The sequence below is a fragment of the Haliotis rubra genome, unplaced genomic scaffold (assembly GCF_003918875.1).
Source record: "Haliotis rubra isolate DU_JTF1 unplaced genomic scaffold, ASM391887v1 Scf1376, whole genome shotgun sequence".
Classification (NCBI taxonomy): Eukaryota; Metazoa; Mollusca; class Gastropoda; order Lepetellida; family Haliotidae; genus Haliotis; species Haliotis rubra.
Window position 1 is genome coordinate 116,090 of NW_025765310.1, and position 72,089 is coordinate 188,178.

The following is a 72,089-nucleotide window of genomic DNA, read 5'->3' on the forward strand; positions in this document are numbered from 1 at the left end:
TAGGTTACAGGCATCATTCCAACGGGACTGCCGTGACCTGGTACATAGGTTACAGCCATCATTTTACGGGACTGCCGGGCACAGGCGCCATTTCAACAGGACTGCCGTTTGGTGGTTGACCTAATTTACATAGCTTACAGCCATCATTCCAACGGGACTCCTGTTTGGTGGTTGACCTAATTTACATAAGTTACAGGCACCATTTACACGGGCTGCCCATTCCAACAGGCACCATTTCACGGGACTGCGTTTGGTGGTTGACCTAATTTACATAGGTTACAGGCATCATTCCAACGGGACTCCCGTTTGGTGGTTGACCTAATTTACATAGGTTACAGGCACCATTCCAACGGGACTGCTGTTTGGTGGTTGACCTAATTTACATAGGTTACAGCCATCATTTGGTGGGGACTCCTGTTTGGCACCATTCCAACGGGGGTGGAGCCAATTTACATAGGTTACAGGCACCATTCCAACGGGACTGTCGTTTGTGAGTTGAGTCAATTTACATAGGTTACAGGCACCATTCCAACGGGACTGCCGTTTGGTGGTTGACCCAATTTACATAGGTTACAGGCACCATTCCAACGGGACTGCTGTTTGGTGGTTGACCTAATTTACATAGGTTACAGGCATCATTCCAACGGGACTGCTGTTTGGTGGTTGAGCCAATTTACATAGGTTACAGGCACCATTCCAACGGGACTGCCGTTTGGTAGTTGAGCCAATTTACATAGGTTACAGGCACCATTCCAACGGGACTGCCGTTTGGTAGTTGAGTCAATTTGCATAGGTTACAGGCACCATTTTAACGGGACTGCCGTTTGGTAGTTGAGCCAATTTACATAGGTTACAGGCACCATTCCAACGGGACTGCCGTTTGGTAGTTGAGCCAATTTACATAGGTTACAGCCATCATTCCAACAGGAATGGACATTTGGTGGTTGAGCTAAATATAACACTATGATGTATGAGTGAGTTAAGATTTTTAGTCACAACGGCAGAATTTCATCCATATCGTGACTAAATTAAATCATAGATTCTTAATAGTTAAAGGTAAATTATAAAAACATGTCAACGAAGGACAGTAAAGCCACTAGTTTATCGTAAATGTAATTTTAAAACTAGTAATTAAATCTAAAACATTTTAACACTATAGATGAAAAGACAATACAAAACAGGCTATACTTGCCAACAACAGAAGGTAGATCACCATGCTCGGGAGACATAGAACATTTGCTTTCTGTATGGACCCTAGCTGGATTCACACCATCCCTTCAGCTGTTAGCAATTTATACATTAAAAGGATACCTATTCTGAAATAGTGGCAACTTTAAATTTACCTGGAATGTCTTTGGACCCTTTAAGGCGGACTATAATTTCACGCTACTTTAACTCCCTTTGAGAATACAGCCACTAACAATCTCTGTATCTAATTTAAACTACCAATTTTAAAATATCATTTATCTTTTTTCAAAACATATTAATAAAACTTTGTCAATCATTTCTATTTCTTTTTGGAAAAAATCAATAATAAGATGAAAATTAACATTACTAAAAAGATCTTCAATGTTTTGACATTGAAATATTTATCCCTTGTGATGGAAAAATCAACACAGTTAAGCACGAGATGCGTGACCGTGATTCTGTCATCACAAGGGATACAAAACGGAGGACCCTCACCTTTTATAAATATTCGTGTATATTTCACGCATGGCCAATGCGACATCGTCGCATAATGACCCCGTCAGATCTGGACCGACAACCCAAGTAGGTGTAACCAAGTAGGTGGTTGGTATTAAAATTAATTTGAAGTAATTTATTGATGCCTACTTGGGTGTCCCACTTCGCTTGCATTTGATCATGGACATATGCTCTAACCACTGCTTTATAATCAGATTGTGTTACCAAAAATGCCAAGGTGGCTGGGTAACCAACAGAGGACGATGTCGTTCGTATTGGCCAGCAGCAAGATCATTTATAATTCAATTATTTCTATTAAAAGTGGATTTTTACAAGCGAGATTTTGAATAGCCTCAATGCACGAAACAAGTCTGAAAACATTATCTATTGTTTACATTTAGTGTGTTTATTTATATGTTTAAGAGCTGTAAATATGGCGTTTGCCTCAGCTGTGAACATTGAACTGTCATCTCGTAATAGAAGATATTGTTCTGGATCCAATGACAGTGGCGCAAGACACTGCGCCATCATGCTTGCATCCATCTGCAATTAAGGATTTGCACGTATTATATTTACTTTTTAATTGATTAAGTTATTGTTGATTCTGTAATTCATTAGCTTGTAGGTGTTTTTTAAAAAAAGATGTTAGTTTTAGGTCAAATTGTGGCCATGGAAGAGAAGAAAGCAGGCGGGAAGGCGAAACTACTGAAGCAGAAAGGAAAGGGTTGTTTCGTATTCTTAGAGACGGAAGAAGAGACGACTTCTTCTTGTACAGAAGATCATAGAAAGGATTATAGACCGAGTTAAATGCAGGGTTAGACTCGTTACAATATAATTTGTGACAAACTATAAAGTTAATGTTATACGGCGTTGGTTAAGAGATGGCTCATCGGCCTCAACGTGGAGACTGTCAACAGGTGATGTTCTAAAGGAGCCAAGACAAAGTCTTGGACCTTGGTGGTGGACAGAATTTTATAGTTTTAAGTTGCCTTTACAGGCTCGATCATATACGATGGAGCCATAAAGTCATTTAAAAATAGTTCCGGGTCTTTACGTGATTTATATTTACGGCAGAAATGTATACAATTTGTGTTTGATTTTGAAAATTTAAAACCGTTATCTATTGACCATCTATGAATTTTACTGAGCTATCCACTGTACTGAGAAGCCTATAATATTTAGACAATTCTAAAATCATTAGACAACTTCGAAACATTAATCTTAAAATGAAGTTTTTCCAAGGTACAATGTGAATATTTTTCACCGTGAACCAGTACAAAACACGGAAGGAGAGAAAGCGGAGGACGGTCTATTTTTGAGCTGACCTTTTACATACAGTAGATGGTGTAGGTTGTCCAAGAATTGTCGTTGACGTGATGTGAAGACAAGGCTTTGTCGGTTAGCAGACAGTTCTCATCAGTCGGCGCTGTTGCACTGTAGCTGAAGTCGATGCATGAATGATGCTCGTTACAAACGATGCCGCAGTAGCCGACTGTCATTGCCGACGTGGTCAGGAACGGCTCGGACACCTTCACGTTCTTGGACGATGTGTAGTATGAACCTGTGGAAGATTCATTATTTTTATAGTGTGAACGGAATTTCTTCAACGCTATATTGATGCTATGCTGCTCAACGTCATCGAGTCACGTGACACACCACCTACAATGCCACAGAGTCAGACTACGGAGTCCATCTTTGTGTGAAAAGGTGACTCATCGTCAAGGATTGCTCGGACACCTTATTGCTCTTAGGCGGATTGTGGTATGACCCAATAGAAGATGCATTTTCTATTTGTACACGGATGTTGTTCAGCGTGCTAGTCTGCTGATTGACGGTCAAGGTCATAGGGTCACAGTGGCACACCACAACATGGTCACAGGCCAACTGATCAATCTAATTGGACAAAGGTCAACCTATTATAACTTGGATCTAAAGAACCAACGGAACGTATATAGTTCAAAAGAACATCACGAAAGAGTTTAGTAATACCTCTTACTAGAACGCCAAACTCCAATTTTATAAAATGTAAATAAATCAATTCTGAATGGCAAATCTGCCATTTATCATTTGATGACAAGCATCAAAGTTACGGCCACTGACGAGAAGATCCATTCAGTGGTCTCTTAGAACCAGCGGTGTTTGCGTGGGGCCCAGTCATCCTGGTACTACGCGAAAATATATTAACTCACTAACTTTTACTAAGCTCATCTTTTCTCAGCAGCAAAGGAAATCGTCAGTACGAATTCAAAATTAGATAGGCACTGTAATCAGATCATTACAGAAATGGACATAATAAGCGGTACAATTTCTTGACACATCGATGAATAACTCAGCACAATTCCAAGACATTACGTGAATGTTTGCAGTCCATTCAGACTCTTGACTTCAGTATCTAGTGTGACCAGCACGAGCGGCAATAACTGCAGCACAGCGTCTATGCATGGAGTGCACCGATCGATTGATGAAGGCCATTGGCACCTGGACCCGCACTCTGAGAAGGGCCTGGCGCAATAAATCGGCTGTGTTGGGCCTTGGAATGACATTATTCAGTCTCCTCTGAATTTCATCCCAAAGATGTTCAATTGGGTTTAAATCAGGACTAAGGGCTGGCCACTGCCCGTGTAGCTCTGGCAGTATGGGCACGGGCGTTATCATGCTGGAAAATTGACGTGCGAAATGTGGTATGACGTAGGGTCTGAGACCCTGGTCGATGTAGCGCACCGTTGTGATGCCGCCTCCTCTCCCTGGACCAAGGTTCTTGAACACCAAAGGACCAACTCTCTGATTCAGGCCTATTCCGACCATGATGCTTGCACCTCCCCATGAGTCTCTTTCCATAACACATTGGTCTGAGTAACGCTGGCCACGTCGTCGCCATATTCTTGTTCTGCCATCTGTATTTGATACGCAGTACCGACTCTCATCTGTGAACAGAACAGTTCTCCATTGCCTGTATCGCCTGTTTTGGTGTTATTGGGCAAACTGTTGACGTTCACGCCGATGACGAAGGATAAGGTCTACGGCAATGGAGGTTCGCGCTGTTAAGACGTCGGCGTACTGCATCAGTAGTGATTGGTCGTCCGTGTGTTCCCCATGTCTGGCGAGCTGTTTCAGATGCCTGCATGAAGGGATTCTGTACATGCTGTCGCACAACATGGCGGTCTTGTCGTCTTGTGGTCACACTTGGTCTGCCAGTACGGGGGCGATCATTTGTGGTTTTGGGGACCCGGAAACTTTGCTGCAGCCTGTAGATGTCCGAACGTTGACCTGGAAGTGATAATCAGATTGGCAACCGCTTGTGCAGTGTGGCCAGCTTCAAGTCTTTCTAGCGCCTGGTTCCTCTGAGCTGGCGTGAGTCGCGGCATCCTGCTGACGTTGTAATGTGACTGTTTCAACCAAGTTTGGGGGATCATTTTACAGGGTTGGTCCTTGTGAATAGCACGAGCAGCATGAGTTGCATGAAAAACATTCTGAGTTTGGAAGGAATGTCTTTGCTCAAGTAAAGTTGGAGATGTTATGCAATCAAAATATACAATCAAAACATTAAATGAGTTTACGGTTATCCGTTTCTGCGAGGGACAATTCCAAACTGACGATTGTTTTGCTGCTTAGTATCAAAGAGATTATGATTTAGAACTTTCACTCAATGGTTCACTCACAACATGGCTTCATAGTCCCTTCCCCTTGCACGTCAACATGTCCTATTCTGAGGTATACATTACGTGTGGATCGCCTTGTGACACGGACAAAGCGGACAGGGAAGGTAGCATTGCAGGTGAAGGTGAACTTATCACCAGGAGTAATGGTACTTGGCACATCCCCACACCACACCACCTGGACACCAGCGCAGAGGCTGAAATCTTTGTCCATCACCTCCACGGATACATTTGTCATGTCGGAATCTGTAAACAAATACTCGAGGGTATAGTCTGTTTGCAGTGAAAACGTACCGATGAATATCACTTTAAACAAAAAAGTAACTTGAATAAATGTGAAATTAAGATTGGGAATCCTCAAAATTTTTCCTTGACAACTGAACACTAAATCTCAGAATTTCATTCAACCTAGGATAAAAGTTGTTTAACAAACATAGTTTCAAATCGCTATTATTGGTTTGTATTACAAAGGGGTCTGCAAACAGACCATAGCTATCACACATAAAATGTATGTTGCTTACACGGTAAAGACCTTCTCACCTGTAGCGAGGTAAAATATGGTTTCTTTAAATGGTATTGTGTTGCGCCATTTTACCAAAATATATTAGGCGTCTTCAAATAAACAAGAGTGAAAATTCTGGTGAATGTTGTTGATATGGACTGTCATTGACAAAGAATAGATGTAATACATGGTGTGTTAGCAATCTTTGTATTTTATTAAACAAAGGTGATATGTCATGGATAAATATATGTACTTTGTCCGCCGTGGGGGACTGATGTGAGGGTGATGTTGCTGATGGTGAAGTAGCCCCTCAGGTCCACCTCCCACCATGACGGGTTGCCTGCGTTTGTCATTGCTCCGACTGTTAAATACGTCATATTCAGAGCAAAGCCAGCAACATACGTTCCTATGGTACTGCTCTGTTTTGCATCTTTCCCATTTGAAATACTTTCACCTGCAACGGAAATGTGAAGAGATTGAGAAATACAGAGGCACACACAGACACCATACACCACCACAGTCATGTACACAGACACAGGCAAACAGACACTCACAGACAGACACGCTGACATACAGATTCACATTGCTTGTTAAATTATCGTTCATTCCTCCAGCTAAGTTAGTATCAAATGCTGTCTTAGTTGAATGAAATTATAATGGGGTACAACGTGTTCTACATATCCCGCATATCTCTAGACATCATCCATATCTCTAGCTACTTAACAAGTGTAGAAGGGGAGCACAGCTCACATACCCCCGCTTCCAACTTTGGGACATGGAAATGACTGATATTGATATAAACTCTGTCAAAAAAGAAACGCAACCCCTGTCCTCAGATATGAAAAATTCGTTTGAATGAAGTTATTGCTTCCAAACTAAATTTTATTCGAATGTATTGAAATGATACACGTAATTAATGAAGATTACCATCCAAACAACTGCATTTGTACGCATAAGTGTATTTTATTGCTTATTCCGTCACAACGCATGAAATGACCCTCATGGTGACTTCGCACAAAAAAAACACATGCAAATCATGAAAATGGCAGTTAATGTAGGGGTGTTTAAAAGCCCATGTGCTTCCGTATTATATTCATTCATTTGTCGCCGAAAAGCTGTGTTAAAAAATGCCACGATTGAGTGCTGCCGACCGAAATATCGCCATTGGTCGTGTTCAAGCCGGAGAAAGTTTTGGAACTGTTGCACGGCACCTAAATGTTCACAAAACAACGTTATCCCGACTTTGGAGCCGCTACAACAACTTCAATTTGACCAACGATCGCCCGAGAAGTGGAAGGCCAAGAATCACGACCCCCCTTCAAGATCGGTACATCCGGGTCCATCACCTGCGTAATCGGCATGCCCTACCAACCGTGACTGCCACACAAATACCAGGTTTGAGGAGAGTGTCAGCTCAAACGATTAGGAACCGTCTGAAAGAAGCGGGTTTACGTGCCTGTAGACCAGTTGTTGGACCTGTACTACGCCCCCTACATCGACGCCGACGACTCAGGTGGTGCAACAACGTAAGGATACGGACTTTACAAAACTGGAGGCGAATCTGGTTTTCTGATGAATCACGTTTTCTTTTGCAACGTCACGACGGAAGACAGCGTCTGTATAGGAGACGTCATAAACGTTTTGCGCCCATCTGCGTCCGACAGGTGGACAGATTTGGCGGAGAAAGCGTCATGGTTTGGGGAACCATCTCATACAACCAGAAATCAGACTTGGTGATCGTTCCAGGGAACCTGACAGCCCAACGTTACATCAACCACGTGTTAGAGCTTCACCTTCTCCCGATTATTGACCAACAGACACAGATTTTTCAACGGGACAACGCCCGGCCTCATACTGCACGTGCAACAATGAACTTTCTGCAGAATTCCAACGTCAATGTCTTGCCATGACCCTCTAAATCACCAGACCTCAACCCTATTGAACACCTGTGGGATACTCTGGATCGACGCGTACGTCAACGTCAGCCGCCGCCACAGACGCTGCAACAGCTCGCCGTTGCACTGCAGGAGGAGTGGAGAGCCATTCCCCAGGAAAGAATCCGGCGTCTTATCCGTTCTTGTCCAAGGAGATGCCGTGCAGTGATTGCAGCGCGTGGTGCTCATACGAGATACTGAGAAAGACGCCCCCCCTGGTGACAAACTGGTGTCTGTGAGATGACTTTTGAAATGACAATTTTAAACATGCCCATCTGGGTTATTATTCTGCCAAATTTCAGACTTCTGTCTTAAATAATAAAAATGCCGTGTCGTCCTAAAACTTCAGATCAAAATCTCTAAAATACAGGGGTTGCGTTTCTTTTTTGACAGAGTTTATATAATGTGACAAGGATCAGCAGCTCACAAGTCTTTCTCCTTGACTCTACTAAAATTTACATATATGTTAGATAATAGTTTTGCCATGTACAGATTACAGTACTAATTTATGGAAACATTATTTTTTGTGTGTTTTCCGTGGAAACCTGACATACAATTGAACTTGTTGCACACAATAAATTGGACGTAGATGAAGATTGTTATTTTCTAGCACATGGCATATCTGTGGGTCATGATTAACTTGTGTATTAAGTTTGGTGAACCTAGCATGTATAGTTTCGATGATATGCTGTGGCCAGGTAACCATCAAACACATTTTGCACAAAGTCATGTTTCCATGGAAACAACAACAAAACAAAATTCTGAAAAATCTTTAAAATAGCAAAAGGCACATCAATGGGTAATGATTAACATTTGTGTGAAGTTTGGTGAACCTAGCATGTAAACTTTAAGAGTTAAGCTCCGGACAAAGTTTCGGGACGGACGGACGGACGGACGGAATGAACGCTATATACCCCCGTTACTTCGGGGGTTGATTTGTACATGTAGTACAGCAGTCCCTGGCACATTCCATGAAGCAATTTTGGCCGTAACAGCTATTATAAGCATGGGTGTTTTCATACATATTATTTTGAACCTTAATGAGTAAAATTGACAGTCACATCAGCAGTATTTCATCCATATCGTGACTAAGAAATTGTACAGTTATTAATGAAAAAAAACGTTAGCTAATATACGTACCTGTCTACAAACAGTCAGTAAAACTACTAGATTATCACAGAAATGAATTTAAAACTAGTATCCGCCTCAGTAGGTTGATGCTCTGGGGGATATGACTCTAATCAGCACACAAGTCCGTCTTGGGGTCCACACGATTTTATTCTGGTAGTTACAAGAGGTGGCTCTGAACTCCGAGTTTCAGTCCGAACTGCCCAGCACTGCTGGTTCACAATCATTTATACCATCCATTAATTGACATAGCTGACATTCCTTGCCCGTATCCGGCTTTCCCCAGATTCCATGTTTGGTGTAGATCCCTGTGGTCAGTTTGTATCTTTCGCCAGGGTATGTCTCCCCCCATCGGATTCTTGACCGATGGGGGAGGGGTGACTCATGTCGCCAATTCGGGTTCCCTAATATGGAGACCGATCCATGATTTTTGCCTCTGATATACGCCCCCCCCCAATATTTAAGGACGCGTCCACGCGTCCGGATGGGAAAGCAGGTGTGATACGGCAGGCCTGTCAGCTATGTATAATATTGTCTACAGATATGTTGGTATTTCAATTTGTCATTTATAGATGGACATAGAGTACTTGGCTTAAATTCGTGGCAAGTTACAATAATTTGCGTGAGGACCATTTCATATACATGTACATATAAATACAGACATATACAGGATTGTAGTACAAAAGTACATACTGACAGTACACAAGGTACAAATGACTAATTTATAATGTACAATATTGTCAACATGATGTTGATTACCTTATTATAAATGAGAATGGACAAGAAAAAAAAAAAAACCAACAAAACAACAACCCCAAACAAACACATGGATGTAGCGCTTGGCTTCGTTGATACGATACAGAAGGTGTATCAACGTTACAATATACCAATGAACACTCACAACGATTATGAGCAGTATTTCCACAACCGTTAAGAGTCGAGAGAAGGGTACAGTCGATATGGATAACTGGGTGGTGGGTCTGGTTGGGTAGTCCTGTCGAGTGCCCTGACGGAGTAATGGACATTAGCATGGACTAAGTACAAGTTAGTTATATAATTGGACTTAATTATTCGTTTGAATTTCCTGGCTGCTAGTTTCGATATGGTGAGATGGGGAGGGAGAGATAGACGCGTTGTTGAGACACGATTAACGACTGATAAGTTATTCCCTGGCCAAGTAATCGTGAGTTGATCAGCGAACAACCTGTAAGAGTCATTAATGACCACAGATGAAGGCGAATAGTCCTGGTGTGAGAGGGACAGAGCAAGGGGTGGTGCATTAATCTCAGCCACTTTCACACAAATGGACTCCGTGCCTGAAGAAAAGCTGATATATAGTATAGACGCAACTTTTGTTTTAAGTTTATACACATACAAACTCAGCGATAGGACAATAAGGAACATCAATATGAGGAGAACAATTTCTAATTTGAGATAAGCTTGAATACGGTCAAGCATGGAGGGGGTGGGGCTGGCAGGGGTGGAGGGAGTCCAGACGAGTATATCTGACTTGGTTAATGCTGTGACCGCAGTGATACCTGGGGCTAATAGTTGGACCCTCAGCTGACCAATTCTTCGATTCATAGTAAATAGTATAAATCCAAATATAATCAATATTCCCAACATTACCATATTGAGATACGTGAAAGGGTTGGTCCAACTAAATGTATTGGACTCTCCGCTCAAGGAATTTAGAAATAGTGAGTCGGAAGGATCAGTATAGATAATTTGGTCTGCCTTTGCTTGTGCAACCACAAGTTTGAGATTGACACTTAGTTGTTTATCGGTTTTGATAAGTTTGTTGAAAGTACTATTTGCCAAACGAAGTGGTGCCGTTTTGTGTCGAACCGATTCCTGAGCTAACAATGGGGGGATGGAGTTTTGGATTTGATCTGTATCGAAGAAATGGCGTAAGAACCCAATGTTTACTGGATATTCAATTTGGGTGACATTATTATGGATACTGCAGTCATTAAGACGTGGGGGAATAGTTTTATTGCTTGCAAGTAGTGAGCATGAACAATACATGGGGGCGAGACACAAACTACATCCCTTGTGGGTCTTAACCTCTCCTCCACATTTATACTTGATATCAGGTACGTTTTGTAAAACGACTTTACCCGACCTAAGTTCAAAAATGTCTGGTTTAGTGCCATTTGGTAAAAAATGAAAGTCACATAATCTATGTACCAAATCGATGTCGTTAAGGAATAGGGCGAGTGTACAACTCGGTGAAGCTAACGAGGATTCTGGTGGCAGTATATCACAGTGAATGTGTGACTGTCCACTACACGCTTCGTATTGTTCAACCTGAAGTTCTACATACTTTCCACTTTCTCTGGAGATGGCAATGTATGGAGCCACATCCCGGATTATAGTTGCGTGAGGGGATGCCACGTGAGTCGGAAGTTAGAACGTCGATGTCCTGTAAACGCGCAGTACAGCACTGTCAGACACTACAGGCACTAGTAAGGTCACAAATATCATGTCGTTATGGCGGGCCAAGTGGACGTCGACGTCTGTGTAATACATGGTGGCGTCGGTGTATCGGAGTTTGAATGTAGGGTAGTTTGGGGCCAATTTTTTTTGAATGGAGGAAATAGTTGTGGATAAGGTGTGTAAAGGTACGATGTTAGGGGACAAGCGACCCCTTAACAGTTGGAGAATACCTGCCAGCAGAGACTGAGAATGAGAATGAACTATTGACGCTAGCTGGTTTTCTCGTCCCACTATTAGTAAAAATGTGGAGAAAAATCTGTCATACCACTTGACCTCTTGAAGAGTAACTATACCTGTTTGAACTATTTCTTTCTGGTTACTTTTAATAAGCTTGATGATGTTGTCAAAACGGGCGTTTGTTTTTGTCATGTATGAGGCCATTTGGTGTTGAGAAACATTGAACCCTATGTCACGTGCATGTATGTTTTCAGCAATAATTCGGATGTGGTCAGTCACTATTTTGAGATCGCGTTCTGTGGCAAGTCCAAAGGCCCCCTTGGCTAATTGTCTCAGCCAAGGTAAGAGACTACGTGTTTTACATGATTTAGATTTGATCTCGGGGGTGTCCGGGATAAGATCCTTGATCAGTTTAATGGTGTTTACTAGGTCAGTATTGGCGCGTTTGTGGATAGAACTAACCAGACTGAGTATAGTGCTTATATGAAAGTGCGTGTTTCTACATGTAGCGTTACGGTGGTTCGTGCAGGCAGGTATATGGTAAGACATGCCTTTCAAGTATGGCTGTGGTAGGTGTAAGGCGAATGTGTGTGTCCATGACTCGTCATACGTTGTGAGTTTCCCTCTCTCGGAGAATAGTACCCCGTAGTGTAGACGGTCATGATCCTGTCCATGGACTGAACTGGTCAAAATGACCAACAGCAGCCAGGCACAGGAAAGTATGTCGGTCATCATCCTGTGTAAAGATAAAGGTCATTTGGTAACCCACTGGTAAACTACTGTCAATCCATTCCAGTAATTATTTTATTATGACCGTGTGGTGAAATTCATTAGAAAAAAAATTTCAATAAATAAATTCTTAATGAACCATGGAACATTCACACATCTTTCGGCTGCGCTGATACACACGTTCTCCACATAATTATACCTACATAGCCCCAAGACGTCTTCTCACAATTACTTCAACAGTTCCCTCGGGTCGGCTGGCCCTTTAACTACTACCGGGACTTGTGGGAGGGAGGAATGATTGCTCTATCCCCCCGTCCCATGGGTATCGAGCACGCCTGTGGACCCGTCCGTGATCAAGTGACGGGTAGACGGTGGAATCCATCAGCCGCCCTGTCGTGTAACGACAAACACCTGGTGTCACTCCAGGGCCCACAGACAATGGCGTGATGGCTCCTTTGTCTGCGGGTTGTCCTGTACCTGTTTCTGCACAGTTGACACCTCACTCTACATCATTTCACTACTACTCACAAACACCTGGTGTCACTCCAGGGCCCACAGACAATGGCGTGATGGCTCCTTCGTCTGTGGGTTGTCCTGTACCTGTTTCTCCACAGTTGACACCAAATATCAGCACTGCACAGCCCTTCCATTCTTCAAGTCTTTCATACATCAGTAAACAAAAATAATTTTTAAAAAACCAAAACAACACCCAAACAAACAAGGCATCTACACAGGTGATGACCGAACTATTGCATGTATCCTATTATATGCGTGATGCATCATAAGTAGTAACCCACATCTAATGGGTTATCAATGTGGGTACCGCGAGGGTGTGATATGGAGAACTATCCGTTTGTTGATCACGCATTGTTTGTGGTTTAAGGGAGGACAATCATGTGGTGTGTGATGTACTGATACCGACGAACAATGTATAGAGAGCACATGTTGATTTCTGATTTGTGGGACTGGGTCACATTAATTTGTAACTGGGGGATTCTTGTTAGCTTTCTGTTGTTGTTGTTTTTGTTTGCTCTTCAGTGTGCATCTTGCATAGTAGTCCTCAACAATAAATGTGGGTAATTGTGAATGGGAGACCCACTGTGGGGTGGTGTAGCCCACATATTGTACCTTGAAGTGTTGAATGCCGCCTATGCGTTTCGACGACAACACTTGTTCAATAAAGGGTGTCTGGTCCACAGAGTCACTGACAGGTGAGAATTGGTTTGGGGTATTCCATCTCCTCTGTAGAACAGCGAGTGGAATATCATCCTCGGGGTCCCAACTGCAATTTTGGGGAATGGGATTGGGCTTGTCTAGGTTTGTGTGGCTTTGTTGGGACATTGGCGGAGGCACTGTCGTGATGTAAATCAGCGTCGTTGTCTCCGTGGGGGTCAGTTTGGGTTGCTAGATCAAGTGGGGGAGGCTGTGGGCGGCTGTCCTCACCCACATATGGCCTTAAGCGATTTGCATGAATCGGTGCTTTGAGGGGTTTGTTTGTTAGGCATTGCCTCAGCAGGTAGTTGGGCGTTTCATAGGCAAATACAATATAGTACGGTCCATCCCATTGTCGTTGTAATTTGCGACTGAGATGGGCCATAAGGTTTCCTTTCTTTAGCCATACTTTCTGACCCACAGTGAAGGTGGGAGTTAGGGCCTTTTTGTCATACCTTGCTTTGTAAGAATCTTGAGCTGCCTGGACATTCTGTTTGGCAATGTTTCGAGCCATTTCCAGATTGTCCAGTAGTTCCCTAAGGTCCGTCCGAGTTTGACGAGGGAGTTTGTCCGGGATTGGTTGTAGGATGTTGTCTATGGGCATGCGAGGCTCTCGTCCGAACAACATGAAATAAGGGGAATACCCAGAAGAATTAATGGCGGGACTTAACCGATAACCAGCCATTATGCTAGGGAGAATGTAGGGCTATGCCTCCTTAGCGTCCTCACAATATGCTCTGATTGACTGTGAGATCACAGCGTTCATGCGTTCATGAGAGACCAGCGACCTAACTTTCCTGTAGCATCCTTGATTGACTTCAGGAATTGTAGAGCCGAATGGTCAGCAATGACTGTGAATTTGTTGTATGCCAAATAGGATTTGAAATGTTTAATCCCCTCGACAATAGCCAAGCACTCCTTTTGAGTTACTGGGTAGAGTTTCTGTGCTTTATTGAGGCTTTTGCCACCAAAAGCTACAGGGTGTTCCTGTTGGTTATCGTCAATCTGGGATAGTACCCAGCCTATGCTGCTGTCACAGGCATCGCATGCTAGGATGAAGGTCTTATTGAGGTCAGGGTACACCAGTACTGGGGAAGAGATAAGGGTTTGTTTTAACTCAAGGAATGCCTTTTCAGACGTGTCGGTCCATGTGAAAGGGACATTTTTGTGCAGTAAGGCGTGAAGTCGAGTAGCTATCGTAGCATAACCTTTAATGAATTTACGATAATATCACGTAAGGCCAAGGAATGCTCTTAGTTCACTAACGTTTGTAGGGCGAGGGTAAGTTTTGACACTCTCCACCTTCATGGGGTCAGTAGAAACTCCCTGTTTGGAGATAACATGGCTGAGATAAGGGATCTCTTGCATGGGTTGAGTTTTAGCCCAGCCTCCCGAAATTTGTTGAACACTGCTTCTGGATGTTGAAGGTGTTCATCAAAGGACGCGCTGTGAATCAACAGGTCGTCCAAATATGTTAAGACATATTTGTAGGACATTCCTGAGAATATGGAGGACATAATGAAGGAAAAACAACTAGGTGCATTGACCAGTCCAAAGGGCATGACTTTGAAATGGAACTGTCCGTGACCAGGGGCCAAAAAGGAAGTTTTCTCCCGGATGTCCAGGGACATGGAAATCTGATGATACCCGCTCATCATGTCAAGCGATGAGAAAATCTGAGGATGACTATTTCCCAGTGACATTAATGATTCATCAATATTCCCTATAGGATAGTGCTGCACCCGAGATAATTTGTTCAATTCTCGGAAGTCGATGCAAAAGCGTGTCTCGCCAGATTTCTTTTGAACTAATAGGACAGGGGCAGACCATGGGGAAAAGGAAGGCTCAATTATGTCATTGTCTAACATGTTCTCGATGTGTGTGTCCATTGCCTGTCTATGTTTGGGATGTACTGGGTAGGGGCGTTTACGAACAGGATGGCTATCCCCAGTGTCGATAGAATGAGAGAACATGTGAGTCCTGCCTAGTTCACTGATGTCCTTAGCGAAACAGTCACGGTGTTGGCCAATGAAGGATAACAAAGTCTGTTTCTGTTCGGAGGATAAATCAGCTGAGGAAAGGTCAATGTCTAGTTCCAATGCTTGCTGCGTCAAGTCCGTAGTAGTTTGGGTGTCAGTCAAAGATACACGATTGATTGTCTTTAACTGTTCAGATGAGGTATCTCTAAGTGGACCCAAGTCAAAGTTCGGCTCAAGTGACTCAAACATAGCAACAGGTGCGTTTGCTGGCAAGGTAATTGTAGAGTTGGTAGGGTTGAGTAACCTATAAGGGACCTGAGAGTCAACACATCTCACTACACAATGTATACCTATGACCTGATGAGTTTGGGTCAAAGTATAGAGTGGCTGCAGCATACCAGGGGAGCCTGTCGGGGTGTTAATTGGGATGTCTAATTGCAAATACAGCTCTGATCGAGGAGGAATACAGACATGTGTGGGGCATCTGGCTAAGATATGATCTGCTGGCGGGCTCAGGAATGGGGCTTCGGCTAAACCGTGGTAAAGACAGAGTTTGTTATTGGAATAGTCAACTGAAGCTGAATGTTGTTTGAGGAAGTCAAGGCCAAGCAAGATGTCCTGTTGTAGGTCTTCCACTACATAGAACTTATGGGATAGTTTAAGATTGGCAATGTGCACGACTAAATTTGCTGACCCAGGCACATTAAGCGTTCTACCATCTGGACCAGCTAATTGGGCAGAACCACTGGGCGTAAGGGGGAATTTATCAGACCCCCCAAGGGTGTTGAAGTGGGAAAGGCCAATACAACTTGCGCTTGCACCAGTATCTACAAGGGCCTTAATGGGGGTGTTACTGATGGTAACTGCCACTGTGCTGTGTGCTAGATTAATGTTATTATGAGTTTTGGATATAAGAGGAGTAGGAGGTTTCTGCTGTGTCTCAGGCACAGCATTCATCTGGCATCATTGTCTATATTGTGTCTGACTAGGGCACATACGGATAAGATGGCCTTGCTTGTTGCATTTGTAACAACGGAGATATTGGGCCCTACATTCTTGGGGAGATGTGTGGAAGTATCCGCAAGCTCTACACCGGAACTGTTTGGGGAATGGAGGCTCGGTATCAGGGCCTGGGAGTGAAGGACGTTCCTTGTTATGGAGTATTGGGCGTGGCCGAAATGAATTTTGACGCTGGATATTGTGGTCGGCATACCTACTATAACCCTTGGAATGACCGGCAGTGTACTGTATTTGGCACAAGTGTGGGTCATATGGTCCAGACTCGTGGTCAGAGGTCATGGCATTGATGTGGGGGGATTGGAGAGCATTAACCTTTATGGTAAGTTCATTAATTGCTGACATTAGCTGATCAGATTTGGCGTCAGACAACCCAGATGTCGCATCTGAGATTTCAGCACTCTCTATCACTTGGTCTAATGAAGTATGGGGATGTGTAATGATGAACTGGCGGATATGGGGCAAGGCATTACGGATTATGAGATCCATTATGTACGGGTCATCATTTCTGTGTAACAACTCCGCTTCATGTCGAATAGATTGGAGAAAAGTCGAGAATTGTTCGCCCACCCTCTGTTTGCGGTCTAAAAGGGCATTTTGTCTGGTAAGGAGGCTAATGGAGGACGGGGAATAACGACGCAGGAAAGCCGCTCCTTCCATGACATTAATGCAGTATTCTTGGTACCTTCGTACCATTCTGCTGCCATGTCCTTTAAATACAGGGGGAAGATGTCACGGTGGTCATCATCACAATAGTTTTGGGCAGATGCAAATTTCTCATAGCGGCGAAGCCAAGCAGTTGCTGCTATGGGATCTTTCCCATCGTACATCGGCAGGGGAAGGCGGGAACAATTAATTGCCCTTGATACGGTCGCCAAGGCATCGGACTGGGACTGCTGGACGGAAGGAGTACAGGGGAATGGGCGAGGTGGGGGTTCGAGGAGAGAGGGGGTGAAAGTTGGTACTAAGGAATCTGTAACTAGCGGTGAGGCTTGGGGAGATTTCCTAATGGCCTGGGATGATAAAGGTGTGTCCGGCCCAGTTTCATCGAATGTGACCCAATTAGGTGAGAAGGGGTCGAGGGAGGGGGATGAACGATTTATGGGAGTGATAGGCTGGTGGGGATTGGTAGCAGGAGTACTCTGATATACTATTTCCGGACTAAGCAGTGGTAGGCGCTCTTCAGCATTTAAGGGCTTGACTTTATAGAAAGACATTTTGTAATGGATGGTGGGAGAAATGTGACAACAGTAGGAAACAATTTATCATGCACAAAATCACCTAATAACAAAACAGATGCTCACCAACGTGGAGAGTGGTGTAGCACAGTCCTTTCACAATTGTCACTTGGCACTATGTCCTGTAGCAGGCTTGGATGGTCTTTCACTGTTGGTGTAGGGACACTGGTGTTGGTAACAAGAGGCTGGAACTGTGGGATCTAGGTGGGTGTCGTCGAGGTAGTGGTGGTTCCTGACGTCGTTAGGAGCAATGGTTCCCGTTGGCTGGGAGCAGGGAACCTAGATCTTGGTCGTCGATATGTTGAATGGCAGGCACAGCTGAATAACAATGAATTTTGACACTGCTGAAACACACTGTTTAGAGATGATGAGCTCAGTGTCCTGATAGTGCTATTGCTCAGCTGAACGTTCATTAGAAAGATTCTCACGTTAAGTGCGTCAACAGCCCTTGGTTTTGATTGTGGTTATAGAGTTGATACCAGTTATTAGGTGTTTGAGAGTTTTTACACAGAGCCAGAATAGAATCGTTGCTGGTGTGGACCCTAGACGAAGTGAATGTAGAAAAATAGTCAAACTAACCTCAGTTCTTGTAGCTTGAGAGGTACTGGGATCTTGGCTCCACCAATATATCCGCCTCAGTAGGTTGATGCTCTGGGGGATATGACTCTAATCAGCACACAAGTCCGTCTTGGGGTCCACACGATTTTATTCTGGTAGTTACAAGGGGTGGCTCTGAACTCCGAGTTTCAGTCCGAACTGCCCAGCACTGCTGGTTCACAATCATTTATACCATCCATTAATTGACATAGCTGACATTCCTTGCCCGTATCCGGCTTTCCCCGATTCCATGTTTGGTCTAGGTCCCTGTGGTCAGTTTGTATCTTTCGCCAGGGTATGTCTCCCCCCATCGGATTCTTGACCGATGGGGGAGGGGTGACTCATGTCGCCAATTCGGGTTCCCTAATATGGAGACCGATCCATGATTCTTGCCTCTGATACTAGATTGCCAACAACCAGTGTGCAAAATAGCCTCTCGCCCGCTAGCCCATGGCTAGTAAATCTCCACAGTCACTGGCCCGACTGGCTAGTGAATTTTCATGGGGTCATTTTGTAAATATATATCTCTCTCCGACTTGTTGAGTTATAACACACTTTTAAATAATGCAAGATTATGATTTATATGTTTGTTTCTCAGTTAACGCAAACATGATGTTTGTCACAGAGATTGATGCCTGCATAATTTGACCCTCATATATAATGTAATAAGATTATATTTGCGTAAGATTGTTATAATGAAATTATTTGTATGAGTATGTTTCCATCGCCATACAAAAAAAACCTAGCCGCCACTCCCGGAACATGAAACAGTCAATTCCTATGCCAACACATTTGTTTTGACCTATTCTGTTGATGCAGTCATTTACTCCCGGTTTTGTGTAAGAGCCTGATTAAGAATTTTTTCATGGCGGTACAACATCCGTAACTTCCACCACACAGTCACTCCAGTCACCCTCCTCCTTTAAGGCTTCAAGCAGTCGGGATTCTGTTTCACAGTCCCATCATGACACACTAAAGTTGTACCCTCAAGTACATCCGGAAACATGTTAGTGAACTCTAGGAGTAACTCTTGAGGTTTTTGCCCAGGGACCAAAAGATCTAGCTTAACATCTGAGTTGGTAAACTTTCAGAATTGCATTGTATAGAGCTATCCCCATTCCTGTAACGTTTCTAAACCGTTCTTTGAACGAAGAAACAAACTGCAAACTTCTACACACCAACGTTTTGGAAACGTTAGTGAAACATTTGGTTCGTTCTTTGTTTTAGTGAGTGAGTTTAGTTTTACTCAGCAATATTCCAGCTATATGGCGGCGGTCTGTAAATAATCGTGTCTGGCCCAGACAATCCAGTGATCAACAGCATGAGCATCGATCTGCGCAAATGGGAACCGATGACATGTGTCAACCAAGTCAGCGAGCCTGACCACCCGATCCCGTTAGTCGCCCCTTACGACAAGCATAGTCACCTTTTCTGGCAAGCATGGGTTGCTGAAGACCTATTCTACCCCGGATCTTCACGGGTCTTCTTTGTTTGAAGCAGTACGTATTCCTATGGTGATCTCTCAATACATATGTGAGATATATCACTTGTGCCAAGAAACCTATGTGACAATTACGATTACGAGATAATTTTACTCGCTAAGTTAGAATGTGTCTCTTTTACTACATGTGCATCAAAGTGAATCTAATCCGCATTGTCCATAAGATCGAAGTTAATTGTAAATAAGTCAAAAAGAAAAAGTGTGTTTTGCAGAGTGGTAAATTGATAAATGCACATTCATATCCAAACCATTTCACAATTGTGTATGCAAATAATGTCATGTAGAGTGAACGGTGATATCAGTTAAATTGCCAATAAAGTATAATGTTAACTTAACTAGAATATTGCCATTAGTGTCAACTTTCAAAATATTTTCCCCTCTTCTGTGAATGACGCCCGTATTTTGGGAAAGTATCATAACGATATAACCAGATGTAATTAGTTGAACAATTTGACAAATTGCATTTATTTGGTTGGTAATAAACTCCTATTGTATGTGATTAGTGCTTTGGGGGTTTATTGATCAGTATTTATTCTTAAGTTTTCGATAGATGCTGATGGGAATTTGTATTCTTCAACATACTTTCGCAACACAGACACATTGTTTAGGAGCAATTTCGCATGAATGAAGTGATAGTAGATAATTATAGACTTTCCATGAGTTTTCTTTTTCTCTATATACTGATGAAATGAAGTATTCCTTAAAACACATCATTATATTGTTTTCATTTTTACTGAACAATAATGGATGACATGATTAACGAAAGTACAGGTATGTATTTAGCTGACGAGTTTAAAAACCCTTTGTGTTGATAAACCTTGCAACGAAGTTGTCCTTAATTTTATGACATTAATACAATTGCAAGTCTCAACCCTTCCTTTTTTAAACGTTTTAGAAACTCCTTGAACAAACCTTTTCAAAGCGTTTTTCGAAGGTTACTAAGTTTGGTTTTTGCCAACGTTTTGTCGAAACATTTTAATAAGACGTAAAGTAAAATCCACAAATTTATGCTTTAAAACATAGGTCAACCGGACTGAAAGCTAAGAACTCCTAAACTAACCCTCACACAGCAAACCACAAATGAACACCCTCATTCCAGCCCTTATGAGTAAGAGTCTAATGGAATCTTTCGGGAGCTCCCTGAGATTCAGGAAGATGTGCACAAGATGTCACCCAAGTCATGCCTAACTGGTGCATAGCATTCTTGAATACACTTGGCATGAAATTAGCGCCTTGAATTTGGTTGAATGGTCTTAGGCACCACCAAACATATATAGTGAAGGACTATACCAGAACTTGATAATGACCTGAGCTGTAATATTCCGAAACACAATAGCCTCTGTAAATCCTGTGGAAGCACACATGATAGTGAGTATGTACTTGGCTGCCTGACCTTGTTCTAAGCAAACAGCAAACATAATCAGCGATGACCTTGCTGAAAAGTTCTTCGAAAGCTGACATGGGTTTTAATAATACATAAATATTCGTTTTCGATTACATGTAGGTCACACATTAAACATATTCTTTCTTCAAGGGATATTCGTTCCATTTTTCCCGTACTTACGGTTAGAGGGAGTTCGAATGATCTTGAAACAAGACTTTTAGTAGCACTCAACGGGATTCTCTTCTCATAATGGCGAATAGGTAACATTTTTGTATTGAATACTGATTTCAATCTTTGGTTGGTTGTCAGTTTTCCAGATTCACAAACTGTGTTTTGCCATTATGGCAGTCTTTAATTCTTTGTGCAAGAACGTTCATACAATGTGACACATCTCCAACATCTTGTGATACAAAGGCAAATCAATACATACAGTAATTCACGCTGATCAATCTAACACATCTCAGGTAATATCCAGCACAAAAATCTGCCTTCAGTTCAGAAGAGTGTCTTCCAGCACAGGACTTTACACTGAAACTATTCCATGATTCGTATCTTCTCAACTCGCTATATTTGTAAACCATACAATAAAATAGGTTATATTTGTATATCACAGATTTTAAACAGTGTGTCAGGTTGTATATTCTTCCATATGTTTTGGCAATTGTTATTATGAAGAGTGCCTAATTTGACTTCAAGGGTTTTTTTGGACATTGGCCTTAAGCATACCAGACTGACGTAATATTTGGTCAGTTGGACCAGGTCAGACATTTTGAGTAAAGAAACGTGTTCCGTTTCACACAATATTTTACAATATATCTTTTTGATGTATTAAATTTCAATCACGGACGACCCCCAAATTTGTGTTACGTGTTGAAGTTCAGACTAGATTTAGACGGGAATCAGTTCATAATTAGAACCTTCTAAACAACTTCTACGCTTCCACAATATTTGCAAAAGGGGCTTCATCCCCAACGTGCTTATACCACCCAATACCCTTATACGCGGAGAAAACGTTGGTACCATTTTGTTCCCTTACACCCTTGCTCTCTATTAATCCTGAAAAATTTAAACCCTAATATTTAGACTCGTCTAAACACAATTTTCCAATTCATGTTCTTAACCCGCCCTCGGAAGATTGTGAAAAGGTGAGGTGAGGTAAAATTTGGGTTTTACGTCGTGCTTGAGAATATTTCGCTCATATGACGACGTGCATGCGTGCGTATGTGTATGTGCGGCTGCTTGTACTAGCCCAGACTTAAGCTGGTTTTATAGTGCTAGCCCACTGATATACCATGCCGCAGTGAAGCATGAATACCCAACTCAGACATTATACTGACTCTGAGCCGACCAGTCCTTGCTGTACCCATTAATGCCGAGCGCCAGGAAGGGACCAACAAGTACCATATTTTAACGTCATTTGGTATGACGCGGTCGGGGATCGAACCCGCGACCTTCCGCTCTCCGGGCGGACGCTGTAACCACTACACCACGGAAGCGGTCAGACTGTAGAAAGAGGAAAGAACAAGATATATGTCATTAACCTCAGCAATAGCTGTCGACACTCTGCTGTTGCCTGCTAATTCATCATCATGTGACCTATTTAGTGGCAAGGGAGGCAATGGAGGACAGACCTTAAACGCTGCATTGCACAAAACAACATAATTTTACAATTATTTTGGTATAAAAGCAAATACTTGTGACATGTGTGTGTTTTTGCTTGTTACAACATTTTCCAAATAAAAACCAAGTTTTGAGTAAATCCAAATATTGATGGGATGTGCTAAAAGGTTATAAATTAGCTACATCAAATTACAATAATTTGAACTGTGTCATGATAGTTGCTTCTATTTGCGTGTGCAGTCAAATCCCGATGAGTCGAATGCCGGTGTCTCGAATATTATGAATAACTCGAAGTACCTGTCGGTCCCGACCATTCCCTGTTATAGTTGTCATCATCATTTGATTTCCGGTTACACGAATTCGACTCATAAATACACACGATGACTCGAGAAGAAAATTTGGTCCCATGAGATTCAAATAACAGCAATCTTGTATACATAAGTCAGTCAATGAGAGTTGATTGGTGTAGCAAACTGATGCACTTAACAAACCAGCGCGGCTCACACCTTTCCGCCTTTGACGGGTGAGTTCAAAAGGCAGATTAGTGCTTTTACGGAAATCACTGTCTATGCTAATCAGACTGGAACTGATAAGGTGCCCGGTTAGTGATAGGGAAATCATTAGATAAACAAATGCTTAGGCGGAGGAATTAGGACTGGATCATCTTTTTTTCTATCCTTATAGACATACCTATGTCTCGAATACATCGATAGGTCGAATTTATTACTTGGTCTCCAGAGATTCGACTCATCGGGATTCACCCGTGAAGGTCCGGGTTAGAATTAACCTTCAGTAACCCATGCTTGTCGTACGAGGCGACTAACGGGATTGGGTGGTCAGGCTCGCTGACTGGGTTGACACATGTCATCGCTTCCCAATTGCGTAGATCGATGTTCATGCTGTTGATTCCTGGATTGTCTGGTCCAGACTCGATTATTTACAGACTGCCGCCATATAGCTGGAATATTGCTGAGTGTGGCGTAAAACTCAACTCACTCACTCGCTCACTCATCGGGATTTGCAGGTAATTGCAAGACAGACAACGGGACAAAGGCATCGGTATTCCCAGCAAACCCGTTGATACTTGTCTTGTAAACGTCAGCTATATATGTTTTAGTGAAGACACATTGAACGGTTTTCAAATAGTGCTCCAGAACTTAACACAACCACAGAAATGAATGAGCCTGTTGTCGCCCATGAGCCAGTCTATTTAGCGGGCTATTTGATCAATCCTTTAAACTGAATGAGTGAGTGAGTTAAGCAATATTCCAGCAATATCACGACGGGGGACACCAGGAATGGGATTCACACATTGTGCCCATGTGGGGAATCGAACCCGGGTTTTGGCGTGACGAGCGAACGCTTTAACCACTAGGCTACCCCACCGCCCTTAAACTGAATGATGCGTCATGATATTGATAGACACACTTCCATTTATTTTCAAAACAAAAAGACATGAGTTTTCAAAAAGGAAAAGATTCCTCACTGGGACCTGTTGATTTTATAACATTTGTTTTATGACGTATTGTTCCCACTAAGAGATCAACACGTAGCACTCTGGGGCAGTCATATCCAGAAGCTGTTCACAAGGCTTCGCTTTCTTTTTCCTCAAATGTTCCTTTATAAACAGTATATGAGGGTCTAATGCTTTGATCGACCCAATAATCATTCAAATACTTTTTATATTCATGGGGTGTTACTGAATATTGTGAACAAAGTCCTCTCTATCTTAACTAACTTTCAGATAGCTTAAGTTGCATCTTTTCTAAATGTTGACATAACAAATAATGCTAAATAACAGAATTGACGTTAGAAAAGCAAGATTTACTGATGTCAACTTCTTTACTGTGAATAACTCTTGCTTTTTGCATGCATTCCACTCCTAAATGCCCTTCAGAGATTAGAATTGACATCATTATATAATATTTTAATTGAATATGTAGAATTTACTGATTAATTATAATATGTTAACATATTTATTCTACAAACATCCAACAGAATATACTCACCCCGTGTGTCGTGAAGTGTTGAGATGCCAAGATATAGTACTGCAAAGGCGAGCGCATAACCAGACATCTTGTCGACAGGAACCACCGTGAGAATGAATGTGTAAGCAAGCAAAGGTGACTTAGAACATACAAAACATCAAAAGCGATGCGGTTGGCTACCCTGAACCTATGATAGCAAAGCCAGAGTAGGCCATTTCTGAAAATGTTTGCACCAACCAATGCATCATTGCTCAATGCTACAATAGAAATGTGTTATGTTCTGCGTTGCCATTACGCTGTGTACTCAAGAAGCAGTGAGTCACGATAACTGTGTGAAGACCTTTAAAGCATTTTATACAATGACAGCTTTTAAGTACGTTAAACTTTCATCCGAGTCAAAAGCTGTTATTGTAACCACTTACGCATCAGACAGAAACCACTTGAGTTTGTTTTGGGGGGAATTTTGTTGTTGTACACGCGTAAATAAGTGACAACGGGGTGTTCTCGATCTGCCAATATTTGGGACCGTAGAACAACACATGTATTAAGTGGTGAGTGGGTCTTTTTATTGCAAAAGTGTGGCAGGTTTCCCAATGTAAGCTTATCATGGTTTATCACCATCACTCAAAACAGTACAAATTGAAGCGGACGTGACATATGAGAAATGCATTTTATTATCATATATTTTTTCATGACATACGAGCAGTGCAACCCCTCGTGGAACCCGACCAGCTCTTCTTGTTTTAACTCTGACCTTGTAGCCATTACGAACTAGATTTTTACGAACATGCTTATAACAACTAGACATGTACTTGTGCATTTGCCGTGATAGCATTTGTGACTGATATGTTGTTATTTGTTTTATTGTCTACGCACAACTAAGGCATTTCGGCGACGGGATAGTAGTACACTTATTAAGAAATGAGGGGGAACAAAAAATAGAAATTTTGAAAGAGTGGCGTTACTACAAAAACAAAAAAGACAAAATAACTAAACATTAAGGGAAATTTGAATGGGAGGCCGAATTAAAAAGGTAACAAATATAAAATAGGTAAAAAGTTATAGAGATTTGGAATTTAATATAGATGTAGTGTAATAAATGGTTATTGTTACTGACTGATAGAATCCCATTGCCCTTATATATAATGACTGACAGTGATTGGTGAACATGTGTGACACTGATTAGGAAATCAAGTATTATAGCAACAGTGAAAGATAGTTCACCGAGCCAGTTTACCAAGAGCGATGCTTGAGATCATCTCAGGACCGGACTCGCGGGGCTGACATCCCTAAAATTGGATTGTCCCAACTAATCCTCCTATTGTTCTCCGCCTGACTGAACTTATTGTTTTAAGAATTTTTTTCGGAAACCGGGGGTAAACCGTGACAACAGTACATTATGCCGTTAATGAGAAGAGGGAAAAATTGGAACATTCAGTTGTGGGAATATTGCATGCAAAGTTAAACTGCTCGACTGCAAGTATTCTAGGATGACCTTTAAAATCTATCGTGTATACTGAAAATTAACGTCATATTCATCATTCAGCAGTGAGCCCTGTATTTCCGTCACAAATGAGGTAGGGGTGGGCGACAATATCGGTTAACCGATATATTGTTATTCGAACTTCACAAAGCGAAATATTGCGATACACTTTACGCGAACCGGTTCACCCGATACGGTCGGTAATGTTATTGATGTAGTTAAAACTACTAATAACATTTGGATTTTCTTTATATTATTATACATTAATAGTTTTGAGAATGTTTATTGTTCATATAACTGTGTTTGCGTGACTTTTAAACCATATACATAAAAAAATATATTGGTACCGGCACTCGTTGTTGGGATAAACAAACCAAAATTGCGGACGCCGCCGCAGACGCTTGTTTTCGAGTTACAAACTTTAGAGCGAAGTCTTCAATTGGGAAACATTTTCAATTGATCTCTTTTACAATTACATCTGAGTCCTGACAGTGATCAGGGGCATTGTTTCAAAAGAAAGGAAACAGTAATTTCATCACCTTAACCCATGTGTTACACTTTCACAATATATTGCAATACATATTGCAATACGCCAACACATATCACAAAATATCGCAATACCAAAATTTTGGCAATACCCAAAACCTAATTGTTAGAGTTTCGGATGTCGATGATAATGTGAACGCATCAAACTAAATGGCAGACGCAAATTTGAAAATAGATCAGGTATCAGGTTATGAATGAGGCAATAACGGCAGATGGGCAGGGCTCTAAAAACCAAAGAGTGAGTGAGTGAGTTTAGTTTTACGCCGCAATCAGCAATATTCCCGCTATATGGCGTACCTACAATCACCCACAACGTACTCAACAATCACCCACAACGTACTCAACAATCACCCACAACGTACTCAACAATCACCCACAACGTACTCAACAATCATCCATAACGTACTCAACAATCACCCACCACGCAGTACTCAACAATCATCCACAACGTACACAACAATCATCCACAACGTACTCAACGATCATCCACAACGTACTCAACGATCATCCACAACGTACTCAACGATCATCCACAACGTACTCAACGATCATCCACAACGTACTCAACGATCATCCACAACGTACTCAACAATCAGCCACAACGTACACAACAATCATCCACAACGTACTCAACGATCATCCACAACGTACTCAACGATCATCCACAACGTACTCAACAATCATCCACAACGTACTCAACAATCATCCACAACGTACTCAACAATCACCCACCACGTACTCAACAATCATCCACAACGCACTCAACAATCATCCACAACGTACTCAACAATCACCCACCACGTACTCAACAATCATCCACAACGCACTCAACAATCATCCACAACGTACTCAACGATCATCCACAACGTACTCAACGATCATCCACAACGTACTCAACAATCATCCACAACGTACTCAACAATCATCCACAACGTACTCAACAATCACCCACCACGTACTCAACAATCATCCACAACGCACTCAACAATCATCCACAACGTACTCAACAATCACCCACCACGTACTCAACAATCATCCACAACGTACTCAACGATCATCCACAACGTACTCAACGATCATCCACAACGTACTCAACGATCATCCACAACGTACTCAACGATCATCCACAACGTACTCAACGATCATCCACAACGTACTCAACAATCAGCCACAACGTACACAACAATCATCCACAACGTACTCAACGATCATCCACAACGTACTCAACGATCAGCCACAACGTACTCAACAATCATCCACAACGTACTCAACAATCATCCACAACGTACTCAACAATCACCCACCACGTACTCAACAATCATCCACAACGCACTCAACAGTCATCCACAACGTAACAATCAACAATCAACAACGTACAACGCACGGACTCACAACAATCATCCACAACGCACTCAACAATCATCCACAACGTACTCAACGATCATCCACAACGTACTCAACGATCATCCACAACGTACTCAACAATCATCCACAACGTACTCAACAATCATCCACAACGTACTCAACGATCATCCACAACGTACTCAACGATCATCCACAACGTACTCAACAATCATCCACAACGTACTCAACAATCACCCACAACGTACTCAACGATCATCCACAACGTACTCAACGATCATCCACAACGTACTCAACGATCATCCACAACGTACTCAACGATCATGCACAACGTACTCAACGATCATCCACAACGTACTCAACGATCATCCACAACGTACTCAACAATCATCCACAACGTACTCAACAATCATCCACAACGTACTCAACAATCACCCACAACGTACTCAACAATCACCCACAACGTACTCAACAATCATCCACAACGTACTCAACAATCACCCGCAACGTACTCAACAATCACCCACAACGTACTCAACAATCATCCACAACGTACTCAACAATCACCCACAACGTACTCAACAATCATCCTCAACGTACTCAACGATCATCCATAACGTACTCAACGATCATCCACAACGTACTCAACTATCATCCACTATCGTCCGTAACTTAAACAACAATCTCCCATAACATAAACAAGAATGTGGTGTGAACAGATGGAAGTCTCGCCCGTCCGACCTCCCACCCCTTGACTCACCATTGACAGTCCAGTCCAGTCGATTCCGGTCTTAAAGGAGAATACGAACAACTTTTGATATATTGTATAGGATATTCTAAAAGTCACGTTCCGTGATTAAAATTGAACAAAAAGGCACATAAACCTCTATTTCCGCCTATTACGGGGTTAAAATACATCAATCACTAACTGGCATCGTTATAAATGAAACCCCGTCATTAAAACTACTCATTTCGACCTTTAATTGACTTAAATCGACCTTTTTGACAACAGTGCACAATTCTCACCCGCGAACGAAATTTCAACCAATCAGAGCGGCGCGCGTCTGTGACGTCATATGAGGAATAGCTTTGAGGGCCGATGCAGAATTCATCTACATTTTAGGGGTTAAATTATCTTGTTTACAGGCTTGTATAAACCTGAAATCGTTGACAGTTGTTGTGGAAAATAAAAGCTATATATGTTCTCACAATCTACTGTCATTTAATTTTGTCTCCTGCTTTGCCTAGTTTCCGAGTTACAACTTGTTTTCATAGACGATTCTGTCAAAATCGATTGGTGTCGTTAGGCCCTATTTGTATAATGACTGATCCAAATCGATCCCATTTCTGTGTTTTTTTACCTCGATATTTAATCATGTCATGTTAAAATCTGTTTGTATTCTCAAAACAGTGTCGGCCCATAAGTTTTCACATCCAATACAGCAATTAATACTCCCTTGTTGTAACCCGTGTTAGGTGGTATAAACCTACACATGTTATTTGTCATCATTCACTTGATGGTCAGTTAATGAATTTATAACAGGTATAATTAGTGGTAACACACTTAGATTACCCGACAAAGGTTCCCATTTGGCATTTCTTGTGTCTGGAGTAAATATTCAACATTATAAACATCGATCAAAGGATTAACCGATAACACGCTGATTGATTAATTACTTTTATCTTACACAGCGGAAGTGTCAAAAGGTAGTGTTTATGTATGTAGATTTACTAATCTATACTGAATACACTCTGTCGTGTCGGTGTCTGCGTAAAAACAACGTCCTTCTTTCAAAGGATTAACCGGCAATACATTGATTGATTGCCCATTATTGGCTAACTAAATTACTGTTTTAAAGAAAGGCGGACATTATGCAATTAGTTGCCAGGTGTGCTATCTTGGGTGACCAATGAGACTATACACCAATACCTGAAAAGATTTATCACTTTTCGTATATTAAACTGTTAAAAGACACATCATTTGGAACAGTTTGTGGATATTGATGGATACATTCCTCGAAAAAGGTAATGGCCTGATATTGTTCCTATAACTTTAATCTGTTTTAATTTTAATATTTGCATTTTGATTTTATTCATTTGTCGTAGCATTCAACAGAATCATTGTTTTCGCCGTGAAGTGTAATGAGTCAGACAACATGCACTAGGGTGTGTGTGCGAATTATGATTCACATTGGCAAACTATAAAATGTCTAGATATTACAGTTCTGTTATAAATTCACTATAAGTATCAGCAGATCGTCTGCTTTTTATTTAGTTTCAAAATGCATACAAGTATGATAATAAACTAATTAGGATTATAAGACCAAATATAAAGACGCACATTGACTAGTATCTACATACTGGTGAGTGGACATTAACCATGGGAATGTAGCAAGAAATTTATCGCGCAGTATTGTGATTTCGACCCCCACCTCGCTTCCGTGGAAGAAATCGTTATGTTATAAGTTGTGTCATGCAAAATCCGTTTGGTTATGATTCCAATACATATTTAACTACGAGTAGAAAGTAGTCTTGATTATCTAACTTGATGAAAACAAACTATAATCTCATTAATTCTAACAGATTTTTTTTATTTTTAAAAATGGCGGCGCCCTGTCGGGAACATCCGCCAGTCTGAGGATAAATGGTATTTAGGTTTGTTTTCACCGAGTTACAAAATCAAAACTACTTTCTACTGGTAGTAAAATATGTATTTTATTGATGGCCAATAGGATTTTGCATGACATAACGTATAACATAACAATTTCTCGTGGCAGCGAGGTGGGTGTCAATATAATACTACTTACAATATTATTGTTACTTCGACCACAACCTCACTTCCGAGGAAGAAATCGTTATGTTACAAGTTGTGTCATAGAAAATCTTTATGGTCATCAATCATATGCATATTTTATAACAACTAGTAAGTAGTTTTGATTCTTTAACTTCAGTGAAGCGATCTGAACACAAGTAAGATATCGTTTCAGGCTTCCACAACGCTCGCTTCGCACTCACAAACATAACCGATTTAGCACGAACTGCGGGGTCCTGTGGAAATCTGTGCATGGGGACACCATCGCCCGACCCTAGGGCAATTGACGACAAAGCAACGATTCGGCATGTCATCGTTGATGTCGAGAAATCATCAAAATGATGAGCGTGCTACACATTTTCTATACAACTAACTGAAAATCGTTCCTCATATGACGTCACTGCAGTGCTCTGGACAGACAGAGTGGTTTCGTAACCTGTCTGTGGTTTCGTTGGCGGGCGAGAATAAATTTGGGAAGCAGGCGACATATGTAATTTAAAAGGCCACTTTTAATCGCTCGGTATTGACGTCATATTAACCACAAGCTTTTTTAAAGAATAAATTTGGTGTTCCTGTCGCATAAGACTAACCTCAAATCTTTCTTATGTAATGGTTGAGATGAAAAGAAGTAACGAAACAAAAGGTCAAAAAAGTTTAGTGGTCGAGCAGAGATAATATTCGCGACGAAGATAAGTTATTCCCCAAAACTGGTGAATTATAAAATACTAGTCAGAACAATGTATGTTTCCCTAGTTTTTGGTTATGGAAATAGTTATGGTACTCGGTCATAGCCTTAGAATGACACCTTGTCAGCCAATGAGAATACATAACAACTTTCACGGCACACACTACTGACAAATAGCGAGTCGTAACTGGACAAAATGGAAAACAATGAAAGCAACTAGTACTTCATGATTTGCCGTTGTATTCGGCAATGTTTCGGGTAGACTGCAGCATCCAGGGCTCCAAACCGATAAGAACGTTATAGCGAAACATTTCAAGCTTATGTGAAATCGCTCACTGTTTTTGATAATATATATCTCATGGGTACCAGTCTAACTGCCCCAGCTTCAAAATGGCCCAGCAAATTTGGTCATTCATTCTAATTTGGTAAAATTGATTTAAAATGATTAAATATATGCCGTAAATGCATAGTTTTTGTCAACTTTGATATTATGTTCTTAATATAAAAGTTATTAGGAAGTAATATTTCTTGAAAATGTTCCATTAGTAAACGTATAACTATGTATATACTTTTATACGAAGAACATGATATCAAAGTTGACAAAACAATCCATATATGGCCTATATTTAATCATTTTAAATAAACTAGGGCATTTTGACTACCCCTGGGACAATTTGACCAAAACTTCGGGGCAATTTAACTAAATTTGCTGTGGCAATTTGCAGCGGGGGCAATCGGACTTTAATCTAATTTATGTTAAAAATACCACTGACAGTAAGTTGTAACAGGGAATGATGGAGTATAAATGAATCTCGTAGGCACTTCTTCCGTCTTCAGCCTAGCTCTGGGATTTTCATACCCTACGTGTGCACGTGCATGTCTCTTTCATATGCGTCCGACTCGGAATGATCGGAGCATTTATCGTGCTTAAATCTGTCTCTTTACTTGGAAAACGGAAGGAATGGTGGCTCTTCTCATTGTTCGGTGATTCCGTGCATCCCCAGGCAATTGAATACACCATCGTACCATTCACAAAAACGACAGAAACAACAAGATCTGTATTACTGTAGCGCTTGTTCTTTGGCAATATGGCGGACGCTTGACACATATGACTCACGTGAGTTCCAGCGGAATATGCATAATGGCCGAAGCTCAGAAAACAGAAACTGTTTTCGCGATAAAAGCATAATAAACCATATTTCTTAAATAACAATTGGGGTACATGTTTCTGATGACTTTATCTTTCATCCAGCAAATTATTGCAATTAGTATTTCCTTTAAATCTCCTAGGATAAGTTGGAAAGGCAATACGACTAAGTAACTCCCAGGACATGGTAACAGCACTACATGACACGATCCTGCTAAAAGGCACCAAATGTCAAATGGGGCAAAGTAAATACCAGGATTCAAGTCATAAACTAAAACATCTGCTCATGTCAAAGGAGTTGTGCAATCGAGGAGAAAGTTCATGCACATTTAACTCTGCTCTCGGCAGCAAACATCTTTAATTGTTTATTATGTTTGTACAAAGTACTGAAGCGCCGGTTCACATAAACACTGTCATTAAGCTATGTATGGATGGCAGGTCATGTGGTTTCTGTTGGCGGGGGGAAACAGCGTCAGTGCTCGGCAGCATGTGAGTGAGTGAGTGAGTGAGTGAGTGAGTGAGTGAGTGAGTGAGTGAGTGAGTGAGTGAGTGAGTGAGTGAGTGAGTGAGTGAGTGAGTGAGTGAGTGAGTGAGTGAGTGAGTGAGTGAGTGAGTGAGTGAGTGAGTGAGTGAGTGAGTGAGTGAGTGAGTGAGTGAGTGAGTGAGTGACTAGCAATCTAGCAATCAAATCTAAAACAGTCTAACTATAGGACAATACAAGGTAAAAACCGGCTATATATTGCCAACAACTGAAGGTAGATCACCATACTAGGGACCATGGGGACTTACAGTACATTGGCTTCCTGCATGGACCCTAGCTGGATTTACACCATCCCCTCAGCTATTAGCAATGTTAGATAATCTAGCCATAAATTAAACGAACATATATTCTACGATTAAAAGAGTAGTAGGTTTAAATTTACTTTGAATGTTTTGGGACTTACGTACCCTCTCAGGAGGACAATAATTTTACGCTACTTCAACCCCCTATGAGGGCACTGCCACTCATAATCTAAGTTACTAATCAAATCTACCAATAATTAAAATACATATATGTACAGAACATATTAATCAAAATTCATTCATTAAATCAATTTCTTTTAAAAAGCCAATAATTAAATGAAAATTAACAGTGTTAAAAAGATCCTTAACTGTTTTCACATTGAAGTATTTACCTCTTATGATGGAGAATTCAACACAGTCAAGCAGGATGGATAGAATCAAGTAGTTTGAGGTTGCTTTTACAGGCCCTGTTACGACGTAAATTGAAATAAAAACGCAAATTGTAATACTTGCAGCAAATTGTAATAAACTTGACGTAAATTGTAATACTTGCAGCAAATTGTAATAAAAATTGACGTAAATTGTAATACGCAAATTGTAATAAAAATTGACGTAAATTGTAATAATTTTCGTTGCGGTAAAATGTAATAAATATTTACGTAAATTGTAATAACAGTTTTAATCACTCGTAAATACGCGGGTGTTTGTTTTTCGTTGCATTTCATACATCAAATAAGCTTGTTAGGGCGATAACTCAAGAAAGAAATTATGGATTTTGTTCAAATTTGGTACCAAGGTATATTGGCAAGATTCACCGACACAAGTGAAATGGAGTGACCTTGAGATGAGTTTCAAGGTCACAGCAAAAATCTGAGGGTTTTGCCAATATAAAGATTGTTAGCGCGATAACCCAAGAATGAATTGACAAATCTTAACCAAATGACGAAAATAATATTCGTCCTGATATATAATCGATATAAACTGTCCTCTGAATCATGTCTTTTCGGAAATATCTTTTGAGGTTTTGATATGTATAAATATAAAGTAGGGTGGGGTGGGGATGGGTTTCTAACGGGTATATCAAATCAAATCAAATCAAATCAAATTAGACATTTGTATAACGCTACATATCCAGAGTCCTGCTCAAGTGCGCTTAGTTGAATGCTCGTTTGAAGAGGATGGTTTTGAGACACGATCGGAAACTGTTGATATTTTCCGATTTTCTGACATTTTCAGGTAATCAATTCCAGAGTACAGCACCCGGTCTGCTAAATGATCTGTCTCCGTATGTTGTGGTTCGGACAAATGGAATAGCCTAGCTGACTAGCAATGAAATGCATCACAAATTAAACTTACAGGAAACAAAATATGCAAGAAACATTTTTGTATGTTTGAGATTGGTAGAGGTCGGCTAGAATCAAACTTAGATATTAAACTGCACAAAAAGGCAATTTGAAACTACAATCGCTTTTTCAAATGACTCCCCCTTCGGTTTACTGAAAGAACTCGAGAAAGAAATGATGGATTTTGTTCAAATTTGGTACCAAGGTTTATTGACAAGATATACCGACACCACTTGAATTTTGTGACCTTGAGGTCATTTTAAAGGTCACAGCGAAGGTGTAACAGTTTTGCACATGCCAAGCTTGGTAGCCGCGAACTCAGGAAAGAATTAATAGATTTTGATCCAATTTTATATCAAGGTGTATTGGCGGGAATCCCCCTACAATTACAGACCTATTAGTTTAATATTACCTATCCTTTGGAAAATCCTTGAAAGAATAATGGTAAAGCATGTGCACGACCATTTCCATGATCATAACATTTTAAGTAAATTCCAGTCAGGTTTTACTGCTAGTCATTCTACTACATCTCAACATAGACATTTATCATAATATATGCTCAGTCCTAGATAATCACCACCTTTACTGTATGCTGTTTTGTGATATTTCAAAAGCTTTTTACAGGGCATGGCATAAAGGTTTATTGCACAAATTAGAAAATGATGGTGTTCGTGGAAATGTACTTAGTTGGTTAACTAACTATCTATCTGGTCCCGGTTGTTCAATACTCGGTTATCTTAACCGCCGGTTAACTCCTAACGGCCGGTTAAATCCTTAACCGGCCGTTAGGTAACCGAACGTTAAATATGCGTTGTTCAGAACATGGTTAGTCATGCCGTTAGCTAACGTCGCCGTCAAAGTTTAACAGTGTGGTTAACGTCACTGGTTAGCTTCCATATATCCCATAGTTCCGTTTTCTGTTTACTTCAGGTTTACCAAAAATGGAAACGCATACTGTCGCCTGCACCCCAAGGAAAAAGAGAAGTCGAAATTTCTCTGCTGACGAAAATAATGTAATCCAGTCAATGGTAGAGGCCAACTCTATAGTTTATCATATCATGCGAATGTCGTAGCGTTACGAACGTTTTGTATTGGAACACAAGGTTCTAGCCGTTTGCATAATTTATATTTCAAAGACATATGATCCCAGCTCTGTGTGGGACTTACTTCAATTCCAGCAACAGAAAAGACATTTTAATGAAAAACTATAGCACAGTTATAGATAAAATATCATGAATCCATGAAAATAATATTAATATTAGAAGCATGTTGTCAGTGGATAGAAAATGTATAAATATTACACACAGAGTTACGCTTAGACGGCTACAGTCTTAATGAATCCTTGAATTCCCACAAGACCCATCGCTCACTTTTCACTCCTTAAATTGTCATGACTGTATGGCCAAGTCGTGAAGATGATATCAATATCATTTATTAATTATTTGCCAAGTCTGTCAAAAATTGTAATGTATGAACGCACATTGCCAAATCTTGTAACATCAAACAATATACATGTTGTGTAATTAATACCATAGCTTTTATCTGAAATATGCATTCAATACCAATAGAAACTTAATATGTTACTAGCACCACGTGCAATTAATCAAACTGTAATCGTACTATAGGCCCCAGGGCCAACACTGCTGAATAAAATCGATCTATTATCCGACCTTACTTTTGACAAGAATCTCATGAATAAAACTGTTCAAAATCGTCATTATCTGAACGCCTTCACAGACACATATTCCGGAAGATGTCTTGAAAAACATGAAGCTGCGTCTAATTTATAGATGAACATAATTTCCTCGATACTCATTAATCAGATGAACCTTCATTTAGTTCAATTCACAAGTGACTGCAGAAAATGCATAATTCACGGTCGGAAAACATATATTATATTTCATAAGTGTATTATAGAACGCTGCAACGATTCGGCACAGAAAAACTATTGTGCCATAGTATTTCTTATATGAACCTAACAGAGTATAACATTAGCATTCAGATATTGTTATAAAATAAGTTAAAAATTCCAAATATTATCGTGTAATATGACAAGGGATAGTGTTGTGTTCGCTGTGACAAAAAGGTTTCGATATTCAAATATAACATTTAATCAAAGTGACTACGAAGTAGGCCTGCATATCACTCACAACAGAAATAGATACATAATAATGTTATGTTTATTTTCCTACACATCAGTTGCGAGAGCAATGTTTATGCTAACTAAGTTTTCATCAATTAATACAGCATTTTTAAAAGATGATTTGTTTCAATTAAAACATTCGAAGAATGAAAAAGAAATTAAGCCTATTGCTGAAATTATTAGTAAAAATATAATTAAAATCCATCTATGGGAAGGGATGCCAGACGGACATATTGAAACAAAATCGGATAATTACTTGGAGTATAGACTTTCAAAAATAGCATATTAATTAACAATGATATCAGTTTTTAATAAAATCACTAATAATTCTGAAACGTTGCCGATAAGCCTGGAATCGTGTTCAGATGTTTTCATAAATACACTCACACGAACGCCCAAGTGCACTTTGCGCCCTATTGGCTAGTGTTTACAAAATCACGTTTCGCGAAGGCCGGTATTGAAACGCCAGTTACATCACTTGTATTTCATATTCACGAATCACTGCATTCTAAGGCTGGGACGGGTACTCGGGTATTCGAATCCCGGGTCGGGTACAGCTGGAATCGAGTCCTATTTCTAGGAATCGAGTATCCGGAAAGGGAGAGAGCTCTGTAATGACAAGGGCAGACAATAGCTTGTCTTTTTCATTTTTGACGTAACACACATTTACATCATTGAGTGAGTGAGTGAGTGAGTGAGTTTAGTTTTACGCCGAACTCAGCAATATTCCAGCTATATGGCGGCGGTCTGTAAATAATCGAGTCTGGACCAGACAATCCAGTGATCAACAACATGAGCATCGATGTGCGCAATTGATGAACCGATGACATATGTCAACCAAGTCAGCGAGCCTGACCACCCGATCCCTTTAGTCGCCTCATACGACAAGCATGGGTTACTGACGATCCATATACTAACCAGGAAATTCACGGGTTTGTACATCATTGGTATTGTCCAATTAATGGAGCATAGTTTTAATGACTGTAATTTATCTGTGCATGAGCAGTGAGTAGTTAAGTTACAGTAGCAGCAGGAACAAAACGTTCGTTGTTATAACGAGGAGTGTAGGTAATGGTGTGTGATTTCATTTGAGTAGATGATCGAATCCTCACATGTGCCAATGACCTATAAACTTGAAATAGACAACGAAGCTATCAATCAACCTAACAATGAACTGCCAAAACAACAACGCTACGTCTGGAAAGATAAGTTCGAAAAAGACTTCATTGATCATTGGAAATCCGTCCCTGACGCCGATTCGTAATTTATCAATATCTGAACTCTGGAAATATAGAAATTTATGAAGGTTTCGACTGTTCCTCGTCAACGGTTTTAAAACGTAAAAAACTCAAGAAAATTGTCTTGAACGTTTCTAAAACGATACGGAAACATTTTCAAAACTTTACTGTGTTAGCTGGTCCATCAAAATGTTCAGCACTGACAGGGTAGTGTGAGTGAGTGAGTTAAGATTTAAGGTGACTTTGGCAATATTTCAGGCATAACGTGAGTAAATCAAGTTATAGATTTATAATGATTAAAGGTTTGACCAGGTAGGTATCAAACAAGACGTACCATATTACCTAAAGGACGGACCAGGCAGGGGGATTTGTGCGAGAAAAATTACTCATAGTACCCAACGATACAGTATTAACCCTAGATAGTATACACAGTGAGAGAACGAGCGTCAGGCACCCTCATCAAACCATTTCATCTCAAGTCTGCTCCTCAACCCACACAAAAACAGGTGAAATTTAGTTGGACATCACTCGGTATTCCGCTAAATTTGTCCTGTTTTTTGTGGGGCTTGGAGCAGAATTGAGGTGAGTGAGTGAGTTAATATGTGCGTCACATCGGCAATATTTCATATCGTGACGAGAAAAACTTAATTTATATCAATATTAAAATCAATAAATTTAGAATGTAAAAACCTGACATCGAAGGACAGTAAAAAACACTAAAGCGTCACAGATGTATACATTTAAAACTAGTACGCTATCATAAAATTAAATCACAACATACAATACAAAATAAAAACGGGCTATAGATCATCAACAACTGAAGGCAGATCACCATACTAGGTAGTCTGTCGTACAGACCCTGAAGCAAATATATCCAAGAAAGCCCACACAAGTCTACAAAATGTGGCAAGTCTAGATTTCCTCAGCTTCTGAAAATGAAGAAAGTCTCAGGGCTCCTTTTCATTACATATATTTTTTTTTTACTAGGAACTTTTTTCAGTAAAATAAGTTCATTTCATACTAGGACCCATGGGGACTTACAGTACGTTGGCTACCTGCATGGAACCTACCTGGATTTACACCATCCCAGAATTGAGGTGAAAAGGCTTGATGAGGGTGAGAGATCCCGTTCTCTCATTGTGTATACCACTTGAAGATACTTCATATTATAACTAAAATAAATGGAATTATCATGAAACCGCCCTCTAGCGGTCTGCTGCAAATGATAATGACCCGCTGATTTCTTAACAACGAGCCATTATTAGTTCTGGTGTCAAATGACAGCAGAGCGGGTGCGCGCTGGGGCGGCTTGTGATGCACTGAACGCTGACAAAGGTAGATAGCGTCCGAGTCGGGGTCCACTCAGCTGAGTCGCTACGAGAGATTGAACGAGCGCCTCGCGGTCCTACTGATTCGCTTGAGGTCGAAAAGGCCGAAACTTAGTAAATTGATAGTGACATAGAGGAAGCTGAACTTGACAAGGTTCAAATGGAAAGGAAATCAGCAAATACTCTCAAGCAAACATCCTGGGAAGTCAAGGAATTAACCGGTAAGTGTAACTTTTGATTCTTTATTTGCAAGTTAAAACTCGTATAAAAAAGATCAAATGAATATATGCAGTGAAAACAATATAATTTTTCCTTAAAACTGTTTTCCATTTTATTTCATAGATTGGGCTTTTTGGCGTAACATCAACGTAGGTTTCCAAACCATAAACGCACTGGATCTTTCCAGCGCACATAAAAGTTCATAAAGTAAATTTCTTCAGGGTGTTTTGTCACCTAAGATGCCAGCCAACAGTTTGGAACAACAAGCGAAAAAAATGGGGAGTTGAACATGTTGACATGACTTACGATTCGTTTCACATGATGTCGAGTTTACCTGACATTCTGGCTCCAAATCCTTATCCACGGTATGCAGGTAATGTTAGCTCCCTTGCTGTTTGAAATGTCAGTAATTGTGCAATAAACTACATCATTGGACCTTATGTGACTGCTGAAACTGACGTTATGACTTGGTCATAAAATGGCGGCTTTGTTGTCCGGCATAGATCTAATGAAGGCCAAGGTCATGGCGTAGGCCAAGATCGAATGTCGTCACGCTCCATAATGACGTCATTAATCTTGTTTCATGACCTAACAGTGTAGTTTGAAGCACACTGATTAAATATATCATACTGTTTTGTCTTTTTTAAACACAAATTCCATCCATTTTAGCTATAATAGGGGTAACGCTGTTATCATTTGCAGAAGCCCACGGTCTTTCCCTCCTGCGTCCTGCAGTTAACTGAGGACCTAGGGCTTCTGCAAACGATAATATCCTGAAAAACAGCGTTACCCCTATAACAGCCCTGCATTCGGTTCTCTCCATTTTGAAAGCAAATGGTAGGGCCATGCTGTTTGACAGCTATAGCCCGGGTAATTCATGTTTGCATGTGCAGCACATGCTCAGATTCTGTTCTAGAAACATGGCGAGTTTTGTTGAGCTTGTGTGATTCGTTCATGGTGAGACCGGAAACTTTTGGGACACCCGTCGTAACTTTTGGTATATACTTCACTCTTAATCATTTCTGTACGAGCTTCACTATAAATAAACCTCATTGTTATATCAGGTTTCATTGTTGATAAATCTCATAACATGTATATATATTCTCTAAGTATTGATTTGCTTTTATATAGACTTCGTTGTTTCTGTACTAGGTTTCATTTTCTACAACATCGCCTCCAATATTCCATGATGAAACACGACACTGTTCATATGATGGCAGTAGGAGAGGTATGTTCACGTTCTTCTTTGATGATAATTGCTAAGCCAATGCAGTTAATCAGTCAGCATCGAATCATGTTGGAGGGTGATATCTTCGTCAGTGTTTAAAGCTAAACAATCTCCAATTTGAAAGAGCGAATGAGTGAGTTAAGATTTAAAGTCACGTCGGCAATATTTCAGCCATATCGTGACTAAAACTAGGTCTAAATTCATAATCCATACATATAATATATAAAACCTTGTCAACGAAGGACAATAAAATTATTAGATTATCACAAAATGAGTTAAAACTAGCTAGCATATATCTTTAAAAGTAGGAAACTATTATTGGACAATACAATGTAAAAATAGGCTATAGTGAGTGAGTCACTTTGGCAATATTTCAGCAATATCGTGACTAAATTAAGTTATAGATTAAAATTATTAAAGGGAAATCAGTAAAACAACTAGATTATCACAGATAGAAATCTAATACTAGTATTTAAATTTAAAACATTTTAACTATACAAGACGATACAATATAAAAACAGGCTACAGATTGCCAACAACTGAAGGTAGATCACCATACTAGGGACCAATGGGACTTACAGTATATTTGCTTCCTGCATGGACCCTAGCTGGATTTACATCATCCCTTCAGCTGTTAGCAATTTACAGACATCTAGCCATACATTAAAAATACACATATTCTACGATTAAAAAGGTGGAGAGTTTACATTGACTTTGAATGGTTTGGGACTAACGTACCCTCTCAGGAGGACAATCATTTTACAGTACTTTAACCCCCTAACAGGCTACAGATTGCCAACAACTGAAGGTAGATCACCATACTAGGGACCAATGGGACTTACAGTATATTTGCTTCCTGCATGGACCCTAGCGAGATTTACATCATCCCTTCAGCTGTTAGCAATTTACACACATCTAGCCATACATTAAAAATACACATATTCTACGATTAAAAAGGTGGAGAGTTAACATTGACTTTGAATGGTTTGGGACTAACGTACCCTCTCAGGAGGACAATCATTTTACAGTACTTTAACCCCCCTTGAGGATACAGCAACTAACAATCCGAGCTACTAATTTAAACTTCCAATCATAAAATATTTATCTATTTACAAATCAGTTAACAAATCTAATTCTTTTAAAAATGCAATAATTAAATGAGACCTTATATTATAAAAAGATCCTTCATAGTTCCTGATTTGAAATAGAAATGCCTTGTGATGGAATATTCAACACAGTCAAGCAAGACATGCTTGACCGTGATTCTTTCATCACAAGGGATACAAAACGATACATTAATATATCGATACTGCATGTTGTTTATTTACTATTGCATTTTTGACAAAGGATTCTAAACGTACCAACTGATCAATGGTACTACGATTTTTCCTGAAAGCACATTGAATATTTGTTATAAGGTTATTGGTTTCAAGATACCATGTGAACCTATTGTTTACCATTCGTTCCATGGTTTTACAGATACAACTCGTCAAAGAGATCGGTCTATAATTACATGGATCAGTATGATCCCGGCCAGGTTTTGGAATAGGGACTACAATGGCATTACGCCACGAAGTTGGGAAATTCCCTGAAGTCCATATTGAATCAAAAATATTTACAAGTGTTTCCAAACATGATTCTTGTAAATGCTTCAAGAGCTGATAGTGTGTTATCAGCTCCTGTTGCTGTATCATGAGCTTGCTCAAGGGCAGTGTGTAGCTCATGTAATGAAAATAATTCATTATAGTCTTCGCCATTGTTAAAATTTATTCTCTTCTTCTCCTGTTGTTTCTGGTATTGTTGAAATTCTGGGACGTAATTGGACGAAGAAGAATGTTTGGCGAGAGTTTCACCAATCTTACTGGCAATATCAGACTTATCAGTTAATAAATTATCACCATCCTTCAGATGGTGAACAGTAGATTTGGAACCTTTGCCCTTAATTCTTTGTATCATAGCCCACACCTTTGACATAGGGGTACGGGAATTAATTTTGGAAACATAGCTGCTCCAAGACTGACGCTTATTCTGTTTAAAAGTGCGTCGAGCCTTGGCATTTAAAATTTTCACTTTATCTAAATTATGAACTGTAGGATGTCGGCTAAAATACTTTTCAGCTTCTTCCTACTCTTTCAGGCCTGTTTACAGTCATTAGTAAACCATGGTTTACGAATATGTGGAATTGCAGAGGACTTGGGTATAGTTTGATCAGCAATGTCATTGAGGATATCAGAAAACAATTGTGTAGGATCTTCGCTGTTCGCAAATACTTCATGTTTTAAGTGTTAAATACACAAAGCCTCATATAATGACCAATCAGCCCTGGCGAAGTTCTTTCTTGATGTAGGTGGATCATCACCAGGGTTAATTGTTTTGAGAATGGTTGGGAAGTGATCACTCCCACATAGGCCATCATGAACCATCCATTCAAATTCATTATATAAGGTTGCATCGGTGAGGGATAGATCCAGGGATGAATATGTTCCCGTAGCTGGATGTAAATAAGTGGCTGAATCGTCATTTAAAATACATAAATTATTATCAGAAATGAATTCCTCAAGGGTGTTACCTTTGTTATTAGTATGGGCACTTCCCCAAAGCGGGTTGTGTCCGTTAAAATCGCCCATGATGAGACATGGCTTCGGAAGTTGATCATACAGATTTTGAAGATCTGATTATTAAATATTTGAAGAGGGAGGTATATACAAGCTGCACAATGTCAGATCAATGTGCAGAGTCAGACGATAAGCAGCATTTTGAAGATCCGTATTTAAAGTGACAGGGCTGTGAATGACACTCTGGTGTACCAAAATAGAGGCTCCTCCAGTAGCTTTATCGCCTTGAGGGGAGAAGGAATTATAATCACTAAACCGTCTTAAGTTAAGGTATCAATATTTTTAAGGTATGTCTCTTGAAGACATAATGCTGACGGTTGAAGATCTTGAATGAGTAATTGTATTTCACTGAAGTTATTCTTCAATCCTCTGCAATTCCACTGACTTATATGAGACAATGGACTCATGATGGTGGCTCAATTGGAGATTTCACTCGTGAATGGGAGGAGGAGCTATTCCTCCGAGGACAGTGTGACATCCATATCAAGAGGTCCAAAGGGGTTCTCCAGAGGGAGCTCTGAAGGTAAAGGGACGGAAGGTGTCTCTTTTCTGTTTAGTTTTTTTTCCTTTTGTTTTTGATGAACTGGCTGAGTTAGGCTGTTTGTGTACTGATTTGACTGTATCTCAGGCTGACTCACAGTCTGAGAAGCAGAAGTAGACTGTGGCTGGGGACATAGGATCAGTAACTGGGTACTTTCGTGGAGCAGCTGAAACAGGTTTTTCTGACCTGACCCAAGTCAAGTCAAGTCAGTCTGACAAGCAATAGATAACGTTGTTACAGAGCGAGTGGCTGCAGCAGAATAAGTGATATTCATTGCTGTTGAGGTCTGATTTTGGAACATTATTTTAGCATCAAAGTATGAAATGTTTTTTCACATTTGAGCTTCACGATTTTAGATTGTCCTTGCCATACTGGACAGGACTTAGACGAGGCTGGCTGTTGTCCGCCACAATTTGCACATTTCAGATCGTTTTTACAATCAGTACCCTCATGGTGGTCTGCACAACTGTGACACACCACAGAGTTACGGCAAAATTGTGAGCCATGGCCAAACTTCTGACATTTGTAACATCAGAGTGGATTGGGGAGATACACCTCCACTCCGATATTGAAATAGCCTGCTTTAATTGATTGTGGAATTGTTGAACGAGCAAACGTTAACAGATAGGTGTTTATGTTAGTGATGATGCCATCTCTCTTCACAGTAAAACGTTTTACTGCTGTGACAGCCTGTTCCTTTAATTCTGTAGCAATGTCCTCTTCAGACATGTCTGTCAAACAACGAGCTCTGTCTCGAACGATACCGCGACAGGAATTTAATCTTCTGTGCACAGACACAGCAACCTCAATATTTGCAAATGTTTTAATTGACAAATGATTCAGAGATTGCTGTCTCCGTGAACACTCGACAAGAAGCGAGCCACTACGAAGACGGGTAACATTTGATACTTCCCCACAAATACAAGCAACAGCCTTAGAAATGGCAAAAGGCTTGAGTTTTATAGGCAGAAAATCAGTAGCCTCAATCACCAGGAAACAGGCACGAGAATCAGCATTGGATGAAACATTTCTTGAAGTGTCATCAACCTTTTCGAAACGTCTTTTCTTTTCGTTTCTAGATGAACCAGATGGTGTGGGATCCATGATAACATTTAATAGATTCAGCACCCCTGTTCCCCATCCACCACGGAATGTCAACAAGGACAGTGTCATGTAGCACCGGATCTCCGAGATGCAGAAACCAGGGATACAGGGGTGTTATACTCCAGAGATAAAGACATGAAAAGTTATGAGGAACTAAAAGAATAAATGCCAGGCTGGTTCGGCCCATGACACCATTCCCAAGAATCACAGATTTCAGAGGTTTATTATCACCAGATTGGCCAGTGAGCCACCGCCTTCTGGCATAGCACTCTAGGCAATTCATACAGGATAATTTCCATTACTGACAGTCATAATAATCAAATATAATCAAAATATTTGCAGGAGAAATATTTTCCATGCGCAGGACACGGCGTGACCAGCCGATTGATAGAACTGGGCCAGTTCTACCACCCGTCTAGGTGAAATAAGGGCCAAAGTGATGTGTTGGGCAAAAGCAACACGGTTCAAGGGTCCCAGTGCCCTCAACCACCAGAATCACGTCCTCCACCGACACAAGGACGCAACCCACGTAAAAACAGGTTGGTGGACCAAATATGCCTCCGGGTCCACCCCGGGGGTTGAAGAGCGCTTAGCGTTACCCAGCACCCACCACAAGGAGGTGGCTCTTCACGGGTGCCAAATTGGCTATAGATCGCCAGCAACTGAAGGTAGATCACCATACTAGGGACCAAATTTGAAAGAAGCAAAGATGAATCACAGATATCGAGATATGGAGCCCTGCGGCAGTTTCCAGTGTTAGCAGGATTGTTGACATGGGGACTCCAAAAATATTTTTTTGCGTAAATTTCCAACTATCCAAATCATCACTTGTCCTATCTTTGTGCCACCTTTGGTGACGAAATATTGTATGGTTTTAAATATCTTTTCCCGAAATGAGCACAACTGCAATTCTCAGTTTAAGTCAAAGTTTATTTTTCGAAAACCCTTGGCCTTCAAAAAGTACCAGTTCCCAACTAGACCTATGTTAATGCCAACTATGTTGAACACAAACTGAACCGTGTTCAGAATATGCTCCAGAAATATGCACTACCACAAATGAAAGCTGTTGCCATTGAGATTCGAACATATTTCTCGCAACTCCTCAACTGTCATAAGACACTAGTTCCCAGCTGGACGTAATAATGTGACAACGTTGGTGAAAAAGAATAAACAGGTTTCAAGATCTGGTCAAGAAACATGACCCCACCGCAGTTTCCATGCCTTGGAAAAGTATAGTTTTCAAACATCTCATGCTATTCAAAGGCCCCAGTTCATAACTTCACTTCATTTCAATATATGTGCCAACTTTGGTTACTTAATATTGAACGGTTTTCAGGTATTGCATCAGAAATTCACAAAATCTCTAGAAATTGGCGGAACTGTTGTTGCCCGTGATCCAATTGATTTCGCCCATGGACGAGCTAATTTATCAATACTATAAAATTGATGAATAAAGTTGAAATATAATGTATTATGTTTCATGATACTTGTAATTTTTATTTTATAGTCCGGAATTTGATTTTATAGTATTGGCTGAGTAATTATACTCACTTTGCGCATTAACATACATCTTGTCGACAAGAACCACAGTGACAATGGAACGCTTAGAGCATACGAAACAAAACAAAAACGATGCGGTTGGCCAACATGGATTTATGAGCGTAAAGCCAGAATAAACTTTTGAAAATGTTTGCAAAAACAAGTGAATCTTTGATCACTAGTCTACAATTGAACTCCATTCTGTTCTGTTCTTTGTTGACATGAGGCCGAGTACTCAAGAAGCAGAGAGCCGAAGGTACTTTTTTTTTTACCACTATGTGCACAAACGTCATCGCAGTGGCATAGAGTTGAATTCAACAGTGTGAATAATGGATCATGAAGATCAATGGAGTATATTATACAAAGACAGCTTTTTAGCCTTGCGTTATAGCGTAAGAATGAGTATTGTTCGCGATGAACGATTTTGTAATTTGTGTATGAATGGATGTATGGAAGATGAATACCATTTTCTGTTAATATGTAAAGTTTATTCCATTTTAAGACAAAAGTATATTCCTAAAGAATTCTGGAAACATCCTTCTCTTTATAAATTTAATATGTTACTAAGTTGTGATTAAGTGAATATCCCAATTAACTTAGCAAAATTTGTAAAAGAAGCTTTATGGTTAAGAAGTGCTTAAAAGATGTATTTAACTATTTTGTCACTATCATTATTATTTTGTGAGTTTTTGTACTTGGGCCTATGGTCTATATACGGAATAAAAGTTTGAATTGACTAACAATGAGTTAACAGCTCTGTTTGAGGGGCATTCTAGCAGTTGTAAGTAATAGGAATGACAAATGTCTATGCATGATCAACTTCTTTATTGTACAATAGTGACGTTTAACATACAAGTATAAGTATCCATATCGAATCGGCGCTATTGTACAATAAAGAAATTGATAACCCATAAACACTTGTCATACCGAGTAAGTAGCTGTTAGTAAAGTCAGACAGAAGCCATTTGAGTATTTCGTTGCTTTTTCCACACGTAAATAATTGACACCACAACATGTCAATTAACAAGCAGAAAACGTTGAAGGTCCATTTGTAGGACGATTGCATGCAATATTTAAATGCTCGATTCTATGGATTCAACGATGCCCATCAAAGCCTGTCTTGAGCACTGAACACTATTATCCGTATTATCCTTGAACATTTCAAATTGGGCTATACCCGTCACATGTTAGGTATTGTTAGAGTTTCGTATGTTGATGAGAATTTGAGCGCATCAAACTGTTTATAGCACACGCAAACTGAAGATAGATCAGGTACCACGCTGAGCATGATTAATGACGGCAATTGAGCAGGGCTGTAAAACTTAATCGCTAATTACCACAGACCAAACTGCATGTATTAAGACAGAACTAATGAGGATTTCCTTCAATCTTCACACGTTCCAACTCGTAAGACCATGCACACCGCTTAATTAGTTGATGTAAATGAGTGAGTTCTTAGATTGTTCAAGATTGTTTGTGACATAGAAGTTGATATCCCTGGGCTAAGATCATGACCAACAGACTGTTCAACTAGCTGGTTAGATCGATTGAAGGCTACATATGAAACTGTCTTCAATCGGATTTCAGGCGACGAGAACACAGAAATGAATTATCCGCATCGGAAACTCAGACTTTTTTTCAGACTGTCCCGAGATAAGCCGTTGGAATTTAGGGCGTTAATTGCCATTGTGGCAAGCATAGCAAAGTGAAAGTAATTATCATGAATGCTTCAAACATGACAGGCACAAATTCCCCTTTTTGACGATTAAGCCATCGCCAAGAGCACTTCAGACATCTCTTATTATGTTTACTTAGGTCTATAATTTCAGCTCCTTCTTCAAAACATTAATGACATTTAGCGTTGTTTCGCTAAATGGGTTTATTGGCAGCATTTACAATTCAGCGCATAACTTTAAACTCTAGCACTTGCCTTCGCTTATAGTATCCATCCAGCGTAGCAGTGCAGGAGGCGTTGTATTATTTCAGCATTTCATAATAGCAGCAGTATGACATCTAGCAGTATTTTGGCTAAATGGGTTCGTAGGCAGTATTGACAATCCTTGTGCACAACTTTAAACTCTAGCACTTGCTTTCACTTATAGTAACCACCCAGCGAAGCAACGCACATGGCAGTGTTTGTCTTCTGCATCCCATAATAGCAGCTACGTCTCTTCCGGAGTGACGTCACACCTACAGGCATACGTCATATCCTTCCTTTCTATCCTTCCTTTCTATCCTTCATGCTCTCAGGTCAAGTCCACTTACATATTGCCTCTGCTGATTAATTTCTCTCTACTCGTGTCATTTCGACAATTTACTTTCAAATTCTCTATTAAATAACAGTAATTGCGTCCGGCTTCTTTCCTGTCCTCTTTTCATTCATCTAATTGACTAGATTTAGTTGTAGCTCTACACCATGTGCTCGCAGGCGCACTTACCACCATGCCTCCAAAGCGCAGAGCAGCAGTCAACCACTCCGCAGTGAAGGGACAAGCAAAGCGTCGAAACGAAAGGCAAAGGGGGTACGTGCGACTGGTGCTCTCCCCATGAGCACTGTCCCCCAGGCCTGTCAGGCCCCACAACCGGAGGCATCCCCTGCGGCAACCAACACCACACCTCCGCTGGGGCCAACCTTCGCCACCCCGCTGGCTCTGTCAGTCAACTCACAAGGTATGTCACCCTTTGACCATGTTAATATATTGCCCGAATTATTGATTCCTCCTGGTAAGCAGGCACCGGTTGAGTTGCTGCAATCTCAAGTAGCCCCTTCCACGCCTCAGATGGGGTGTTACAGTCAACCCCTCACAAACAATACACTTGGGAATGCGGACATGCTGCCACATCAGCAGCTTAGCTTTAGATCATTAGTTTCCACCTAAGACAGGCGGTAAAAGGAAAAATACACCGGCGGAAGTTTGTTGACATGAAATCTCTCTTACCAGCGGAAAACCAAGCAACACAGGAGAGTCAGAATTTCACGATGGAGCTTGACCCTTCAGGCCAGGTAACATTTAGACCCAGGCAGGAGTCCACTCGTCAACTAAGCATTGGGTCTTGGACGTCTGCCTTTTTGAGTTACATCAGTGTAGTTATTGAGCGACGAACTGATGTAAATTTTATCCAACAAATGTTGTGATATATGGAGACAATCCATGGTGCCGCCGCTAGGTTTGGCGGTGACTGCTGGTCTCAATATGGCATACAGTTTCGGCAGAAAATGGAGAGAGATCCATCACGTTCTTGGGGCACGATCGACGGACAGCTGTGGCTGCAGCTAATGCTTCCCTGCAATAAACAGCAGACGCACACACCTTCTGCCAGATACCCCAGCTACCCTCAACAGCGTGTGCCTACCGAGGTTTGTAGGAACTTCAATCATGGCGTGTGTGATCGGGGAAAGACATGTCGTTACGCACACAAATGCTCGGCATGGAACAAAGGCAGCCATGGGGCATCATCCTGTTTTCGTGCCAAAAAGCACATCACAGTCCCCGCACAAACACCCAAGTGACCCACTGCCCTACCAACCAGAAATGCTTCGCATGGCCCTATCTCCAGTTAATGTTATTTACTTGCGACAGTGGCTGGGGCATTACCAATTAATCAACCCATTAGCAGCTCAGTTACTGGAACGGGGTTTTAGTCAGGGCTTTAGTTAAGAATATTCAGGGATGCGATCAACCTTAAATCTGCGATTGAGCAGCCACTACTGGTGGAACAAAAACTACAGAAAGAAATTCAGTTGGGTCGCATTGCGGGCACATTCCCACACAGGCCAGTGGACTCCCTTATAGTTTGCCCAATCGGCTTGGTGCCTAAGAAATCAGAATCATCTGTCCAGGGGAGGCTGCTTTCCACCTCATCCATCACTTATCATATCCAGTAGGTTCATCGGTGAACGACTATATACCGCAGGCATCATGTACGGTGCAGTACACCAGTTTTGATCAGGCGGTAGCTATGATTCAAAACCTCGGGAGTGGTGCAAACATGTCCAAATTTGATATCAAATCAGCCTTTCGTCTCCTGCCGGTGGCACCGTCGGACTTCCAGCTGCTAGGCATGAAGTTTCAGGTGAAATTTTTCATTGATAAATGTCTCCCCTTCGGCTGTTACATTTCTTGTGCTCTATTTGAGTCATTTAGCACTTTCATTGAATGGGCCATCAAGCCACGACGGACAGCCAGGATATAGCTCATTATCTGGATGATTTTATCCTGGCTGCGGTGGATTTAAACATCTGCTCGCACATGCTCAAGACTTCCCTTCAATTCGCTAACCGCCTGGGTGTGCCAACCGCACACCAAAAAACAGTACAACCCACAACTTTTCTTACATTTCTTGGTCTCCCAATAGACATGGAGAGGGGGGAAATCAGGTTGCCACGTGACAAGATAGCGCAACTGGTTCATTATCTGTCACATAGCGGCTCCATCCAAGAAGGTCACACTGCATACCCTGCAATCCATAGTGCGTAAGGTGAATTTTGTAAGCAGGGTAATTTCCTTGGGTCGTCCATTCTTGCGGCGACTTATAGACGCTCAAAAAGGGGTAAGCAAACCGCAACACAGAATACGTGTATCAACGGGCATGCGGCAGGACCTCAAACTATGGCTTCATTTCCTTGCCAAGCATAATGGCATAACCTTATTCTTGGAGCAAGGATGGGTTTCTACCCCACTTCTACAGCTTTGTACAGATGCAGCAGGAAGCCAGGGTTGTGGTGCATACTTCCAAGGCAATTGGGCTAATGCCAAGTGGCCAGACCTATGGCTACAACAAGGATGGGTGAAAGACATGACATTCTTGGAGCTTTTCCCTATAGTCATGGCGTTGCGGATCTGAGGCAGCAGTATGGCGAACAAAAGAGTGCTAATGTTCTGCGAGAACCAGGCCGTGGTGAGTATTATCAATAGGCACACAGCAAAAGGGGAAAGGGTAATGAAACTGCTCAAGCGAATGTTACTGATATGCTTACAAAACAACATCCACTTCAAGGCACGTTATATACCCTCTCAGGATAACATAATAGCAGACGCTCTTTCGAGATTTCAGTGGTCACGGTTTCGAGCAGCAGCCCCTCAGGCGGATCAACAGGCCTCTGCAATACCAGCGGACATCTGGCTCATCTAACAGCAGAAGTAAGCAGTCTGGTAGACAACTCAATGGCAGCAAACACCTGGAGGACATACGAGTCAGCAGTGCAGTCACTGCGGGGATTTCGGGCGGTGTACTCCCTGTCTGACTTATGGCCAGTCCCCTTAGTTCATATGCTACATTTTATAGCCTATCTCTCGTTATCAGGTAGGTCTCCGAACATGGCCCGCTCCTACATTTCAGCCTTGTCCTCCATCCATAAGCTCAACTCATTGCAGTGCATGTCTAATCATTTTCTAGTGCAGAAAGCCATGGCGGAGATGTCCAGGACGTCGGGGCATCCAGACAGGAGACAGCCTATTACAGTGGATCTGCTAATGCGCATTGTGCAACGCCTTCCCACGGTCTGTATGAAGCCACACTGTTCTCGGCAGATATCTACTGACATTTTTCAGTTTTTTTCAGGGTAAGCGAGGTAGTGGCAGGTTCAGGTAACGACTCATCACAGCGCGCAGGTGGTACTACGGGCGGCCAAAACAGACCAACAGGGCCGGGGCACACGCATTGCCATCCAGGCAGTTCCGAGGTCTATGTTATGTTCTGTCAAAGCCCTTGCACAGGTTTAATCAGTGCGACCACGGTCAGACAGGTATTTATTTGTGCATACAAACTCTGCTCCTTTAACAAGATTTCAGTTTCAGGCAGTGCTGAAAAAGACACTTCGAGCAGCAAAGGAACCCATTAATGTTAATCTGTATTCTTCGCACTCATTTCGCATAGGGGCAGCAACTACGGCGGCGCTTCAAGGCATCCCGTCATATCAAATACAGGAATTTGGCCGCTGGAGATCTAACGCATACCAGTCGTATATCCGTATTCCTCACCTGAGCGCACAAATATAATTTAAGCATTCATGGGTTGCAGGGACAGCTTGGGTGATTGGCTCCAGCTACATGGCGAGGCTTCAAAAACATCTAGGGCCACAACAGAGCAGCCTTGCCCTCGCCGTGGGTGTGATCTGGTCATCGAAGGGGGGGCCTCAAGTGGGCTAGCCTCAGAGGCAGGTTTGAAAGTCTCATTAGCGAGAGGGGCCCATGCAGGTCATTCCTTGTGATCCATCTCGGATCGAATGACCTGTGTGAGGTGCCATCCAAGACGCTATATGACATGATGTACGAGGATCTCCTCTACATACGCCTGCGCTGCCCAGCTGCCACTATTATCTGGTCGCCGATGCTGCCAACGTCCGTGCCCTCGATCTGAAGCGGAAGAAGATCAATCGGCGGCTGAGGAACGTAGTACAGGGGCACCTGGGCGGCCGGGTGGTATCATTTAACACGGACCCCTCCCACTACTTGGATGGGGTCCACCTCACGAATTTGGGCATGTCAGCACAGCATTGGGCTGTGCTGGCAGCACTCAGAGGCTAAAGCTTGTACAAAGGCGGCCATAACCTCATCCGCATACCCTCTCCCTCTCTCCCCTAAACACACACACACACACTTTAATACTCTGTGGACGGCAGCCCCGCACGCTGTCTGTTGGCATGGTGCCGACGGGACTAAGCAGCCGCACTGCTACAACAGCCGCACTGATACTTGGCATCTGCTTTTACAGCGGCAGCCCAAACCTTCCTGCCTGCTGTCTCCGTGGGAGGAAGTACCAAAGTGTCCCATGCTTTACCCGTCACTTTGCCACGGCGGAGGGCCGCAATTAGCTAATATAAGCATTCGGTCCCGTCGGCGCCATCCACACCACGCTTTTGTCATCCACACATCTGTCTTGTTTAGTCTGTTTACCGAGGAATACCTTTACAAGGTCATTCTCATCTATGTCCTACCATATCATCATATCAATTGAAAGGTCTGCATATAATCAACCCACAACGGTACATTCAATGCCATGTCTGACACTTTCAGTCTGACATAGTGTTCCAAGGTTTTGTGCAGTATTGTATAGCTTTGGGTCTTGTGTTTTGTTTCGTTTCTTGTTTTGTTTTGTTTTGCTGGATTTTTTTGTTTGGGTTTTGTTTTTGGGGAGTGGTTATTGGGAGGTGGGGGGCGTTGAGTCAGAAGAAGAAACACTGCATGGAAAGTCAACAGTAAAGTTTAGCAATAATGGTCTAAACACAAGCTTTGTTGAATATAGTTCGTTTTGACAGTATCACCCCACAAGGTTTGCACTGTAATCCATGCGCTGGAGAATGATAGTGCTGAGGTATGTGCGTGTGTGCAGTATCACTATTGCACTCTTGTCAAAACAGTCTCTGTTGTCACCTGACGGAGGGGCCAGGAAAAGCCCAGAAACGTTCCGTATTCAATAAAGAAGAAGTTGACATCCATAATATGTTGTGTTTTTCTTGAACCCAACTTCTATATGCCTCTCAAGAACCTCACTGGAAAGAATCCTTTCAAAAAGCACTTTATAGCGAATACAAAACATGTTTAACACGTTAAAACACCTTTAAATTTTTTAATCATACTGCAAACAAGTGTAACCACTAAAACACCCAAAACAAACGTGGCACTCAAAACATGTATAACACCGTAATAATACCAAAAACATTTTAGTCATACCTCTAACTCGTGTAAAACCTTAAAACATCCATAACATATGTGGCACTGAAAACAAGTTTAACACCTTAATAAAACCACTAACATTTTAGCCATACCTCAAACACGTGTAACACCTTAAAACATCCATAACATATGTGGCACTGAAAACATGTATAACACCTAAATAAAACCACTAACATTTTGGTCATACCTCTAACTCGTGTAAAACCTTAAAACATCCATAACATATGTGGCACTGAAAACATGTATAACACCTTAATAAAACCAAAAACATTTTAGTCATACCTCTAACACGTGTAACACCTTAAAACATCCATACATATGGGGCACTGAAAACATGTATAACACCTTAATAAAACCAAAAACATTTCAGTCATACCTCTTACTCGTGTAAAACCTTCAAACATCCATAACATATGGGGCACTGAAAACATGTATAACACCTTAATAAAACCAAAAACATTTTAGTCATACCTCTTACTCGTGTAAAACCTTAAAACATCCATAACATATGGGGCACTGAAAACATGTATAACACCTTAATAAAACCAAAAACATTTTAGTCATACCTCTAACACGTGTAACACCTTAAAACATCCATAACATATGTGGCACTGAAAACAAGTTTAACACCTTAATAAAACCACAAACATTTTAGTCATACCTCTAACTCGTGTAAAACCTCAAAAACATCCATAACATATGTGGCACTGAAAACATGTATAACACCTTAATAAAACCACTAACATTTTGGTCATACCTCTAACGCATGTAACACCTTAAAACATCGATAACATATGTGGCACTGAAAACATGTATAACACCTTAATAAAACCACTAACATTTTGGTCATACCTCTAACTCGTGTAAAACCTTAAAACATCCGTAACATATGTGGCACTGACAACATGTATAACACCTAAATAAAACCACTAACATTTTGGTCATACCTCTAACACGTGTAACACCTTAAAACATCGACACAAATGTGACACTTAAAACATGTATAACACCTTAATAAAACCACTAACATTTTAGTCATACCTCTAACACGTGTAACACCTTAAAACATCGATACAAATGTGACACTTAAAACATGTATAACACCTTAATAAAACCACTAACATTTTGGTCATAACTCTAACACGTGTAACACCTTAAAACATCCATAACATATGTGGCACTGAAAACATGTATAACACCTTAATAAAACCACAAACATTTTTATGTCATACCTCTATGTGGCACTGAAAACATGTATAACACCTAAAACATCCATAACATGGTCATACCTCTAACTCGTGTAAAACCAAAAACATTAACATGTGGCCTGAAAAATAAAACCAAAACATTTTAGTCATACCTCTTACTCGTGTAAAACCTTAAAACATCCATAACATATGGGGCACTGAAAACATGTATAACACCTTAATAAAACCAAAACATTTTAGTCATACCTCTAACACGTGTAACACCTTAAAACATCCATAACATATGTGGCACTGAAAACAAGTTTAACACCTTAATAAAACCAAAAACATTTTAGTCATACCTCTAACACGTGTAACACCTTAAAACATCCATAACATATGTGGCACTGAAAACATGTATAACACCTTAATAAAACCACTAACATTTTAGTCATACCTCTAACACATGTAACACCTTAAAACATCCATAACATATGTGGCACTGAAAACATGTATAACACCTAAATAAAACCACTAACATTTTGGTCATACCTCTAACACGTGTAACACCTTAAAACATCCATAACATATGTGGCACTGAAAACATGTATAACACCTAAATAAAACCACTAACATTTTGGTCATACCTCTAACACGTGTAACACCTTAAAACATCGATACAAATGTGACACTGAAAACATGTATAACACCTTAATAAAACCACTAACATTTTAGTCATACCTCTAACACGTGTAACACCTTAAAACATCGATACAAATGTGACACTTAAAACATGTATAACACCTTAATAAAACCACTAACATTTTGGTCATAACTCTAACACGTGTAACACCTTAAAACATCCATAACATATGTGGCACTGAAAACAAGTTTAACACCTTAATAAAACCACAAACATTTTAGTCATACCTCTAACTCGTGTAAGAACCCAAACATCCATAACATATGTGGCACTGAAAACATGTATAACACCTTAATAAGAGCCACAAACATTTTAACATACCTCTAACACGTGTAACACCTTAAAACATCCATAACATGTGGCACTGAAAACAAGTTTAACACCTTAATAAAACCAAAAACATTTTAGTCATACCTCTTACTCGTGTAAAACCTCAAAACATCCATAACATATGGGGCACTGAAAACATGTATAACACCTTAATAAAACCAAAAACATTTCAGTCATACCTCTAACACGTGTAACACCTTAAAACATCCATAACATATGTGGCACTGAAAACAAGTTTAACACCTTAATAAAACCAAAAACATTTTAGTCATACCTCTAACACGTGTAACACCTTAAAACATCCATAACATATGTGGCACTGAAAACATGTATAACACCTTAATAAAACCAAAAACATTTTAGTCATACCTCTAACACATGTAACACCTTAAAACATCCATAACATATGTGGCACTGAAAACATGTATAACACCTTAATAAAACCACTAACATTTTGGTCATACCTCTAACACGTGTAAAACCTTAAAACATCCATAACATATGTGGCACTGAAAACATGTATAACACCTAAATAAAACCACTAACATTTTGGTCATACCTCTAACACGTGTAACACCTTAAAACATCCATAACATATGTGGCACTGAAAACATGTTTAACACCTTAATAAAACCAAAACATTTTTAGTCATACCTCTAAACGTGTAAAACCTTAAAACATCCATAACATATGTGGCACTGTGTATAATACCTAAATAAAACCAAAACATTTTAGTCATACCTCTAACACGTGTAACACCTTAAAACATCCATACATATGGGGCACTGAAAACATGTATAACACCTTAATAAAACTACTAACATTTTGGTCATACCTCTAACACGTGTAACACCTTAAAACATCCATAATATATGTGGCACTGAAAACATGTATAACACCTAAATAAAACCACTAACATTTTGGTCATACCTCTAACACGTGTAACACCTTAAAACATCCATAACATATGTGGCACTGAAAACATGTAGAACACCTTAATAAAACCAAAAACATTTTAGTCATACCTCTAACACGTGTAACACCTTAAAACATCCATCACATATGTGGCACTTCAATAATACACATAACAACATTGGCACCCATGAAGGGCCACCTCCTCGTGGTGGGTGCTGGGTCACGCTAAGCGCCCTTCAACCCCCCGTTGTGGACCCGGGGCGATATTAGGTCCACCAACCCGTTTGCCGTGGGTTGCGCCCCTGTGTCGGTGGAGGAAGGTAGTCTGGTGGTTGAGGGCACTGGTTCCAGGAACAGTGTTCCCTGCCCAACACACCACTTCGGCCCTGACTTCACCTAGATGGGTGGTTGAATAGGCCCGGTTCAACCAATCGGCTGGTCACGCCAAGCCCTGTGTATGGACTATATATATATCTATATGTCATTGCACACATTTGATTTGGAATTGTTTCAGTTTCGGACTTGGCATCATTGTTCATCTAAAACGTTTGTGATTTTGAAATATGTTATTATTAACTTTGCCTAGAGTCTTATGCCCAGAAGGCGGTGGTTCATGGGCCAATCTGGTAGATTAGTTATTTCTAACTCTTCTGCTTGAGTATATCATCCGAGTATCCTTGGTGCTGCAAGTCGGAGACCCACTTGTTTTTACCATTGTCCTTGTGATACTCCGTGGAGGGTGGGGAGCTCGGATGTTGAACCATAATCTATTAGCTATGGCTTACGAAACTCCCCAGAAAAAAAACAAACGTCAGCTTGATACTGATCCTATTGACAACGAACTTAGACTGCCCAATTCAATCGATTACTGGCCACGTTTTCTTGTTCTTGAGACCGAAGATAAGACACCACTGAAGTTAAACCCATTTGCTGTATCAAAGGGTATCAAGGCATTGCCGGAGATGTGAAGACTATTAAACGATTACGTTCTGGTGCGCTGTTGATTGAGTGCGGCAAAGGCACCAGTCGAACAACTTGTTGAAGATTGAAACTTTGTTGGCATTCCAGTCACTGTCACGGCCCACAAAACACTTAACACAAGCAAAGGAATCGTCAGAGACCGTGATCGGTTGCTGGCTGACATGTCGGAACTAGATATTGTCTCCGAGATGAGAGATCAGGGTGTGTTGTATGTTAAGCGTTTTACAACCCGTAAAAATAATGAAACCATAAAAACCAACACCTATCTGTTTTCCTTTTCCTTACCTACTGCCCCAAATCGCTGAAGGCAGGCTACTGTAACCTCACTGTTGACACTTACATTCCGAATCCCCTTAGGTGCTTCAAGTGCCAAAAGTTCGGTCATGGCGTGAATACTTGCACATTGTCTGTTGTGTGTGCTCACTGCGGTGGAAAGACACACACAACAGAAGATTGTGACAGTGATACAAAAACATGTACTAACTGCTCAGGGGACCACCCATCATTCTCTAAAGACTGTCCTATTTGGAAAGAGCAAATGGCCATCAACAGAATTAAATTCACCCAAAATATTAGTTTTGCAGATGCAAAGAAGTTGGTCCAAGGCAAAGAACCAACACAAAGCTATGCTTCCATTGCCAGAACGTCAGAAGCAAACTCTACAGTCACCAAATTATCTGCAAGTTGTCAGACCAACTTAACATGGGTTACAACAGATTCTCCTCAAATTATTTCAACTGCCATATCTACTCAGACAGCTGAACCACTTCCTAGTACATCTGAAGGCAGGCAGAGTCATCTTCAGATCACAAGTCACTCACTCAATCACGTTCACAATCTCAATCCTCATCTGATATTCAGCAAACTGCTAAAAGCAAACATAAACAGAAGCTTGATGCTTTCAAAAACAAAGTGGCAGAGCCCCAAAGGTTCGGAAAAATAAAATTCAGTTATATAACAAATACGGATCACTTGAGGGACATGGACGTGTCCGAAAACGTCCATTCTAGGGCACATAGCTTGTCGCCCTCGAAAACAGTGCGGGGTAGATCCCCAATAAATCCCCAAAGATAATGTCTTTTAATAATATTGTACAATGGAACTGCAGAGGGCTAAGGCATAATTTGAATGATTTGCAGCTATTAGTCCAGGACTTCACACCATCAGCCATTTGTCTCCAGGAGACATATTTAAAACAGACGGATACATTTGAATTACGTAATTTCAATGCATACCACTCCTTTTCACCTCCAGGTGATCGGGCCACTGGAGGATCTTCGATCCTTATCAAACACAGTGTTATCCACAGCCCTGTTATACTTAATACTGGTCTCCAGGCGGTTGCAGTACGACTGACGTTACATGTTGCGTTCACATTATGCTCATTGTACATCTCACCGTCTTCAACTCTTCGGAAGACTGACCTTCAAAATTTATATGACCAACTCCCAAAACCTTGTATCATTATGGGAGATTTAAATGGCCACAACCCGCTCTGGGGTGGTACCACTATTAATGCTAAAGGTAAACTATTAGAAGACTTTTGTTCAGATAATGATGTATGCATATATAATGACGGTTCTAGCACATATTTACATCCTGGCACAGGAACTTATTCAGCCCTTGATTTATCAATTACAGACTCAGACTTATTGAATGAATTTGAGTGGTCAGTCCACGACGACCTGTGTGGAAGTGACCATTTCCCAACAATTCTCAAACCCGTGAATCCATCTGATGTTCCTCCATCATCAAGATGGAACTTTAAGAAGGCTAACTGGCCTTTATATGAAACTTTCTGTGCTGACAAACTCAAACCTGAACTTTTTCATGATCTTCCTGATGCTATCAAATGTTTTTCAGATGAGCTCAGACACATAGCTGACAAGTGTATCCCCAAATCCTCTGCAGTTCCTCATGTACGTAAACCATGGTTTAACGCTGAATGCAAACAAGCTCGCAAGGCACGGAAGAAAGCTGAACATTATTTCCGTCGCCATCCTATGGTCCACAATTTAAACAAATTTAGAATTTTAAACGCCAAAGCACGGCGTACTTTCAAACAAAATAAACGCCAATCTTGGCGAAACTATGTCTCAAACATCAATTCGCGCACGCCAATATCAAAGGTGTGGAACATGATTCAGAAAATAAAAGGTAAGGGCTCTAAATCTAGCATTAAGCATCTAAAAATGGAGATGAATTATTAACTGATAAATCTGACATAGCAAATAAACTTGGAGAAACTTTGGCGAAACATTCTTCCTCATCAAACTATGTACCTGAATTCCAGAAATATCAAAGACAGCAGGAAAAGAAATCTATTAATTTCAATTCAGACAATGGGAAGACTACAATGAAACCTTTTCGATACATGAGCTTCATACTGCTCTTGACCAAGCTCACGATACTGCTTCAGGGCTGATGGTATACATTATCAACTCCTGAAACACTTACCTGAATCATGTTTAGAGACGCTCTTATCTATTTTTGATGTCATTTGGACATCTGGACAATTTCCTTCGTCGTGGCGCGATGCTATAATTGTGCCCATCCCTAAACCTGGACGTGATCATACTGATCCTTCCAATTATAGGCCAATTTCATTAACTAGCTGTGTTTGCAAGACCATGGAACGCATGATAAATAATCGACTTGTTTGGTACTTGGAAACCAATAACCTTATAACTAATATACAATGTGGTTTCCGTAAAAACCGTAGTACCATCGATCATTTAGTGCGCTTAGAATCTTTTGTGAAAAATGCCATAATTAATAAACAACATGCAGTGTCGATCTTTTTCGATTTAGAAAAAGCATACGACACAACATGGAAACATGGGATTTTAACAGATTTACATGACTTTGGATTACGAGGCCGTTTGCCTCAATTTATATCCAACTTTTTAAATGACAGGCAATTTCAAGTCCGAGTGGGTTCAACCCTGTCTGACCATTACATTCAGGATCAGGGAGTCCCACAAGGCAGTATTTTGTCTGTAACATTGTTTAGTATCAAGATTAACAGTTTATCACAGGTTTTAACTGATTCAATTGATGGATCACTTTTTGTGGATGATTTTAATATTTCTTGTCGCGGTAAGAATATGCATACTATTGAACGGCAAATGCAGCTGTGTTTAAATAAAATACATAAATGGTGTCTTGAAAACGGCTTTAAATTTTCTAAATCCAAAACTAATTGTATACATTTTTGTAGAAAATATAAACCGCATAAAGACCGGAACTGTTCCTCAATGGCACTCCCATCAAAATTGTGAAGGAGGCCAGGTTCTTGGGATTAATTTTTTGACTCGCATCTAACTTTTCTTCCCCATATCAAGTCCCTAAAACTAAATGCTTGAAGGCGCTTGACTTGTTGAAAGTCGTTTCCAATTCTAAGTGGGAGGGATCAAGCTACCCTCCTACAATTATATCGATCATTGGTACGTTCCAAACTTGATTATGGCTCCATCGTTTATGGTGGAGCCTGCAACAATAATCTCAAACTTTTAGATTCTGTCCACCACCAAGGTCTAAGACTATGTCTTGGTTCCTTTAGAACTTCACCTGTTGACAGCCTTTACGTCGAGGCTGATGAGCCATCTCTTACACAACGCCGTATAAAATTAACTTTACAGTATATTACAAAACTTTATTCCAATGAGTTAAACCCTGCATATAACTGTGTCTTTAATCCACTATATGAAGATCTGTATAACAAGAAGCCTTCTCTTGTTCCGCCTCTTGGTATAAGAGTGAAACCTTTCCTTTCTGCTGCTGGCATTGAGCTAGAACATATAGCTCCTTCCCGTTTTCTTTCTTCTCCGCCTTGGCAATTGGTTTAGGCCACAAGTTGACCTAACATTAACTACATTTAAAAATCAGAAACAAATGAATTGCAGTATAAACAAGAATTTAGTCAATTAAGAAATAAATATAATACATACAAATCCTTATTTACAGATGGGTCCAAGGATGGTGGCACAGTGGCATGTGCCACTGTCATTGGATCCAGAACAATATCTTCTAGAATACCGGATAACAGCTCTATATTTACAGCAGAAGCAAACGCCATCTTAACAGCTCTTAAATATATTAATAAACACCGTAAATATAAACAATATATCATCTTTTCAGATTCTCTTTCGTGTCTTCAGGCTATTAAAAATCTTTCTTGCAAACATCCACTTTTATTAGAAATTATTGAATTGTACAATGAACTTGCTACTGGCCAATGCGACATCGTCTTTTGTTGGTTGCCCAGCCACGTTGGCATTTCTGGGAACACGATGGCTGATATTGCTGCTAAGGCAGCACTCAACAAATCTGTGACACCACTTCTTATCCCATACTCTTATTATGATGCCAGCATTAGAGCATACATCCGCGATCTGATGCAAAAGAAGTGGGACACCCAAGTAGGTATTAATAAATTACATGCAATGAAACCCTACATTGGTTACACCTACTTGGGTTGTCAGTCCAGATTTGAAGAGGTCATTATGCGACGATGTCGCATTGGCCACACTAGATATACTCACCAATATTTACTGAAAGGCGAAGATCCTCCGTTTTGCATCCCTTGTATTGAAAGAATCACAGTCAAGCATGTCCTGCTTGACTGTGTTGAATATTCCATCACAAGGGATAAATATTTTAATGTCAAGACATTGAAGGATCTTTTTTATAATGTTAATTATCATTTAATAGTTGAATTTTTAAAAGAATTAGATTTGTGGACTGATCTGTAAATAGTTAAATATTATATTGTTGGTAGTTTGTATTAGTAACTGAGATTGTTAGTGGCTGTACCCTCAAAGGGGGTTGACGTAGCGTAAAATTATTGTCCTCCTGAGAGGGTACGTAAGTCCCAAAACTTTCAAAGTCAATTTAAACTTGCCAGGATTTTTAAACGTAGTATACTTGTTCTTTTAATTTTGGCTAACATTTCTTCCAATCGCCAGCAGCTGAAGGGATGGTGTAAATCCAGCTAGGGTCCATGCAGGTAGCAAAAGTAATGTAAGTCCCCATGGTCCCTAGTATGGTGATCTACCTTCAGTTGTTGGCGATCTATTGCCTATTTTTATATTGTGCTGTCCCCTAAAGTTAACATGTTTTAGATTTAATTACTAGTTTTACATGTATATCTGTGATATTCTAGTTGTTTTACTGTCCTTCGTCGGCAGGTTTTTATAATATCTGTATATATATTCCATTTAAATGTCAAATGTTCTCGTCACGATATGGCTGAAATATTGCCGATGTGACGTTAAATATTAACTCACTCACTCATAACAACATTTTTATAAAATATGTAACCTGCGAAGAACCGGGTTAGAAATCTGGATGTATGTCACCGTATCTGAATTGGGCTGATCGATGTTCATGCTGTTGCTTAGTGCAGCATTTAAGAACAAAATGCATAAATGTAAAATAGCACATGTTCCCACTAACATAACTCAACCAGTTCGGGTAATGCGCCATCTCGATCTTGCAACAGAAAAATCACGATAGGGATCTACACGAAAGTGCACGCGAGGTGCACCTGATACAATATACTGTGTTTCAAAACTACGAGCAGAGATGAGGTACCGCCAAACCAATGTTAGATTCGAACCCAGTAGCTCTCTAGTACCACGCCACAACCCTCTCTACCACGGAACCACCCCTGCCACACCTTTAGAACTGCAACCTGCAATGCGTTCCCGAGTAGAACGTTGGTCGCCATATCAAAAGGTTGGACCTGACAAATGATGATACACAGATGTCTACAATTAACAAATGTCTGTACCTTTCACATCTCTATGATCAACGGATGTCTGTAGTTTTCAGATTTCAATGATTAAAATATTTTTGTGATTCACCGATCTATACGATTTGAAGATGTCTGTTAATTTCAGACAATTTCGATTAAATATCCCTATAATGAAGGTGCTATGTTTCTAACGTAGGTGCAATCTTACCAAAAAAAGTCCATGCTCTTTTATTAAATGAATACACATATACGCTTTCAAGTGGCGTAAGTGCATTAACAACATGCATTCTAGAAAGTTTTCGTAACATGATGTGTTGAGATTTCTGGAAAGGAAGTGTTTGTGAGTTGCCTGATGCCAAAGAACAGACAACCTTATTAGTGTGTGCTGTTGCACTCAACCAGCCAGTTCGACTGCGCTTTTGAAAGCTGTGTTGTCTAGTGCAAGCAATATATTCTTGATGCAACTTTGAAGTGTTCTTTTGTAAGACATAGTGTATCCGTCTCATGTCTGTCGCAATGCGACATGCACTGAAATCATAGTTCAGGACCCGTTTCTGCCAGCAAAGACGTGAACGTTATGTTGTTATAGCTACTCTCATTCCTAGTAGTATCTGGAACCAGTGAGTCCGTGAGCAATATCACGGTGGGGGGACACCAAACATGGACTTCAAACATTGTACACATATTGGGAATCGAACACTCAGGCCTTCGGTATGACGAGCTTTACCCACTGGGCTACCTCACCGCCCAGTTGAAAAATCAAGGGGCGATACTTAAGTGTTATTTGTTGTTTAACGCCGCACTCAGCAATATCCGAGCTATATAAGACAAGCCAGTGATTAACATCATGTGCATCGTTCTACGTATCCCACCCGATCCCGTTAATTGCGTTTTCAGAAAAGCATGGGTTGCTGAAGATCAATTCTAACCAGTCTGTGAAAAGATATTAAGAGATAAACAGAATCAACCAAAGCAACATAAAAGTATTATACAGTGGAAGTGTAGAGGTTTCATGGCTGATTTTAATTAGCTGGGACTTCTTCGACAAAACTTTGTTAACGTAGCTTTTTGTCTTCAGGAAACATTACTGAATGAAACTGAATATGTAGATTTTCGTAGGTACATTTTATCATAGATGTTAATCAAACACGGGGAAGACGTCAGGTGGTATGTCCAAAATGATTAGGCAAAATATACTTCATAGTCCAGAGCAACTGAAAACTGATCTTCAACCTGTTGCACTGTGAATAACATTACTGGTTGCAATCACACTATGCTCGTTATATATACCACCTTCCACTTCTCGTAAAATTTGATTGAACAGCATCCAAGACATTTAATAATTATAGGCGATTTGAATGTATATAGTCCTCTTTGGGGCAGCTCAGATTTGAACGACAGAGGTAACATAATAGAACAGGTTCTTATATATCAACAACGGTGTACGTATTTATATGATGATTCCATTACATACCTACATCCAGCTATGGTGACATATTTGGTTCTCAGTCTTACAATTGTAGATCCTTCGTTTTTTTAATTATTTGAAATTGACAGTATTTAATGATCTTTCCAACGATTTTCAAAATCATTACACTCAATGAGGAAATGGCCAATTTCTCGATAGAATGTCAACAAAACGAACTGGAGCTACGGTTCAATAGCTATCTATGGTTCTGTAAAACAAAGGGAAAAACAATTTAATGCAAACACTTAACCTACACATAAACAACCTTAAGATTTTCAGAGCTAAGCCTCGTAGAAATATGAAAGGGACATGACGTTCTTCGTCACGTTCATTTGCTACTAAATACTCCAAAACCTCTGGTCCAGAAAATCACGGGGCCTTGACAAATCCCATGAAACTGCAATTGGACCTGATGAGATCCATTATTTGTTGTTGAAGCATCTACCTAAGGAATCAGTATTAACACTTCTTAGTATACTGAACAATATATGGGAGCATGGTACATTCCCAGATTCCCGACACACGGAAATTCCAAAACCAAATCCACACATTCATCTACAGCTTAATTGCCTTGAATAGCTTCGTCTGTAAAACGATGGAACGAGCGACTAACAAAAGACTTGTTTGGCATCTTAAATCTAATTTAATTTATTGACAGATATGCTGTGTGGTTAGTAGTACAATTGATCATGTCGTAAGGCATTAGTTTGTAATGCGTTCATAAACTAACAAGGTGCAGTTTCTATATTCGTTGATTTAGAGAATGCCAATGACACCAAATGGAAAATGACCTTCGCACCATGGGATTCTGTTGGCGCACCCTTGAATTTTTTTCGCGATTTCTTGACAATAGATAGTTCATAGTTATGAACTACTCTATCAGATATGTTTGATCACGAATTGGGTGTACCCCAATGAAGTGTTCTGCGGGTTATCTTGTTTAGCATTAAGATTATTAGTCTTACTAAGTATTGAATGACAATGTTGATGGTTCTTTGATTGTTGATTTTAATATGCCAGTTCGTGAAACTGACATGAACATTTCTGAGAAACAGCTCCAGCTAATGTTGAGGCTAAGGAACCTTGTCTCCAGTTAAGAAGGGTAAAGCTTGCTCACTAAACTCAAGTTCTTTATTTCTAATTCAGCCTTTCACCGTGCTTTTAAACATCCATATCGGGATCTGGATCTAAAGAAATCTAATGCAATATCGCCACCTTGCAGTCGCATGAAACCTAATATAGACGATGCTACATGTAACTTAAATCTCCCTCGGATAACGAAATGTTCATATACCTGCATGGCAATGTATACAGCCCGTCGCCAGTCTCGACTTGACAATGCTAAAAAGGATAAATAAAAAACTCTTTGCAGATTTTAATAACAACTACCCCTCTTACACCTGTTTTTCCACCGATGGGTCAAAGGAACGTGGCAGAGTATCAGCTGATGATGATCCGTGAGCAATATAGTCGCACGTTCAATTGTCACTTCTTTAAACAGTACTTACAATGCTGCTAATCTACACTGCTGACTATCTGAATCTTGAGATTACCTCGCAGCTTTGAAAGACTTGAGAATGCAGAAATAACTAAAATTATCTTACAGTTTTCTGAAAGAACGTGTATTTTACACAATGTTTATCAAGTAGACTTGGCAACCAAGACGAGCGTATATGGCTACTGACGGATTATTGGCTTCGGGTGGAACATGCATGCAGTCTTAATGCTTAACACACAATGCTGATTAGCTAACAACTTAGAATTGAACACTAACTGAGACACACTTTTAGCATTTACGTTTTTGAGTAAAATCCTCAAAACATGTTGTTTAGTCCTATGTTATAAGATTACATAAGATAGATGAAAATATGTCCTATTTTAGAAAACTATGATAAAGGGAAACAGTGAGTGAGTGAGTTTAGTTTTACGCCGCTTTTAGCAATATTCCAGCAATATCACGTCGGGGGACACCACAAATGGGCTTCACACGTTGTACCCATATTGGGAATCGAACCCAGGTCTTCGGCGTGACGAGCGAACGCTTTGACCACTAGGGTAACCCACCGCCCCCGATAAAAGTAAACAGGAACTTACACTAGGGTCGCTTATACTGATTGCCAGGGAGGCAATATGTTGGTCAATGTTGGCAGTCACACCAGGACACACAAACCACAAACAATCTGCATGATATGCAACCGACCATAAGTGGTAACCATATCAGTGCCAACTGTCGTGGACGTGATGTTGTTATACGACCCTGTCGTTGACGACATTCACATTTAAGGGTTTTGTCACTTTTTTGGAGATGTCTCTGCCCCTTCATTGTCAAATCTGCCTCCCCCCCAACCCCCAACCCCCCATGTAACCTTCCTGTCTATGGACATTTTACAGCTGAATGAAAGTAAGAATGACATGGGACTACAGAAACTTGAAGTGACGAGATAATAATCGAAGTAAAGAGAAAACAATCGAAACTTAAAAAAAACCCAAAAAACAAAATCAAACATTTGAAGCAAAGAGAAATAACTGTTAAAACATCATGTCGGGGTGGGGAAAAATGAGGTCAAGGGCAAATATAAGCTCCACTTGAAGTCAACGCATATTTGTAAATTCCATTATCAGAAAAGACTTTGAAAACGATGTATTCAGACCTGTGTGTGTGATTCTAAGTGGTGAAAATGTGCATGAGTCCAGTTAGGAGTGAGATGTATCAGAAATCCTTTCATGAGTAATAAAAGAGTGAGTCTCACGCAAAATGTGTGGTAACTGGTAACTATCGCGCCTACCAGAGCACCAGTGTCTTGCGAGGATTAAAGATGTAAAAAATTGAGATGACCCCCGACTCGAAATGCTTCACATATCATTAAATCATGAAAAGGAAGTGGGATGACATCTCTAAAAAAAAATTAATCACTGATCCTTTCAAAGGCACGAGCGCCTGTGTACCAGTTCTGTGGAAATAAACCTTTATCGTCAAAAGAGCACTTGCTGTATGCGGAATTGCTAGTCATACAATATAGGCCTTTGTCTGTTCCCCTCATCATGGATGCGATACGGCCAAGTCCGCTGTCTGTCATAAAGAATACATCACATGATGACATCGTCTGTTGATCAAGAATCACTTTACCAAAACCGGCGCATGCGTAATCTTTTCCATGATTGTCACGATCAACATGAACGATATCCCCCTCCAAATCTTGGATGACACTAGGAAACAACCTCTTCGCATCCTGTCGCACTTTCTGAGAGTCTGTGGCTACGAACATTCGATAGAGGGCGCTGTTATTATATTGACTAAGGAAGTTCCACACTACACTAACATTCAAGGGTGTGGGTCTATAACCATCGCCTGGAATAGTAGGATTGTTCATCACTCGAACATGTGCACACACGAGTTTTCTCCCTTTGTCACGGGCTGATATTTGGAAATGATCAAACCTTTCTTGAATTTCAGGTCTCATTCTAAACAACCGTCGTAAAACAATATTGTATATGTCAGTTGTTGTCTGATTATATGCCCACCGAAGAGTCTTAAAAAGCGGATGCAGCTTTAGATAGTTAACCATTTCCTGGTTCACAGTAAAATATGTGACGTCTGAAGGAAATTCCTTTTCTAAATCAAGAGATTTTGCAATTTTCTCACGTAGCTTAAATGCTTCATGGTCAAGTCGCTTGTACCTGCTACTTTTCAGGCCATTTATTTCAGAAGGTTGAAGACTCCAGTCAACTTTGTTCGACTGGAGGAAATTCCCGATATCACATGGTACCAGCATGTTGACTTTGAACTTCCGACTTAGTATTTGTGAAAGGATATAAGCACCTACAATTCCTTCTTCTCTGTCCCCTAGACCACCACAGTTACCATGGGAACAGTCGTAGATGAAATATTTATTTTCCCACCGGGGCTTAACGAAATATTCCTCAGGAATGGTTGGCATTTCTGAGTCACTGTGAGTGTATTCAGGCGAAGCTTTGCCTTTATGTCTCAGGCCGTGAAATACATTCTCATTTATAAGACCCTTGACTCCTGTATTCGAGTAGACGAGTGCAGTCAGAACCAAGGCGCAAATGAATAATGTAAAACTTCGCCAGTGGCGTCGAGGGCCGAGCATCGTTGTGGATTGAGCTGTTGTCCCTGAAAAGAAGTAGAAGTTCGAGTTAATTAATTTTGTTCGTTTTGGGGTTTTGTTTTGTTCTGCTTTGTTTGTTTGATTTGTTGTTTTGTTGTTTTGTTGTTGTTCGGCTTTTGTTTTGGTTTTTGTGTTTAGTTTTGTTTTCTTTTTTTGCTGGGGACAGTTTCATGACATGAATAGATCGATTATGAGTGATTATTGTTCAATGCTCCATCAGGACCATCACCACTCACATTAAGCTATTCGAGGCTGATGACGGGTGCCCTGTTATCGTGCAAACTGTTCTCTGTATTTGTGAAATGGTACGCAAACTGTTCTCTGTATTTGTGAAATATCGCACATCTAAATGGTTTACTCTCAGCTAGATCAAAAATGGTTCAATAGATCTCAATATCTGTCGTGTGTAACGAGGCGGTAAATTGACATTTCTATAGCCAATTAAGCTATAGTGCGTATGAGATTTCGGGTCCCCGGTAAGGCAGAACTCTGACCCTCGCATAAGGAAATAAATTTAACTAAAACTAAAAGTGAGACATATGCACAACGTTTTATTCTAAAATATACATGTATAAAAAATAAATGTACTGTAATATTAACCAAAAAAATTATGATAAAAAAAGGTCATTTTGATCATCTAAATCCTTCATCAATTATGGTCAGTTGTTTTTGTAAAGTTTGCACTGTAATCTGATCAACAGGCATTCATGATACTGAAGAACTGGTTCATTTTATGGAATGTGGAAAGGCTAGTATCATAATGCCTGACTTCAACACGTGTGTGCATATGCTAGTGAGATCTCCAATTATCTATGGGGAAGTGAAAACAAGAAAAGGACTGGAGGTATCTGTGCAAGGGTTTTAATAGATAGATACATCTCCAGACCTCCGGATAAGCTCATACTCAAGAGATTGATTGGACTGGATGCGAAACATCTCACTAAAAGTCTTCGGTTTATAACACCCCAATAAGCCCGAGGAGAGTAATAACTTATTGCATGGCGTGAATGACAACATTTAAGCAACTGCTAAATGGCTCAAAATCTGACTGAAGCCCTTTTCTGCTTCTCACATTTGCCTGTTGAATTGGCAATGGGTTGAAGGGAAGTCATTGGGCTGATGAGGTGATAGAAATGGCCGCTTGCATAACAATGTTTTGCTTCGCCAACTAGACTGAAACTTACTGAGGTCATATCAGCCTTGTTGGTGGTGGCTGAAGCATATTGTATATAAACCCACGAGAACCCGGTATTTCGCCTTGTAGAAAAGTCTGTGATCCTCTTATTTTGGTACTTGCAATATGAACATATGAAAACTGCTCAAACACATTCCCTTGATATACGGAATGATAAACACAGATAGTTTTTTTAGGCACAAAGTCATTTAAAAATTGAAACTTAGAGTCAGTGAGTTAATTTAAGTCACGTCGGCATTATATCAGCCAAATAACGACTTTAAGAAGTTATACAGTAAGACATGTTTAAAACTAGCATGTAACCAAAAAATAAATAATCATATTAAACAATACAATATAAAAACTGGCTATAAATCGCCATCAACTGAAGGTAGATCACCATGCCAGGGACCATGGGGACTTGCAGTACCTTTGCTTCCTGCATGGACCCTAGCTGGATATACACCATCCCTTCAGCCGTTGGCGATTAAACTCCAATTTAGCCAAACATAAAAGAACACATATTCTGCGATTAAAACGCGGAAGATGACAAATACGTCTGATGAAAGTAGACTTACATACTCTCTCAGAGGGACAATCATATTACACTAGTTCAACCTCCTTTGAGAGTACAGCAGCTACCAATCAAAGCTATTTGTTCATTCGACTTATTAATTACATTACACAATCGCAATCCAATTTAAAAATCCAATTATCAAACGACAACTGGTATTAGTGTAAAGATCCTTCATAGATGCTCATTTGAAATATTGATCCCTTGTGATGGAAAAATCAGTACAGTTAAGC

At 40.5% G+C, this 72,089-nt stretch overlaps 1 protein-coding gene and 1 long non-coding RNA gene across 2 annotated transcripts; both read right to left on the reverse strand.

The window, feature by feature from the left end:
* Positions 1–18,532: 18,532 nt before the first annotated feature.
* On the reverse strand, positions 18,533–35,971 carry LOC124268377. Its single transcript, XR_006896263.1, has 3 exons — positions 35,961–35,971; positions 21,284–21,287; positions 18,533–18,752 (listed from the first exon to the last, which is right to left on the reverse strand). It is a non-coding gene; the product is annotated as an uncharacterized LOC124268377 (long non-coding RNA).
* A 32,913-nt stretch (positions 35,972–68,884) lies between these two features.
* LOC124268378 lies at positions 68,885–69,916 on the reverse strand. Its single transcript, XM_046703347.1, has one exon. The coding sequence runs from the start codon at positions 69,914–69,916 to the stop codon at positions 68,885–68,887; it is 1,032 nt and encodes a 343-aa protein (XP_046559303.1).
* Positions 69,917–72,089: the final 2,173 nt, after the last annotated feature.

Excerpts from the sequence above, each read along its gene's own strand:
- LOC124268378 (XM_046703347.1), bottom strand. The coding sequence starts at position 69,916 with ATGCCAACCATTCCTGAGGAATATTTCGTTAAGCCCCGGTGGGAAAAT.